This window comes from Stylophora pistillata, chromosome 14 (genome assembly GCF_964205215.1).
Source record: "Stylophora pistillata chromosome 14, jaStyPist1.2, whole genome shotgun sequence".
NCBI lineage: Eukaryota > Metazoa > Cnidaria > Anthozoa > Scleractinia > Pocilloporidae > Stylophora > Stylophora pistillata.
Window position 1 is genome coordinate 20,377,082 of NC_142532.1, and position 72,089 is coordinate 20,449,170.

General features: G+C 39.4%; 3 protein-coding genes across 5 annotated transcripts in view; all 3 read right to left on the minus strand.

Annotated features, from left to right (window-relative positions):
• Window positions 1-2,335: 2,335 nt before the first annotated feature.
• On the minus strand, window positions 2,336-27,515 carry LOC148717013 (uncharacterized). Its single transcript, XM_088744464.1, has 14 exons — window positions 27,173-27,515; window positions 26,345-26,494; window positions 24,630-24,752; window positions 23,018-23,143; window positions 21,074-21,322; window positions 19,921-20,232; window positions 19,111-19,362; window positions 14,261-14,572; window positions 11,565-11,816; window positions 7,971-8,291; window positions 7,206-7,457; window positions 6,377-6,697; window positions 5,353-5,601; window positions 2,336-4,500 (listed from the first exon to the last, which is right to left on the minus strand). The coding sequence occupies exons 1-14, from the start codon at window positions 27,492-27,494 to the stop codon at window positions 4,181-4,183; spliced, it is 3,561 nt and encodes a 1,186-aa protein (XP_088600590.1). The 5' UTR covers window positions 27,495-27,515; the 3' UTR covers window positions 2,336-4,180.
• A 15,313-nt stretch (window positions 27,516-42,828) lies between these two features.
• LOC148717014 (uncharacterized) lies at window positions 42,829-57,462 on the minus strand. Of its 3 annotated transcripts, XM_088744442.1 has the most exons (12): window positions 56,597-57,462; window positions 55,690-55,839; window positions 55,095-55,217; window positions 54,533-54,655; window positions 52,939-53,064; window positions 50,762-51,010; window positions 49,069-49,377; window positions 46,855-47,106; window positions 45,716-46,039; window positions 44,953-45,201; window positions 43,708-44,051; window positions 42,829-43,423 (listed from the first exon to the last, which is right to left on the minus strand). In XM_088744442.1, the coding sequence occupies exons 1-11, from the start codon at window positions 56,916-56,918 to the stop codon at window positions 43,732-43,734; spliced, it is 2,547 nt and encodes an 848-aa protein (XP_088600568.1). In that variant the 5' UTR covers window positions 56,919-57,462; the 3' UTR covers window positions 42,829-43,423; window positions 43,708-43,731. The 3 variants fall into 3 exon arrangements, with proteins under 3 accessions (XP_088600568.1, XP_088600567.1, XP_088600569.1); XM_088744441.1 differs by having other exon boundaries at window positions 42,829-44,051; XM_088744443.1 differs by lacking the exon at window positions 56,597-57,462 and adding an exon at window positions 56,138-56,450 and having other exon boundaries at window positions 42,829-44,051.
• A 7,784-nt stretch (window positions 57,463-65,246) lies between these two features.
• Window positions 65,247-72,089, minus strand: part of LOC148717015 (uncharacterized) — a 23,539-nt gene continuing 16,696 nt past the window's right edge. The window contains exons 15-18 of the mRNA XM_088744664.1: window positions 70,948-71,193; window positions 69,737-70,048; window positions 68,690-68,938; window positions 65,247-67,855 (exon numbers count right to left, since the gene is read on the minus strand). Of these exons, the coding sequence (XP_088600790.1) occupies window positions 67,536-67,855; window positions 68,690-68,938; window positions 69,737-70,048; window positions 70,948-71,193 (1,127 nt within the window). The 3' untranslated portion in view covers window positions 65,247-67,535. The remainder of the gene's footprint in view (window positions 67,856-68,689; window positions 68,939-69,736; window positions 70,049-70,947; window positions 71,194-72,089) is intronic.

The window sequence follows — 72,089 nt, forward strand, 5'->3', positions numbered from 1 at the left end:
ACATCTGTAGGAAGCCCACTGTTTCTATTGTGAGCCCAATCATGAAAGACTGTTAAGAGCCGAGACAAGTAAGATTTTCCCTTCATGAATCCAAATTGATTAGGGATAAAAATGCTCTTAGTTATCCAAAATTCCACTAGGTGTTGTCTTACAATTTTCTCACACACTTTGCAAAGAATTGAAGTCAATGAGACTGGGCGGTAATTTTTACGGTTATTTTTAGCGCCTTTTTTGTGTAGCGGGATAATGTCAGCTTGCTTCCAGCAATCGGGTACCTTGCCTAGCGAGAACGACAAATTGAAAATCTTACGAACTGAAATAGCTAACGTATCTGCACAATTTTTTAGTCTCAATGGGTGAATTTCATCCGGCCCAGGAGAATTGCGCGGTTTAGCTCTTTCAGTAACTTGGTGGCTTCAACAACGGAGCATTGAAGAAAACTAAGACTATCGTCTGTAATGATCTGCTCGAATGATAGAATATTCTCTAGGTCTTCTCGAGTGAAGACCGATACGAAGAATTCATTCATTCAGAAATATCACGTTCCTCAGTTAATGTGCTTCCATTATCCATCTTGATAACAGTCAGATCACTGGACCCTTTACGCTTTGAATTGACGGAGTTCCAAAAGACCTTACACTCTTTTTTGTCCTGTATATTGCTTGCTAAGTCCTTCAACTATTCCCACCGGATTGTCACTCGCTTTGGCCTTCTTGTAAAAACGTTTCTTTTTACGAGCAACTTTAATTATGTCATTTGAAATCCACGGGGCGCAGCAATTTTTCTTCTTGCCTTTCTTGGGAACACACTGGTCGACTGCAGCGTTAAAAAGATCAACTCATGCATTCCATACTTCATTTATGTCATTCGAAGCAAATACACATTCCCATGGCATATGTTTGAACAATTCATTCAAGCCTGACCAGTCGGCCCTCTCAAAATTATGAAACTCTTTTATAGAACATTTTCTTTGATAAGGATTAACGTTTGCTTTGAATGTAACGATGTTATGATCAGATATTGGTTCTCCAACCTCTCCATCTGAAACCATTTCGCTGTGATTAGTTAGGATAAGATTCAGTATATTGTCACCTTTTGTAGGCTGTCGGACCATTTGGTTTAAAAAATTATCAGATAATATATCAGAGAAAAGCTCATAACTAAATGAGTAGTTCAAGGATAAATTGTTCTTCCAATCGATATCTTTTAAATTGGAATCACCTGCCAGCATGATGTTTGATAGGTGCCACAAAGATTTTAGATTTCTCTGGAGTTTTTCTGGGCATTTCGAATCACTAGATGGTGGTCTATAAAACACTCCAAACACAAATGACTTGTCCCTTGAATAATGAATATCGATCATCAAAAGTTCAGCATTGTTACCTTCCAATATATCACGTACATTGCAAATGATGTTCTCATTGATAGCAACTAACACACCGTCTTCTTTGCGATTTCGATCTTGTCTGTAGACCCGATACTTCTGTGGAAATAATTCGGATGATCTGGTGGAATCGTCCAGGCGAGTCTCAGTGACCGCTATAATATTAAAGTTTCTTGAATAAACATCAGCTTCGAGGAATGCAGACTTGTTCACTAAATTTCTAGCTTTAAATAAAGCAACTTTAAGTTGTTGGTTTGGGCCTGGATTTGGTTCTATGTCTCCTCAAAGCATCAGTAAACTTAATAAAAAGCTTGATTAGATGCCGTAATCGAAGCGACGCCATCTTGTAAGTTTGGAGTAGAGTTGAATATCGAAGTCTAGAGCGCACCAAATACTAGTCGTGGTCGAATCTTGAATGACTGAGAGTGTAAAAACACTGTTGCCAGCATTTTTTGGAGGAAAATCAGTCGAAAGAGTCCACAGAATATAAATCAAAAGATACTTTGGGAAGATAGCTCTGAACCGTGCCATTGCGCAATCACCGTAAATAGGAGAAAATGAGCATACGTCAGAACGATACCTGCCTTCTATAAAAACTCAACCTTTTTCCTAAAGTTGTTTCTGTCTTGATTCAGGTAGCGAAGTTGCCGCTGAAATATTTAACAGTTTTGAGAGCAATGACTCTTTCCGAGTGAGAAGAAAATAGATATTTTTATCGGGAGACAAATTAAAGCAAAAGCAAAAATAGTTGAACGGTTATTTAAAGTGATTTGTATCTTAGTCTCGATTAACTTAAGCGAAACTTTGGCGCTTCAGATAACACAATTAACAAAATACATAGCAGTTACGACTCTTTGAGTTTCTTAGTAGGTTGGTTTCTTTGATCTTTGCAGAGAGAATTCATTCCTGGCGGGTGATTATCTCACAACGGTTAAACAATAAAAATCATAATTGTTGATGAACTGAGTTTTATTTACATTCAAAGGATTACAGTTGATTTCTGACATAAAAACCTTTAACCCTAAAGTCAGGCAAAGAAATGGTCATATATGAATTTGGAATGTTCCTGATGACTTCAAAACTTTATCAGGCCATATCTCTGTGTGACTAGAAACTTATCGACCGACCAAGGGTTCATATGTACTTTATGTATTGAGAACAAGTGGGGTGGAGTTTTTTTCAGAGGCCTTGTCAAATAGCTACAACCCTAGATGATACAACAACAATTTTGTCAAAAGAATCAACCATGCGACAAAGTTTTCTCTATACAATATGTTAAACAGTTCTTCAAGTTATGGTGTGTTAAATACATGGTAAAGATAGAGGAGATTTTAGCGACCACAGAACTTTCAATCCACGTTTACCGTCAACTACGAAATGTGGAGTTTATCGTGTACACTCTTATCAGTGTGTCACTGATGACATAAAATCCAGTTCAGATCTTTTTACTGAAGATAGAAAACTGCCATCTTCAGTTGTTATGGCTGCATAACCGTTCTGCAAAATAGAATATATAGTTGATCCTTCTCAGCCTAATATCAGTATGTGTATTCTCCATACTGTTCTATTTACATTTCCTATGACATTTCCATATGATCAGTTCCTTACTTCTCATGAGCTTAATGTTTGATTCAGCAGTAATACTTGCTGGAGAATTTAGATGGTAGTCACCCTGAGATGTTAAAGGGTGTGGCGCTCCGTTAGTTTTAAAGTCTGTCAGTCTTTCTTGGTTTTGAAGACTAAGAGGACAACTACTTTGATTACTTCCGCTCATTTAAAATCAGTTTCTTTGTTCATTTCAATCTCAATAATAGGTGTAACAGATTCGGTGAAATGTCGATCAAAACCGTTATTGATTTACTCGGGGATCAATCGTGTGACGTCAGAGTGCTCAGACTGCTGTACAGATTGTGAGTCTGCTGTCTGAATGAAAACAGAAGAGTGGCGAATGTTCCTTTCCGAAAGTACAAATCTTAAAGAACGCCGTCTCGCATGTAAAGCCAAACGTGGATATTAGAGCTTTTTATCTGTCTGTCTGTAGCAGGCTCTCGGTCATTCGTTTCTCAGATAACCGCAAACGGTCGTTTGTGGTTAACTCGCCTTTTCGCTCGTCTTTGCTGACTGGAGACTGGAGCCGACTTCTTAGGTCTGCATCCACCTCCAACCTCCCCTGAGACTTATTATTAATATATACTCTTTTAGTTTTCTTTGACAACAGGACTATGATCGCTTGAGATCTTAGCCGCACCTCTAACTGGCTAAAATCTATTAGTTTAGTCGAGCTTAAGGATTAAATGGTTAAATAAGACAAACAAGAAGTGGAACCTTACGTGAAATGTTCTTTATGCTTTCAGTTCGGTGATTATATTTTTGTTTCAAATTTCGATCTCCTTTGACGGGATGTCCATTGTTTCGTACTGATATCGATTCTTTTCTATAGGTTCCAGCTTTACTGATTTAATTTTTCAGCTTGAAAAATGGTGAAGTAAAAACGGTAGAGTGAAAGAAAAGCGATCCCGTGAAAAATCCACAGTGATTGGGCGAACAGCCACTTTAAAAAAAACAACAAAAACAAGAACAAAAATTGCCAAAACCGAAATCTTGGCATCTGAGCTAACTTACTTACCTATACTGATTAAAAAAATGCAAATTTGCGACAAAAAGAGGGGTGAGATGAGATCTCAGAAACAGAACTAGTTCTGTTGACCAGGCCTTGTGTGAGGAGGCAGTAACTCTATTAATTCCATTGTTACTACTCTTCCTCAATACTTACTTAGGCTGCGTAGTTTTCAGTGTTTAGTTTCTTATTTCGAAAAAAACCTCAACGTCGGATGGAGTAAAATAATATGCTCCTGTGAAAAATCCACAGTTTTCGCCCGAATAGCCCGAGGGGTTGGAGTAAGTCTGGCCACACTCAGTATATGAATGTTGATTGCTGTTAGCGTTATCGTATATCCGGATGTCATGTCCCACACCAAAAGTTGGTCCGTGGGAGGAACATCTGTACATGGCGTGCTGCTGGTTTTGGTATTGTGTCAGCTTCACAGGATTGTATCCGTTGGCGTTGTAAAGAGAGAAAACAAAAGCTTTGCTGGCTGAAGAATAAGCACAGGGACCTAAAATAAAGAGTTAAGGACTGATCATTATTTGTCACCTTGGGGAGGGGAAGGGAGGGGGGGCTAAGACTTGGGGAGGCGGATCACATAGTTTTCAAGACAAAAAAGGGGGATCAGTCATCACTGAGAGGCACTAAGGCGGGGGACCATGAAAAAAGGAGAAAATATCTGAAGCGATGGGATCAATTTATCACCTTTTTGATGATCTCGTATTTATTGGCTTTGTATAATTAATGGTGGCTTTTTTTTTGTTTTTCTTTGGATTAACTACGAGGACTATAAGACAAGGAGCAATTTTATGATTGAGAATTTCGCGCCGGTGTGTTCAGTAAAAACGTTTGAAACTATGCGAACGTAAAAAAGTTTTCATGATGAAGAATTCAACTAGAACCGAGCAACTTAATTTGTTTAAGTAAAAAAATTAAAAAACATAAGAGCATATTTTTACCTTTTAAAAGGAGCACTTCAAATATGGTCCAAAGTATTTTTGAAAGACATAATACATACCCCAAGGAGAGAATTAACTAAACATCCTTTGTCTCAGCTCTCCAATGCGAATAATGTACAAAACAAAACATGTAGAAATACCACGAAATAGGAATGCCAGAGTTGAATCAAATCAAAACGAATCATCAAAAATCAAATCAAATCCGGAACAAAACTTTTAGGTTAAAACGCGTCCCGAACGCGTTTCAAGCCATTTAAGAGTTTGTCTACTTCGAAAACACTTGTCACAGTCTACAGTGATATTTTTTTGTTCTAAGATGCACTCATTGGTACAAGAAAAGTCCATGACTAATCGATCTGTTATCTGTTTTACATGTGAGAGATGTTTGCTTGTCTGTTACTCACTGCTTGTCCAGGACACGTCAGTATATCCACCAAAGATATAGCTGTTCACTTTGATGATTGTCACGGTGGGTCCCTTCCCATCACAGTTACTGTGAAATGTCGAAGCTGCCCAACCGTCAGTCTTCGCGTGCCAACACCTCACAAACCTGCTCCGTTCTTTACTGATAAGGACTGGGTCCAAATACGAAAACAGCACCTTCAAGTACTTGTTGTAATCAAGGCTTCGAATTATGTCGGACAAACCGAGGCCTGAGGAGGGAGACACGAAAAGTAAAATTTACAGTTGGCTAAATAAATGGATCAGTTCTTATAGTTCTTGTTGGTGGAGTCGCATCAGAGCTCGGAATCCGAAGGTCTGAGGTTCGATTTAAAATGCCAAATTGGAATATTATCTTTGTCCCACGCTCGTGAGAAAACAAAAAGAAACTTTCTCATTTCTTTACCGAGCTCAGATTAAAACTTACCATCTTTCTTATTCTATTTACAAAGGAGGATGTTATTCCTTGTTTCACGACCATGAGAGTTTTCCACGAAGACTCGAGCCCAAGATCTTCTCATTCACTGCGCGAAGTGCTTACCACGCATGTGATCCCATTTAAACTCAAAATTTCCTGGTGAGTTTAATTTGTAAATACTACGACTAAATTCCACATAAGCACAGATTTTTAATTTTTTGTAATACTGAGAAACAAAAAGGGCAAAATACCGACTTAATCCGGGCTGAACTGTCTGATTCGGCCCAACTCGGTGATTCAAAATTGATTAATTTAATGGCAAGAAATGGATGTAGATCGATTTTTTCCCTAATTTAGGTTATATACCCTGATACTCCGAAACTTAGAATCAGATTGTTCTCTATTGCTGCCACAATAATCTGAATAGTATTTCGCTGCTGTATATAGTTCAGCGCATGCGCTTTTAAGCGGTATCGCTGAACGTTGCCACAGATTTATTTAAAGCTTATGTAATTTGTTTTTTCGTACATTAACGATAGGCTATTAAGTGTTTTAGTACATTAATTTACCTATTTCAAAGAAAACTTCAATGTCAGATGGAGTAAAATGACGACTTCCTGTGAAAAATCCACATTGTTCACTCGTCGAATAGCCCGGGGGGTTGGAGTACGTCATGCCGCATTCAGTATAAGAGTGTCCATAACGGTTTGCATTATCGTATATCACGATATCATATCCAGTACCAAAAATGGGTCCGTAAGAGGAACATCTGTACACGGCGCAGTGCTGGTTTTGGTATTGTGTCAGCTTCACAGGATTGTATCCTTTGACGTTATAGAGAGAGAAGATGAATGCTTTACTGTCGTAAGAACAACCTGCACAAGAACCAGCTGAAATAGAAGAACAATGTAGTCGTGCGTTTAGAAGTTCGAAGAAAACATGAACCCCATGAAAGGGGGAAGGGATCATTTTTATCCTGGCCAAGACGGGTAATTTTTTTTTCAAGCTAGAGGTTTATGAAAGGGAAGGAGAGATTGTACGAGTTTGGCCATAGAAACAAGCACGAATAAGAATTATGGAAGATTTGAAGGGTCACTCTGAAGAACAGCGAGTATGACCTTTTGAAACTTTTGAGTCTCAGTGTTGTTGCCGATTGCTATATGTTTTAAGATGTTATGTTGTTTTGCAGGTGTATCAAGTGGCAAACATTTCAGTTGATGATATATGTGTGAAAAAACAAAAACACGAAAATGAAATGGTAAAGGCTTGAAGCTCATAGCAGAGGAGCATTGTTCAAAAATTCATCGAGCACCCCCTCTACTCTCTCAAACTCCCAAAAGGACCAGGATTGATTTGATGGAATCATCTCATCCTTCTAAAATAGTTTGATATACCTACCTCCGCCCCAAGACACGTCAGTATATCCACCAAAGATGTAGTCGTTCACTTTGATGATTGTCACTGTGGGTCCCCTCCCATTGCAGTTGCTGTGGAATGTCGATGCGGCCCAGCCGTCTGTGTTAGCACGCCAACACCTCAAAAAGTCAGTACGGAATGCCCTGGGAAGAACTGGGTCTAAAAATGAAATCAGCTTTCCCAAGTATTTGTTGGGGTCCAGACTTCCAAGAATATTAGATGTACCAAGGCCACCTGTGTTCGTGAACAAAGCTCGAATGTGAACTATAATTACAGACGTCATAGAATAAAGAAAGATGTTATTCCTTCTTTAACCGCGGTGGGAGTTTTGCCAAGAATAATCGCGCCCCAGATCTTCTTACTCACAGTGTGAGGTGCTCACCATGTAATCCTATTGAAACTCAATATTTCCCCGTGAATCTGCAAATATAGCAACTAAATTCCATGAAAGCACCGATTCTCAATTGTATGTAAAACGGAGAAAGGAAAAGCGAAAATGTACCGAATTCAGCCGGATTTGATCAGACTCATTGATTCAAATTTAATGGCAAAACATACAATTTCTTCCCTGATTTAGTTGATATACAGCGAGAAATAATTCCATCGCCATTGTTGCAACAACAATCTGAATAGTATTTCAGGACATGCGCTTTTAGTATCGCTGAACACTGTCACGGATAAAAGCTTATGTATTCATTTTTCGCACATTAATGATAGGCTTTTCAATGTTTTCGTACATTAATTTACCTATTTCAAAGAAGACTTCAATGTCAGATGGAGTAAAAGGGCGACCTCCTGTGAAAAATCCACATTGTTCACTCGTCGAATAGCCCGGAGGGTTGGAGTACGTGTAGCCGCATTCGGTAAAAGAGTATCCATTGCGGTTAGCATTATCGTGTATCAGGATATCATGTCCTGTACCAAAAATGGGTCCGTAAGAGGAACATCTGTACACGGCGCAGTGCTGGCTTTGATATTGTGTCAGCTTCACAGGATTGTATCCTTTGACGTTATAGAGAGAGAAGATGAATGCTTTACTGTCGTAAGAACAACCTGCACAAGAACCAGCTGAAATAGAAGAACAATTAGTCGTGCGTTTAGAAATTTCACACAAACATACATACTTTGTTACAACTTCCCCAAAGAGGAAATACAATTAAGGTAAAAATTAATTATACAATTAAGCTAAAAATTATATATCAGACTTAAAATAGAGCAATGACTTAAATAGCGGAAGTGCTAAGGTTACTTAAGACGCGAGACCTAAGGCGGCGTTTAAACACATTAACCGATTCACAAAGTTTAAGATCGTTAGATAAGGAATTCCATAAAGTAACTGCTCTATAGAAAAAGGTCCTTTGGCCACTTGCATTTCTAAATCGAGGTATGTTAAGCATTTGAGAACTTCGCGTTCTACGATTTGTGACATCACATCGCCTAATGAATTGTGTAGATAAATATTCAGGAGCACAACCAGTTAGACACTTAAATGACATTACGGCATCACGGTAGTAAAGATGCTCCTTTACTGGCATCCAGCGTAGTTCCTTTAAAGTTGGAGACACATGATCGTATTTCTTCTTCCACTTACTATGCGGCAGGCAAAATTCTGGACTGTCTGTAACATTTTAAAATTTTTTTGAGAAGTATTACTCCAAACGCATGAGCAATAAAATAATTTACTGAAAACGAGTCATAATTAATAATAATTTAGGACTGTTTGTCAAAAGAGTGCTTAACTCTATTGATTTGAGCTAAACGTGACATGCACGAAGAAACTGTTTCTAGAATATGATTTCCGAAAGTTAAGTTTGGATCCATAATTACACCGAGGTCTTTAGCGGTTGTTGCAGGCACAAGATCTTTCCCGAAAAGGGACAGATTAAAATCATCATTCACTTTTGCAATGTTTTGTCTGCTTCCAAAGATCATTAGTTTCGTCTTGTCTGGGTTCAAAAGTAGTTGGTTATTAAAGCACCAGTTCCGTATTTTAAGCAGATCCTGATTTATTTTATCCCTGGCCCCTCTCTCCTCGTAGAGTGCAAAGGATAACAGAAGTTTGGTGTCATCAACATAGCATTGTGGGGAGCAGAACCGTGGGATTGACGGTAAGTCATTAAACACGAAGGCGCGCTATAAAATGAGCCTTAGGTCCCACTGGACCATTTGTCAATCAACCGTCGTGTGATGTAGAACTCTTAGAGTCAAGTCAGCTTGAGCTAAAGCTACTCCAAAGCAGTGAAAAGCGGGCGCAGTCCTCAAAATTGTTTTATGTCTTCATCACATTACAAGAATATTTGAGATTTGTATTTCCTTTCTCCAATGGAAACTGTCTTTATTTGTGGCGGTAAATTTGAGATCGAAGTAGGTGGTTCGCGCGTGACCTCATGCCACCATGCTGGTGGAAGTAAACAATAGATATCTCATTAGCTCCTTTTGTTCGGCTACCAGCATTTAAATTTGACCCGCACACGTCAACGGGGAGTGACAAATGAGCCTAGGTCTTCCCAGGGAAGACCTCCTTATATAGCGCGCCTTCGTGTTTAACGTAAATGCTGAACAAGAGCGGGCCGAGTATACTTCCTTGAGGTACGCCATTTCTTACTTGCATGCGATCTGACAGAGTAGAGTTGATGCGTACAACTTGGTGACGTGCTGACAAATAACTTCGGAACCATTGTAAAGCATTTGTAGATGCACCGACATCCTGCAGTTGAGCCAGAAGAGTGCCGTGGTGTAAGCTATCAAAGGCCTTGCTCATATCAAGGAGGACTGCTGCAGTTAATTGCTTGTCGTCAATAGCACACAGTATTTGATCGGTGGTGTGAATCAGTGTAGTCTCGGTTGAGTGGTGTTGTTTATTCCTACTTTGCTTTGATGTTAAACGCTCCTTTGAGACTAGATAGGTTGTGAATTGATTAAAGGCTGCTCTCTCACAAACCTTTGACAGCACTGGCAGAAGAGAAATGGGCCTATTGTTATTCGGCACCTCGTGATCTCCACTTTTCAGAACTGGTGTCACCTCGGCTAGCTTCCACGCATCTGGGAATGTATTGGTGGTAAACGAGGCGTTAATGATGGACGTGAGAGAAGGCAGAATTGCGGGAAGGCAATCTTTGATAACTCTTACCGGAATTTTATCGATACCAGGCGCCTTGTTTGTTGCCATCGAATTAACAATGGCTTGTGCTTGTTTGCACTCTATAGGATTAAAGGTAAATTGTTTAAAAATGCAAATGATCTCGGAATGAACGGATTGTTGTTGAGCTCAAAGTTAAATTTTAACGCTAAATCTCTGATTTTCTTGACTGTATTATCGCCAACGCCTGCGAAAAAGGAATTGAATTCGTTTGCCACAGTTTTTTCATCTTTACTGTAGGTTATTTGTGTTTTGACTTATTAGGTATGCATGAACGGATTGTTTTCCAGATAGAGTTCGTGTTGTTTTTATTGTTTTTAATCTGCTCCATCACAAATTCTCTTTCCGCAACTCTGATTTCTTTTTTAACCTCGCGTTTAAGATTTCTATATGCAGACTAGGCATAAGGATCGTTGGTCTTTCGTGCTATTTTTCTCCAGTCTTCTCTTGCTTTCATCAATTGCCTAATCTCATCTGTCACATAAGGGAGTGGTCTTCCACGTATTTTGATCTTTTTGATGGGTACATGTCTATCCACTATATCACAAAATAATTCGTTAAACGCAAACAGTTTATCGTTGACATCATCAAAAATATCAAAGACTGACCAAGGGGCTTGTTCGATATCCTTGTAAAATGCCTTAGGTTGATAATGTTGAAAGCACCTGGTAGTGATGTACACAGGCTTGGGTCGCTGTTTCTTTAGCCGGAGTATGGCATACACTAAATCGTGGTCGCTGACTGAGCTCTCAATAACTCAAAAAGCTAGAGTCGCTCTCGGCTATCGCCTCGAGCGACTCTTACGCTTCTTTCGTGCTTAGCAACCTCCCGCGTGCATCCATAACTCGATAGTGTACGCTGTGGTGTCTACCATTTGTTAATTATGGAAGATTTGAGGGGTTACTCTATAGAAAAGCGAGTAAAACATTTTGAAACTATTGAGTCTCAGTGTTGTTGCCGATTACTTTATGTTTTAAGATGTAATGTTGTTCTGCAGGTGTAACAAGTGGCAAACATTTCAATTGATGATGTGTGAAAAAACCAAAACACGAAAATAAAATGATAAAGGCTTGAAGCTCATAGCAGAGGAGCATCGTTCAAAAATTCATTGAACACCCCCTCCACTCTCTGAAACTCCTAAGGGAACCAGGATTGATCTGATGGGATGATCTCATCCTTCTTAAAAAGTTTGATAAACCTACCTCCGCCCCAGGACACTTCAGTATATCCACCAAAGATATAGTCGTTCACTTTGATGATTGTCACTGTGGGTCCCCTCCCATCGCAGTTGCTGTGGAATTTCGATGCCGCCCAGCCGTCTGTCTTAGCGTGCCAACACCTCGCAAAGTTGGTACGGGATATACTTGGAAGAACTGCGTCTAAAAACGAAATCAGCTTTCCCAAGTACATGTTGGGATCCAGGCTTCCAAGAATATTAGATGTACCAAGACCACCTGTGTTCGTGAACAAAACTCGAATGTGAACTATAATTACAGACGTCATAGAATAAAGAAAGATGTTATTCCTTTTTTCACTGCCGTGGGAATTTTACCACGAAGAATCGAACCCCAGATCTTCTTCCTCACAGCGTGAAGTGCTCACCATACGATCCCATTTAAACTCAAGATTTCCCCGTGAATATAACCTGCAATTATATCAACTAAATTCGACGAAAGCACAGATTCTTAATTGTATGTAAAACGGGGAAACGAAAAGCGAAAAAGTACCGAATTTATCCGGATTCGATCAAACTCACTGATTCAAATTTGATGGCAAAACATGCAATTTCTTCTCTGATTTAGTTGATATATGGTTGGGTTTCAGATGACGTCACAAGCTTTGCTGAAGTTAGTGTCCGCCATGTTGGTGTCCCTCGGGTGTCAAATTTATGAATAATTAGTCGATTTCTATAGTGAAGCCCTCTCTCTTATCGCCGTATTATTTCGCCAACTACATGAATATCCAGGAAGAAGAAAGCGATAAAAGTATCTGGCATTCATCTTAAGGTATCCCAGTGCTCTCTGAGTATGCCGAAAGCTTGGAGAGTTGGAAGGAAAGATGTTTGCAAAAGATCTCGGTCATTGGGGTTGACCCTGCAAGCATACCAGCCGAGAAGTTCAGTCCAAAATGCTTGCCTCCTGTGGAAGCGTCGGACTTGCTGAGTTACCTCGTTCTTGAGACCAGCTTCTACACCAAGAGGCAGTTCAAGGCGTTCAAGAGTCTAGAGGCGTTTAATCAAATGGTGTCGGGATTTGTAACCTCAGTTGTAGGCAAAGTAATCGCCGGCAAGTATACCGTGAGAGCACGAGTTTGGCATTCACAGCATATGAATGATCCTTTAGTGAACATTTGGGTCATTTCCGAAAACGATGGGACTATTTTGTCAGCCCATTGCTTGGGATGCAAAGCTGGACTGGCTGAGTCATGCTCACATATCGCGAGTGTTTTATTTGTGTTAGAGGCAACTACTAGAATTCATGGCAAGGTCGCTGGCTGTCACGAAAACTCAGACACCGAAAACTCAGGTCCCGCGAAGTGTTCTCCAAGCTTCCGAAGTGCTCCATAATTCGTTAGTGCATAGCATAAAGCATGAACCAATTTTTTTATAATATAACCGGTGGAATAATGCAACAAATCCGACGCGAAAGACGAACAACAATATCAAGAGTGATTCTTCAGTGAGGCGAATCGTGACGGCGCTGATGCCGAGTCTTCTTTCGCGTTGTTTTTCTCTTTCTGCCTCATTTAAGAACTCTTGCCCAAGGGTCGCAAAATTGTCTTCGTTTTGGGACTGATGGGCCGAGTCTCTGTTTGTATCCATTATTATCGCGAAATATTTAAGAATTTTAACAGAGCGACAACAAGGATCTGTGCGACGAAGTACAAAAAGGTAAACAAACGTCCCTTTCGGCTCGTCAAAATCACGCTACATTTTAATACTTTGGTGTTGGAGCGAGCGCATTTGATCCCGTTAACTGCGAATGAAAAGTTCAAAATTAACGGGAAAAATGGAGGAAATCTAAGCTAAATGAAGTCTTGTGTCACTCTAAAATGTTTTAATACTCAACCATCGGACGATTTTGCGAAACGTGCAACTTGCGGCCTTGCTTTTGCTGCTTCAGTTGGATGAAGACCCAAAAGGTCAAAATACACGAGGGATTACCAGGAGTGATCATGAGTCGAGTTTATCTCTTGAATTTTCGAGGAGTCTGAGTTTTCGGGGTGTGAGTTTTCGTGACACCCCAAGCTTACTTGCACTCAGGTAAAATGCTCATGGATTTTGCCGACATAGGTCAATGAAGTGCCGTATGCGAGTGCTAAAGACATCGATTTCTCATCGGCTAAGAAGCTCAAAGAAAAGCTCGACCAAAAAATCGAGGATCTACAACAGCCGCAAGCCTCGAACAATACAACAACTTCTAGTTCCTCCTGTTCTTCCCCTTGATTTTTTGTGATGATCTTAGGTATAGCGCATTAGATCATATATATAATGAATTTTGCGCTATAGAAATAAAAAAATTATTAAATTATCACACGAAAAAATCCTTAGTCTTTATGCCTTCCACTTTTGCTCGAACAGCCAACAATAATGCATAAAACCATCCCTTCTTTCTCACATGAACTCTTCGTTAGATACGGTTTGTTTACGCTCGAGGGACACCAAGATGGCGGATAGTAACTGTTGCTAGGGTATTGGTCACGTGGGTGAAACCCAAGGATACTGAGATATAATTCTATCTCCACTGTTGTCTCAATAACCTGAATAGTATTTCGCTGCTGTGTATGGTTAAGCGCTTGCGCTCTTAGAATCGCTGGGGCATGCCACGAATAAGAGTTTAGGTATTTAGTCATCGTATGCAAGCGACAAGTTTTAAAGTATTTTTTAACAATAATGTACCTGTTTCAAAGAAAACTTCAATGTCAGATGGAGTAAAAGAATGTGCTCCTGTGAAAAATCCACAGTTCCAGCCCGAATAGCCCGAGGGGTTGGAGTAGGTGTAACCACATCTAGAATAAGAGCGTTGATTGTTCCCTGAGTCATTTGATATGTAGATATCATGTCCCGAACCAAAAGTGGGCCCATAGGAGGAACATCTGTACATGGCGTGTTGCTGGTTTTGGTATTGTGTAAGCTTCACCGGATTGTATCCTTTGACATTGTAAAGAGAGAAAACAAAAGCCTTGCTGGCTGAAGAATAACCACAGGGACCTACAATGAAAAGGGTTAAGGACTGGTCACTATTTGTCACCTGGGGAAGGGGAAGGGGGGGGGGGGGAGCGAAGAATTTTTATAACATAACCAAAGTAAAGCGCTCGCTCTGATTGGTCAATTTAGCGTTCCCCATTTTCCCATGGGTGTACGCTGCTGACGTGAGCAAATGCAAAGACTATTTTTTCGCGCGCGCTTGTTTTTTTCTAGTCACGTAAGATTTGTTAAATAAAACGGAAATCTTTAGCTACAATGTATCAATGTTATGTTATAAAACAAATGGTAAACACCACAGCGTACACTATTGAGTTATGGATGCGCTTGGGAGGTTTGCTAAGCACTCAAGAAGCTAGAGTCGCTCTCGGCTATCGCTTCGCGCGACTCTTACGCTTCTTTCGTGCCTAGCAACCTCCCGCGTGCATCCATAACTCAATAGTGTACGCCGTGGTGTTTACCATTTGTTAATTGGGGGAAGGATTACATGGATTTTAAGAAACCAGAGGGGGGGGATTAAAGAAAACTCCAATGTCAGATGGAGCAAAATTATATGCTCTTGTGAAAAATCTGCAGTTTCCAGTCGAATAGCCCGAGGGGTTGGAGTAGGTGTAGCCGCAATCGGTATAAGATTGTTGATTGCTGTTAGTGTCATTTGAAATACAGTCTGCCAGAGTAACATCTGTACATTGCGTGTTGCTGGTATCGGTATTGTGTAAGCTTTACAGGATTGTATCCTTTAGCGTTGTTAAATGAGAATAAAAAGGCTTTGGTGGCGTACCACCAAACACAGGAACCTAAAACTCACATTCACAACGCTGCATTATGACTGGCCGAGAAAACTCACGGTATCATTTTTTATCAATGAGCGATAAATCTTAAAACAATCTTGATTTAACCGTTCTTAAATCCAAGTGGATTCTAAAGTCTTGGTATATCGTGTTTTTCCAGCGACTTGGGTAGCTGTTTTTCTTAGCCTTTATTTTGATTGGCTCGTTCTAATTAACCTGGGTTTGGTTTTGCGACCCATAGTAAATGCTGTATTGATAGTATACATATCTGGATCATTAACCAAATGCTACAGTAGTAATATAGCATTGCTATAAATTTTATTGTTTCAAAACTTACTTGGCGACCTCCAGGACACGTCAGTATATCCACCAAAGATGTAGTCGTTCACTTTGATGATTGTCACTGTGGGTCCCCTCCCATCGCAGTTGCTATGGAATGTCGATGCGGCCCAGCCGTCAGTCTTAGCGTGCCAACACCTCAAAAAGTCAGTACGGGATGCACTGAGAAGAACTGGGTCTAAATATGAAATCAGCTTTCCCAAGTATTTGTTGGGGTCCTGACTTCCAAGAATATTAGATGTACCAAGGCCACCTGTGTTCGTGAACAAAGCTCGAATGTAAACGATAATTACAGACGTCATAGAATAAAGAAAGATGTTATTCTTTCTTTCACCGCCGTGGGAGTTTACCGAGAAAAATCGAGCCCCAGATCTTCTTACTCACAGCGTGAGGTGCTCACCATGTGACTATTCGATATTGTATTTAAAACGGAGAAAGGAAATTAAGCGAAAATGTAATTTAATGGCAAAACATGCAACTTCTTCCCTTATTTAGTTGATATACGGTGAGAAATAATTCTATCGCCACTGTTGCCACAATAATCTGAATAGTATTTCAGCGCATGCACTGTTAGTATCGCTGAATATTGTCGTGGATTTAAGCTTATGTATTCATTTTTCGTACATTAACGATAGGCTGTTAAGTGTTTTCGTGCATTAATTTACCTATTTCAAAGAAGACCTCAATGTCAGATGGAGTAAAACGGCGACCTCCTGTGAAAAATCCACATTGTTCACTCGTCGAATAGCCCGGAGGGTTGGAGTACGTCATGCCGCATTCGGTATAAGAGTATTGATTACGGTTAGCATTATTGTATATCAAAATATCACATCCAGCACCAAAAATGGGTCCGTAAGAGGAACATCTGTACACGGCGCAGTGCTGGTTTTGGTATTGTGTCAGCTTCACGGGATTGTATCCTTTGACGTTATATAGAGAGAAGATGAATGCTTTACTGTCGTAAGAACAACCTGCACAAGAACCAGCTGAAATAGAAGAACAATGTAGTCGTGCGTTCAGAAGTTCGAAGAAAACATGAACCCCATAAAAGGGGGGAGGAATCACTTTTTATCGTGGCCAAGACGAGTAGTTTTTTCTCAAGCTAGAGGTTTACGAAAGGGAAGAAGAGATTCTACGAGTTTGGGTGTAGAAACGGGCACGTGTAAGAATTATAGAAGATTTGAGGGGTTACTCTAAAGAAAAGTGGGTATAACTTTTTGAAACTTTTGAGTCTCAGTATTGTTGCCGATTGCTTTATGTTTTAAGATGTTATGTTGTTTTGCAGGTGTATCAAGTGGCAAACATTTCAGTTGATGATATATGTGTGAAAAAACCAAAACTCGAGAATAAAATGATAAAGGCTTGAAGCTCATAGCAGAGGAGCATCGTTCAAAAATTCATCGAGCACCGCCTCCACTCTCTCAAACTCCCAAGGGAACCAGGATTGATCTGATGGGATGATCTCATCCTTCTTAAAAAGTTTGCTATACCTACCTCCGCCCCAAGACACGTCAGAATATCCACCAAAGATGTAGTCGTTCACTTTGATGATTGTCACTGTTGGTCTCCTCCCATCGCAGTTGCTGTGGAATGTCGATGCAGCCCAGCCGTCAGTCTTAGCGTGCCAACACCTTGCAAAGTCAGTACGGGATATACTGGGAAGAACTGGGTCTAAAAACGAAATCAGCTTTCCCAAGTACATGTTTGGATCCAGGCTTCCAAGAATATAAGATGTACCAAGGCCACCTATGTTCGTGATCAAAACTCGAATGTGAACTACAATTATTGATATCATTGACCACTTTCATAAATGGCTGCCGGATTAATATTCTTTTGTTTAAATTTAAATTAGCCTTTCTGGCCTCGTTCTCCAGTTCAAAATTCAAAAGAATACATTATCTCAAGCGAGGCTAGTGAGGCTAATTTGAATTTAAACAAAAGGATATCCATCCGGCAGCCATTTATGAAAGTGGTGTATAGAATCAAGAAAGATGTTATTCCTTTTTTCACGACCGTCGGAGTTTTCTACGATTAATTGCGTCCCAGATCTTCTTATTCACAATATGAGGTTCTCACCATGTAATCAGATTTAAACTCAATATTTCCCCGTGAGTTTATTCTGTAAATACAACAAGATAACTCCACGAAAGCACAGATTACTAATTTTATGCAAGACAGAGAGACGAAAAGAGAAAAAGTACCGAATTTAGCCGGATTCGACCCGATTCATTTGCTCAAATTTAATGGCAAAACATGCGTGTAGATCAATTTCTTCTCAGATTTGGTTGATACGTTTTGATACCCGGAACTGCGATACAATTTGTTTGCTGCTGTTGCCACAATGACCTGAGTAGTATTTTGCTGCTGTATTTGGCTCAGCGCATGCGCTCTTAGAATCGCTGAACTTTGCCATGGATTAGAATGTATGTCTTTAGTCATCGTATATTTACGACAGGGGTTTAAGTGTCTCTGTACAATAATTCACCTATTTCGAAGAAAACCTCTATGTCAGATGGAGTAAATTGATTTGCTCCTGTAAAAAATGCGCAGTTTCCAGTCGAGTAGCCAGAGGGGTTGGAGTACGTCCCGCCACATTTGGTATAAGATTGTTGATTGTTCCCTGCATCATTTGATACGTAGATGTCATTTCCCCAACCAAAACTGGGTCCGTAGGAGGAACATCTGTATATAGCGTGTTGCTGGTATCTGTATTGTGTAAGCTTCACAGGATTGTATCCTTTGGCGTTGTAAAATGAGAATAAAAAGGCCTTGGTGGCGTATGACCAACCACAGGAACCTAAAATGATTAATGGCCTCCTGGTGAAATTTGTTTTAAAATTTATATTTTCGTACCCAGGCCCAAACTTTTAAATCAAAATCATTTTCAAAGTGGTGAAGTGTAGAATTACCCAAAGTTATCTGTTACTTTCTTCAGATGCACGCACAGATTTAAGTCATTGAGCTATTTCTCGATATAGAATTGTAGAAATGTATCCGAGAACTGACAGAAAACTCAGTCATGTAAATCAGGCTTAGAAAATATTATATCGGATAAAAAACATGAATTCCAAGACCGCGCGGTTGAGTGGTTACTCTGAAGAAAAGCGAGTTAAAATTTGAGACTTTAAGCAAAAGAACCCTTTGATCCTACTGTTGTCATTACCACACGTTTTTAGATGCACGTGTATCGACTAGCAATCATATCCATGGACGATATCTGTGTGAAGACATCCTGATGGCAAAAACACGATAAGGAAATGGTAAAGGCTTGGAGCCCATAATAAAGGAGAATCGTTCAAAATTCCATCGAGCACCCTCCCCTTTCCCTGCTTCCCTCCCCTCAAATCCGGAGGGTAAGAATGATTAATCCGATAAAATCGTTTTGTCTCTTCTTAACAAATTTACTATACCTACCTCCGCCCCAGGACACGTCAGTATATCCACCAAAGATATAATTGTTCACTTTGATGATTGTCACTGTGGGTCCCCTCCCATCGCAGTTGCTGTGGAATGTCGATGCCGCCCAGCCGTCTGTCTTAGCGTGCCAACACCTCGCAAAGTCGGTACGGGATATACTTGGAAGAACTGGGTCTAAAAACGAAATCAGCTTTCCCAAGTACATGTTGGGATCCAGGCTTCCAAGAATATTAGATGTACCAAGACCACCTGTGTTCGTGAACAAAACTCGAATGTGAACTACAATTACAAACATCATAGAATCAAGAAAGATGCCATTCCTTTTTTCACGACCGTCGGAGTTTTCTAAGATTAATCGAGCCCCAGATCTTCTTATTCACAGTGTAAGGTGCTCACGATTTGATCACATTTAAACTCAATATTTCTCCGTGAGTTTATTCTGTAAATATAGCAAGAAAACTCCACGAAAACACAGATTCCTACATTTATGTAAAATGGAGAAACGAAAAGAGAAAAAGTACCGAATTTAGCCGGATTCGACCCGATTCATTTGCTCAAATTTAATGGCAAAACATGCGTGTAGATCAATTTCTTCCCAGATTTGGTTGATACGTTTTGATACCCCGGAACTGCGATACAATTTGTTTGCTGCTGTTGCCACAATGACCTGAGTAGTATTTTGCTGCTGTATTTGGCTCAGCCCATGCGCTCTTAGAATCGCTGAACTTTGCCATGGATTAGAATGTATGTATTTAGTCATCGTATATTTACAACAGGGGTTTAAAGTGTCTCTGTACAATAATTCACCTATTTCGAAGAAAACCTCTATGTCAGATGGAGTAAAATGATATGCTCCTGTAAAAAATGCGCAGTTTCCAGTCGAGTAGCCAGAGGGGTTGGAGTACGTCCCGCCACATTTGGTATAAGATTGTTGGTTTTTCCCTGCATCATTTGATACGTAAATGTCATGTCCCCAACCAAAACGGGGTCCGTGGGAGGAACATCTGTATATAGCGTGTTGCTGGTATCGGTATTGTGTCAGTTTTACAGGATTGTATTCTTTGGCGTTGTTAAATGAGAATAAAAAGGCTTTGGTGGCGTAAGACCAACCACAGGTACCTAAAATGATGATTAAAATGAAATAAAGTGAAAGGAAATAACAAACTAAACGAGTTGCTTGCAAGCGCGGTGTTTTTTGTGCAGTGCATGAGTGCGGTTGTCAATATTTTTCTAATATTAATGAAGTTCAGTCGGAGCCTTCGCGGTGTTTAGTAATAACCCTCATTGTATATTTTAAGCTGCATAACCACATTGCACCTGTTTCATCCATTTGGTCCTTGAAGGAATAAAACTCAATCTAAGGGCCTAGAAATTACTGTAGACAAGTTAAAACACATGCTATGTGCCTTTAGAGCTGACTGGAAAACTTTAAAAGCATTTCGACTACAAATACCATAGCCTTACAAACAAAACAAATTAGGGACTCCTGTTGCACAACGCTGCTCAATGATTGGTCGAGAAAGCTCTTGGTATCGCTTTTAACCAGTGAGAGAAAAATCTTAAACCAATCGTGACTTGGTATATCGCGTTTTTCTCGCGCCTTGGGCATCTTTTTTTCTTGTCCTTTGTTTTGACGGTCCCACCAATTAACTTGGTTTTGGTTCTGCGACATTCAAGATGCAGTTAAGATAAAGAACATATTTAGATCCTAAATTTAACAAATGCTACAGTCAACAAAAAAAAGATATATATCTGTTCATTATGAAACTTGCACACTCAGTGCCTGGTTACCAAGACACCTCACTGTCCTGGTGGAAGAATTTCAAGGAACGTGCTTCAGAGACATTTTTTTCTGTTATAGAAACCAAGCTTGATCCATTTACTACAACGTTATTTCCTTACCTTTCTAAATCTTTAAAACGCTGCACCGAAAAAAACGTAATGGCTAAGATGTACTTACTGCTCCATGATACGTCACTGTAGCCACCAAAGATGGAGTTATTAGCTTTGATGATTGTCACTGTGGGTCCCCTCCCATCGCAGTTGGTGTGGAATGTTGATGCCGCCCAGCCATCTGTCTTAGCGTGCCAACACCTCACAAACCTGCTCCGCTTTGAGCTAAGGAGGACTGGCTCTAGATAAGAAAGCAGCTTTTCTGTGTAGTTTTTGTAGTCGAGGCTGGTAAGAATAACGGAACTATTCAGGCCACCTATACAAATGAACAAAAAAGAGAGAAAAGGTCAGCTTTTCCCTCCCTGAAATTTTTTGCGTCATGTTGCATCCGCCATCTTGGCGCTCGAAAAGCCTGGTTTCACTAGCGACGCAAACACAAACGCAAGTATAACACCTCTTATCACACAAGTATAACACCTCTTATCACACCGTGAAAACGGCCTCGAAGCAAGCATAAATACAAGCGAGAGCGCAAGCTCAACCGGGATAAAAAAAATTTTCATTTTCTTGTGCTTATGTTGTGCTTACGAACGCTTATCCTAAGGGAAAAGGAAATGCCGCAGAAGCACAAGGAAATGTACTACAATTTGCTATGTCTGGATAATTATAGCACTCGCGCAACTTTTGCCCACGTCTGAGCCTTTGAACAAAATGGCGGATGTCGTCGCTGTAGTCTTTGATAAAAATGTCTGAGCCTTTGAACAAGTTGGCGGAGGTCGTCGCTGTAGTCTATGATAAAAAGTGTTTCATGGTTGATCGCAACTATCGAGTCTTATATGACAAGGAGTGTAAAGACTTCAAAGATAAAAACAAATAAGCACAAGCTTGGACTCAAGTTGGCAAGGAAAAATCACCCTGGCTTCCCTTTTCTTTAAAAAGATCCCTAAACCTAAAGCGTTTCATTCTCCTCTTCTTCTGTAACCGATTTCGCTTTCTTCGCCACCATATTGGCCGAGTCGAGATCAACGGAGCCTTGCAACTAGTGAACTAATTGTCAAGTGTGATGTGAGTCTTGCTTGGCCACTTTAATTGACACCTTGAAATTCATAGCAGATTTGTTATTTTGATCGACTACGAGCAACACCTCCTCTAAAGAGAAGACCATATTCCAAAACCCTTTGCTGAGTGACGAGCTGAAATATTTTCACGAAGTTCAAGAACGAGTAAAGGCACTGCAAGCAGAATTTCAGGAAGTCTCAAATAAGCTGACAACAACCCAGAGGGCATACCTACCTCTCCAAAAACTCACCTCAAGAGTTAGAGCTAGCTGCAGAGATGTTTGACATAATCAAAAATGAAAATAGTTTTACAAGCATCGCAACCATCAATGCGGAAAATTGTTTAAGGGTCTTCATCTCTGCCCTCTCCTTTGGTTGCGAGGAAAAAGCCTTTTTAATACAAGCATTGCTCGGAACATTCATGCAATGGTAATCATTTTAAACGAAAAAAACCTAAATAGCCAAGCTCGGACGAGTACATTGCCGATGAATTGGACGAGGAGACTATCCGAGAGTTAGCAGAGGGGAAAATCCGAGAGTCAGAGGAAGATGATGTTCAAAAGTCTGTAGATGGAGGCGTCCAAAAGGCTGCCAAAAAAGAAACATTAGGGGAAGAGGCAGTCCCATTAAACTGAACACTTGTTCTTGTGAACACATAAGAAAATTTGATTATTTTATCATGTTATATCGTGTCTGAACAAGAAACAAAGCTAAAAAAATCGATCCTTCTGCTTTGCTAATTTTTTTTCTCTATTTTTTCATGGTCCTCACCTCTCCTCTTAGTGCCTGTCCATTAGGGCTGATTCCTCCTTTTAATCTGTGGAAAATCATGCGATTCCACCAAAATCCTCCGCCCCTCCTCCCCACTCCCCCCAGGTGAGAAATAATGACCGAAGTAGAGTTAAGGAGACTGCTTGGTTCGCTCGTGTCTAAATGTTAGTTTTAAAACTCACGAAAATAGCAGCTTGTTCCGTTTCCTTGGTACCAGGGATTGCACGTGCATCTATAAGAACCAATGGTATTGTTGCAGTAGGCGTTGGCGTCACAGTCATGTGATTCCTTGGTACATTCGTCGACATCTGAAAGAACGGATAAGAATGTTATGGCCAGAATTCACAGTCGATCGAAAATGACTGTTGTTGGCGAGAGCGTCTCGCTGTACACTTAATTGAAGATGAAATGGTGTGGGGGACTATTCTAATTTCATTTAATAATTTAATAAGAAGTTCTTATATAGCGCATTAAAATTGAACTCTATGCGCTTTACAATTGCAATTAACAAAATTTCAATAAAAATCCTATACATGCAATTATCGCTACTCTATCTAAACTAACGAAGTATTACGTGTTATACATATATTTGACAACGTGCGATATTAAAAAATCTGGTGGCTTAATTTTTGAAAAGATAGGTTTTCAATAAGCGTTTAAAGGAGTCAACAGATTCAGCGTACTTTATGCATTCAGGTAGTTTATTCCACAAATACGGTGCAGCTTAGGAGAATGCTCTTTGCCCATACGTTTTAGTTCGAATTGTTGGGACCTCAAGTAGATTGATATTTGATGAACGGAGTCTTCGTGCTGGAGTACATCGACTAAGAAGTTCAACAAGATAGGTTGGAGCCATGTCATTTAGTGCTTTGTATGTTATCAACAGTATCTTGAATTGAATTCGTTTTGTGACCGGGAGCCAATGAAGTTTCATAAGTATAGGTGCTATACTGTCTCTTGATTTAGCACCGACTAACAAGCGGGCAGCTGTGTTTTGGATCCGTTGGAGTTTTTCGATGTCACAAATCGGTAGACCGTACAATATAATTTGGATATATCAACAAAGTTGAAATGGTAAATTAGACACCGTAACGATTACAAAAGCTGACGTTTCGAGCGTTAGCCCTTCGTCGGAGCGAATGTACAATAGACCGTACAATAGGCTATTACAGTAATCAAGTCTCGATGAGATGAAGGCGTGTATCAATCTTTCATTTTGCTGCGTCGAGAGGTATTTACGAACGCGACCAATATTTCTGATTGCTAAAGACGACGATTTACAGATGGAATTTATCTGCGAGCGTAAGTTCATCACAGAGTCAAGCATGACGCCCAGGTCTCGGACAGTATTAGATAATTTAATGATGTCATCTCCAATATTGATATTACAGAAAGGAGGATTTTTTGAGAAGCGTGAAGGGAAATGAATGATTTCTGTTTTTGAAAGGTTGCACTGCAATCTGTTTTTCTTGGCCCACTCCATGATTGCATTAACACATGAGTTCAATCTTTCCATGCCCATTATTCTGTCAGAGGAGTTTATCTTTACGTAAAGTTGGGAATCATCAGTATATATCATACAGTTTAGGCCATGTTCAGTAACAATGTCTTCTGTAGGCGACGTATACATCAGAAAGATGGTGGACCAAGTACTGATCCCTGGGGTACGTCGTAGGAGATATGTCGAGGCCATTCAAGCAATTTTAGATCGAGTCTCCAGGATGAGCCGGGATTGATGCTTTGTTTTGAAATGAATTTCTTCAGGCAATGGTGAGAGTCATTGTTTAAACTTACCGATACATTTTTTTCCGTTTCCAGTAAAACCCGCTTTGCACGAACAACTGTGAGAACCGATGGTGTTCACGCACTCGGCGTTGACGTCACACAAGGGAATTGTTGAATTACATTCATCCACGTCTGAAAAACGAGAAAGATTGTGGTAAGTTTAAAAGAAAAAGAGGGTATCCACCAAATCATGAGTCTTTCATGGATTTGTCACAGCAATTGTTTGCTTCATGACTTCCAGCGGAAGCGAAAAGCTTAATATTCAGTGTACCATCTCTTCAGGGAGACAGATTTCCCCTTCCCCTTCCCCATTCCCCTTCATGCACTTGGCGTTGACGTCACAGACGGGAATTGTTGAATTACATTCGTCCACGTCTGAAAAACGAGATAGTTTAAAAGAAAAAGAGTATATCCGCTAAATTAGGAGTTTTTCATGGATTTGCCACAGCAATTGATCGAAAATGACTGTGATTGGCTCAAGCGTCTCGCTGTAAACTAAATTGAAGATAACATGGTGTGGGGAGTAAATCTAGTAAATCTAACTTTGTTATTTTCCATCCTTACCAACGCAAATTGGACTATATAGTTCACTTGAAAATTTATAATAACGATCTTAAAAAAAGTGTATCTCTAGAACAAAAAACTTTTGTGAAATATCTAGGAATTCTGATAGATAATAACCTCTCTTGGAAGTATCATATTGATTATATCTCATCTAAAGTTAGTAAAGGAATTGGTATAATTGCCAGGTTAAGACATCTTGTCCCATTTGCCACACTTCTTAACATCTACCGCTCCTTAATTGAACCCTATATCTCTTATGGTCTTATTGCCTGGGGACAAGCTGCTAACACTCATTTAAATAAGGTTCTCATTTTACAAAAACGTGCTCTACGACTAATGTATTTTGCGGATAGCAAAACTCATAGTGCCCCGCTATTTGTTAACTCCAGAATCTTACCAATAACTATGCTCTATTCTCATTTGGTTTCCTCTTTGATGCATGACATTGATAATCACCGTGCCCCGTCTAATATTTCTATGCTCTTTCTCCACTCCGAGCAGGTTCATCACCATTTCACAAGATTCTCAGCAACGGCTAATCTATACGTTAAAGCGTCTAGAACCAACCAACTTTTATTTTCTTTTGCTAGAATAGGTGTAAGATTGTGGAATAGCATCCCAAAAGAACTTCGTATTAAAAACAGAACCCCGTTTAAGCGTGAACTTAAAAATCGCCTGTTAAAACTTTTGGAAAATGAGGAGATGAATGTTGATATACGCTGCTCAGAAATTTGTAAATATCTCTTGATAAAGTAACTCTTCGTTTAAGTCTTGTTTCAATTGTATTATATATCTTGATAACTTTGCAATTGATTATTTAATTATTCAACGGACTTAATTTTATTTTATTTTATTTAACAATTGTATTTTTATTTAATGATTATCTTTGTTTAATTGTATCGGTATGTGATCATTAGCAGAGACAGCACTTGTTTTAGAAGGGTGGCCCGCCTAGAATAGCTTGCTAATTGCGGGTCACCTAGGACTGTGATAATATTGTATTGCTAACAAATAAATAAATTGAATTGAATTGAATTGAATTGGGGTCTATTCTAATCGGCCATTAAGGCAATTTTAGATCGAATCTTGAGAGTAAGCCGGGATTACTATATGGTTTTGCTTTGTACCGATTATACGAAACTATTCATAATTTCAGTCACCTTCGGTTTTCATGTCACAAGGAGCCAGAACAGTCTTCGCGGGTACAATCGAAGAAAACCAATATTTGCCGCTGACCGCTTGTCCTCCTTCGCTCAATTTGATTTCTTGGCAAGTCTCCGCAGGCAGCTCAGGAATAGAAGCGAGAGGGACTAAACAAGAAAATAGATGTGTACTGTAAAAATATGTCATGTGGCTATTGTATTATTGTGCCATTCGTAGAACCGAGAGAGACTAAACAAGAAAATACTCATGTATTGTAAAAATACCTCATGTGGCTATTGTATCATTAGGTGTTGATTTTCATGTTATTTTGGCTCGTAAAGGCTGTGATTATTCATACTGGTAAAAAGCGATAAGATTTCTACTTTTTTGGCTTTTTCTCTCGATCTGTTCTCCACCAATATGGGTGGCGACCGTCAGACTCCATTCTGCTTGTCTTCCTCAGGTCATGTGGTCGCCCGGGTTACCCTTCTCCTCATGACGCAAATACTCCACTGTGATTGCTTAGTTCAATTCACAGCGGCACACCGATACAAGTTGATGAATTTAACTTCAGTAAATAGACAGATTTTAAAAAGGAAGGAACGCTCTGTAAGATTCTAATGCCCCTCTCCCCGTAATTGGCAGTTAATTGAAAGTCAGTCTCCTATTGTCCTCCTACCCTTACACTCTGTTGGCCACCACCCTTCCCACCCCCACATATGATGACTTGTCCCTTAGAAATGAATGAGGTTTCAACTGTTTAAAAATGAAAAATTCCACGAGCTAAAATTGTCAAAAACTTACGGCAGACAAAGGGGAGAATTTATATTTGGATCTTGACTTACCTCTGTTCAATTCTCGTTTGAAGTAATACCGCTCCGCGTTTGGAACGTAATCGTCGGGTCTGGCCTCCTTGGTGCGGTTATTTAATTCACAAGTGTTTTGAGTGAAAACGTAATTGAAACTTTGACATCTGACGTCAGCGGTACACTCATGGTAACACACATCCCCCAGAGAAGCTCCCGTGATCCTCTTGAAGATGTGACGTTGCAGCATCATTCCAAGTTTCGAGACTTCGCCCACGCTGCATTGTTGTGCGTAAGCATTGGAAATCACACTACACACAAAGACTACCACTGCTATGTAGGAGAGTTTTGGAAGGACCATTCTCTTCAGAACTGCAGCAAAGATGGCCTGAATTGACAAAAATATGTTAATATCAGTAAGGCTGGCAACCCTGCCCGTAGTAACGGTATTGATTATTGTCTATCGTATAACTTATCTTGTTTTCGTGCCAAGGGTTCAGAACCGTTGCGATCTTAGATACATCGTTAATATTTCAAACACACAATATTAGTTTTTCAAGATTTAGACAACCAGTAAAATATCCCCAAAAATCTGATTGCATAACCATCCTCTAAATTCGTTTCCATCTCAAATAACTTGCTTTGATAAAACATATGTGTGAACTGCGGTTATGAGACGTATATGAGCACGATCCTTCACAGTAAAGCACTATTTCAGCAATAGTGAAAATCAGACCTGAAAAAAATTTCAGGCCTGTACGGGATTCGAACCACTGACCTCTGCGATACTAGTGCAGCGCTCTACCAATTGAGCTAACCAGCCAACTGGGAGCAGGCCATCAAATTAATTCGACATAAACCCGTAGATGATAAATCAAACAACAACAAACATATGAAACATATGAGACGTATATGAGCACGATCCTTCACAGTAAAGCACTATTTGAGCAATAGTGATTTACTGTTGTTTGATTTATCATCTACGGGTTTATGTCGAATTAATTTGATGGCCTGCTCCCAGTTGGCTTGTTAGCTCAATTGGTAGAGCGCTGCACTAGTATCGCAGAGGTCAGTGGTTCGAATCCCGTACAGGCCTGAAATTTTTTTCAGGTCTGATTTTCACTATTGCTCAAATAGTGCTTTACTGTGAAGGATCGTGCTCATATACGTTGCTTTGATAAAATTCATCAGAAACGCTCTGTAAGGCGAGAGAAGAAAGCGGAAAACACGCGAGAAAGCGCTATCACGTTAAAGATGCGCGCGAAATTAAAGGGAAAGGTCTTTTGCAGCAAATAAAGAGATTCTCGCCTCACCTTTCTGACGCGCCTTTCGCTTTCTTGAATAGACTCTCGAATTTCGATAATTTAATCGACTTTTTTTAATCTGAATCAGTTTCCTATCGATTAATAGTTTATTCCGCATTTCAGACCTGTGGATCTGCCGTAGGATAAAAAAGGAGAGAAGTAAAGAAACTGTCTTTTAGGTATTTCCTAACCGTTGCTTTGCAATTGAGTTTTTGGCCAAAACAATCATGGTTACTTTCTGCTATCCTTAAAGTGCTACTGAAACGAAATTTTCGTATCTGAAATATTTGCTCTAACCTGTAGTTTTGAATATGCTGATCATCATGAGATAATTTGCTTTGGCCAAAAAGAAGCGAAAGATATCTTTTTTAACCGTTCAAATCAAAAATTTTACACAAAACCATGTCCGGGCCCTGGTACCGAGCGAAATGGATTGATGACGTCACTGGTTGTGTTCACTCCGATAGCGTGGTTTATTTCACTCACTGTTTGTTTGTATTCGGGGGCGAAGGAGATGGCAGACATTGAAGTTTTGTCAAGTGAATCTTCTTCTGAACGAAGCGAAGTTGTCTCCAGTAGCGAAGAGGAAGATGGTGGCGTAAAATGGGGTTGACAGGCCTACACGACTCCCAAGCGTGTGTTTAGAGTAGCCTATTCAAAGTTTAGCCCTCACGAGTATGTCTTTGAGCGACCGCCCTCTTTTGTAAGATACGAGCGGCGGATTTTTGTATAGTTCGCTCAGTAGTGGTTGTGTTTCTATTAAATGCCAGTTTTTCATGAGAATTTGCTTTATGTGTGGCACTGAGTACGCACATCAGGGATTGCGTCTTTTTCGAATCGTTCGCCTTTGTAGATGTACAGTAATTTTTTTTACTGTCTCGATCGTTAAGTTGTCTGGATTGCTTTCAGCTGGCGCCACGCGCGCTGATTCGATCGTACTACAGTTCTTAGTGTTCAGTGTTCCAGCCGTTTTGGCTCGTTTTCTTTTCTTTATTTCGGTGTTAAAACGAACGATTTCACGTTCATAGAAGCACATGATCGCCTTTACTGTTTCTTGCTCCGCGTTGTTAACGATTTGCTTTATCTCATTTTTTAAATCCTCGTCTGCTCTTATTTTGGCCCTCGCCCTATATTGTAGGGATTCTGGGCATGTTCTGCCAGGCATTTGGTACAGAGGGATTTGTTCGTTATCCTCAGACTTGCCGATTAGATCATCTTCAGTGGCGGCGTTGTATGAGGCTTCCATGTTTTCTTCATTCTCTGAATGGCATTGCTTTGGCCCGGCGCGTTTAGTAGCCCATCTGCCGTTATAATGTCTTTCGAAATTTTCTGTAGATGGTCAGGCAAGACCGCGGTTTCGATCCTAAGCTTGTGGATCTCGTCAGTTGCCGATTAACTAGATAGACTGGTAGAGATTCGTTCTCGGTATCAGTTGGGAATTTTGCTCCCTATCCAGGCGAGCCTCTCGCAAATAGCCAAGATGCCGATGTGGCCGCCGATGAATAAGACGAAGATGGCATTTTGCCCGAAATCCTCTTTTTCGGCCTCCCAACATGCAAGCCACGCTCCATGCTTTTACCCTTCTTTCACAGAAGTACACAACCAGTGACGTCACAGGGCTGTTTTGGCCGCGCCAAGATGGCCGCCAATTTTGATCTCAGCCGGTCAACTTCGAATGCTTAAAAATGTACTTTCCGGTATGCGTTGGCCCAAAAAAAAGTACACAGCGTTTGCAAATAACGTTCAAGCTCTATTATATTGCAAAAATCTCGGATACGAAAATTACGTTTCAGTAGCACTTTAAACCATGGATTTTGTCAGCTTTTTTGTCTTACACATAAAACTAAATTGGAAATATCTTTGAATTTTTTATGGCAAGATTTTCATGCTGTTCGGAGTCAAACAGTTGGGCCAAAAGATGGTAGCCGTTTGAATTCCCATTTTACTCCAGAATGTGTAGAATTAGATAAAACGATTCGCACGTTCAAGATGGAAATTACGTGACTTGTGAATATGTTCCGTATATTTTGCTCTCTCCTCATCTCTGAGTCTAACACGAAGCTGACTTCCTATAATTTTTTTGCGAGTCTTGCAATTTGAGTTGTACGGCAAATAAGCTAAAAAGAATTAATCTGAGAGTCTTTTAAGTTTCACGCAACTTGTTACGTTGGCTCTCATGTCAGAGTATGTTTAAAGTTGGCAAACTAACTTTTCGGATTCATAAATCAACATTAGATTCGAATCATTACATTGTTGCTTAAGAATTTGATGACGAGTCATTTTCCATCTTATTTCTCAAAAAAAAAAAACCATCAAATTGTTTCTATAAATAGCGTACAAATCCTTACCGGAAAATTCTGAATCAATATCGTATTTTTTTGCATGTTGTTTTAGTTAGATGACCCACATCATAAGAAACCTAAATCGCAAATTCCTTTATCGTGTCGAAGAAAAATTGCTCTAGAACCGAAAAGTTGTACACGAGAAAAAAATTACATCTTTTCTCGGTGAATAATCAAAAATTTGTTATGTTGGAATATATGTTGCTGTGCATCATCATTTTCATCCAGTTCCGAAATTTTGTCCGAAACCGAATTCATCTTGTGGTTCCTTATGCTGGGAAACTGACAACAAATGATGAAAATTAATTAAATCGCATCCTTTGAATAACTATTTATTTTGAAAATAATAAAGAAAGATTTACTTACCTTTAATTTTCCCAATTTGCCAGCTTTGTGTTTCTCGAACCTCATGTTTAGATGATTCAAATATATATATATATATGTATCTATAAGGGAATAACTTTTGGAGCTCGCTGCACCAAGACTCGGCAGGTGAGATGACCATCAAGGCGATGAATATAATGCCAGTATTCCTTGGGTTTATTTTCCCTTAGAAAATGATAGCAGACAAAACAACTGATAATCATGACCGCCAAGCCTTAATTAAAAGTAACTAGTCTTCATGCAATGGAAAAGTTTTTAGCCAGTGGGTGTCTGGCTGCATTGTAAAGACAATGTACAGAAACATTGACAACACGTTTGTTAGGTAAACAAACGATAACACTTACAATTTATATACTCTTCACTATGATATCACATCTGCCCTTTTCGTTTGCCTACTTGTTTTCCCTAAACTCCTACTTAAAATGTCAGAAAAGGTCGCAAGACCATGAATTATAATCAAAGGCTTCATACTGTATCATTTCTAGACCTTTTAGCGTGGTTTGTACTCTTATCGACAAAGATATTCGTCATCAAAATGGTCAAAATGTTGTGAACTCACAAGGCGAATGATTTTCACCGCAATATCGACGCCATTCCGTGCGTGATACGTTGCGTTTCAGGTTGGGGGTTGGTTAAACAAAGCTCGAGGCTTTATTCATGAAAGAAACGTTGCATGTTTACTAGCAGGTGCTGAAAATTCATTGCTAATTACCCCTCTCTTTTACTCCCCTAGAAAGAGGAAACACCAAGATGAAAAGTCAGAGAAAAAATGATGATACTTTGCTTACGCCTAGATCTCAGTATTATGAAACGTTTAGGTTTCAAGTCAACCCCTCTAGAGTTTCCATTTTTTGAGGCGAGGTTTTTAAAGTTCTATAAGAGAAAAAAATTCCGCATTTCAGACCTGTGCAATTGAGTTTTTGGCCAAAACAATCATGGTTACTTTCTGCTATCCTTAATCTTTTTACCATGGATTTTGTCAGCTTTTTTGTCTTACATTTAAAATTAAATTGGAAATATCTTTGAATATTTTATGGCAAGGTTTTCATGCTGTTCAGAATCAGACAGTTGGGCCAAATGATGGGAGCCGTTTGAATTCCCATTTTACTCCAAAAGGTATAGAATTCGATAAAACGAGTCACACGTTCAAGATGGAAATTATGTGACTTGTGAATATGTTCCGTATATTTTGCTCTCTCCTCATCTCTAAGTCTAACACGAAGCTGCTTTCCTATAATTCTAATGTCTAAATGATTCAAATATATTTATAACATAGCGCGCGCGCTAGTCCTATCTAATTCCTATTGCGTCAACATGAACAAAATCTTTATGTACGCACGGCCGTGCTCAATAAAATGACGTGTGTAGTTTCAAAATAGGTGCAAAATTTCCGTCGTGTGAGTTCCTTAAGTTAAAGTTTTGGAAAGCAATAATAGTAAATCGAAGACCAACTAAACTTCTCTTTGGCTTTCGACCTTTACGCAAGTAATCAAGCCGACAAGCACTACGAAAACGAAACACAACAGACCCGTTTCCCGAATTTATCGGAACAGGAGCTTGAGAAAATCTTGGCTGAAAGACATTCAGCAAGAACTAAGAAGACTACAAATTGGTCTGTGGCGGCGTTTAAAGGTAAAAGTCTCTGTTGATGACTTTTATTTTGGTTACATTTGTTAATTCTACCCAAAACCATTTAATTATAAAATCAACAAAACAATCGGAGACGTCAACATTTTCGGGCAACTTTCATTTCAAAAAACATTACAAAAACGTCATTCAGCGCCCAAATTGTTTTCGTATGTTATAAAAGAATTGTTTCATGCTTTTAGCTGTGCGTCTATCGAGTTATGGATGCACGCGGGGAGTTTGGAGAGCATGAGAGAAGCGTAAGAGTTACTCGAGGCGCAGCCGAGAGCAACTCTAGCTTCTTGAGTCCTCGTTAGTCCTTAAATCCTCGTCTGCTCTTATTTTGGCCCTCGCCCTATATTGTAGGGATTCTGGGCATGTTCTGCCAGGCATTTGGTACAGAGGGATTTGTTCGTTATCCTCAGACTTGCCGATTAGATCATCTTCAGTGGCGGCGTTGTATGAGGCTTCCATGTTTTCTTCATTCTCTGAATGGCATTGCTTTGGCCCGGCGCGTTTAGTAGCCCATCTGCCGTTATAATGTCTTTCGAAATTTTCTGTAGATGGTCAGGCAAGACCGCGGTTTCGATCCTAAGCTTGTGGATCTCGTCAGTTGCCGATTAACTAGATAGACTGGTAGAGATTCGTTCTCGGTATCAGTTGGGAATTTTGCTCCCTATCCAGGCGAGCCTCTCGCAAATAGCCAAGATGCCGATGTGGCCGCCGATGAATAAGACGAAGATGGCATTTTGCCCGAAATCCTCTTTTTCGGCCTCCCAACATGCAAGCCACGCTCCATGCTTTTACCCTTCTTTCACAGAAGTACACAACCAGTGACGTCACAGGGCTGTTTTGGCCGCGCCAAGATGGCCGCCAATTTTGATCTCAGCCGGTCAACTTCGAATGCTTAAAAATGTACTTTCCGGTATGCGTTGGCCCAAAAAAAAGTACACAGCGTTTGCAAATAACGTTCAAGCTCTATTATATTGCAAAAATCTCGGATACGAAAATTACGTTTCAGTAGCACTTTAAACCATGGATTTTGTCAGCTTTTTTGTCTTACACATAAAACTAAATTGGAAATATCTTTGAATTTTTTATGGCAAGATTTTCATGCTGTTCGGAGTCAAACAGTTGGGCCAAAAGATGGTAGCCGTTTGAATTCCCATTTTACTCCAGAATGTGTAGAATTAGATAAAACGATTCGCACGTTCAAGATGGAAATTACGTGACTTGTGAATATGTTCCGTATATTTTGCTCTCTCCTCATCTCTGAGTCTAACACGAAGCTGACTTCCTATAATTTTTTTGCGAGTCTTGCAATTTGAGTTGTACGGCAAATAAGCTAAAAAGAATTAATCTGAGAGTCTTTTAAGTTTCACGCAACTTGTTACGTTGGCTCTCATGTCAGAGTATGTTTAAAGTTGGCAAACTAACTTTTCGGATTCATAAATCAACATTAGATTCGAATCATTACATTGTTGCTTAAGAATTTGATGACGAGTCATTTTCCATCTTATTTCTCAAAAAAAAAAAACCATCAAATTGTTTCTATAAATAGCGTACAAATCCTTACCGGAAAATTCTGAATCAATATCGTATTTTTTTGCATGTTGTTTTAGTTAGATGACCCACATCATAAGAAACCTAAATCGCAAATTCCTTTATCGTGTCGAAGAAAAATTGCTCTAGAACCGAAAAGTTGTACACGAGAAAAAAATTACATCTTTTCTCGGTGAATAATCAAAAATTTGTTATGTTGGAATATATGTTGCTGTGCATCATCATTTTCATCCAGTTCCGAAATTTTGTCCGAAACCGAATTCATCTTGTGGTTCCTTATGCTGGGAAACTGACAACAAATGATGAAAATTAATTAAATCGCATCCTTTGAATAACTATTTATTTTGAAAATAATAAAGAAAGATTTACTTACCTTTAATTTTCCCAATTTGCCAGCTTTGTGTTTCTCGAACCTCATGTTTAGATGATTCAAATATATATATATATATGTATCTATAAGGGAATAACTTTTGGAGCTCGCTGCACCAAGACTCGGCAGGTGAGATGACCATCAAGGCGATGAATATAATGCCAGTATTCCTTGGGTTTATTTTCCCTTAGAAAATGATAGCAGACAAAACAACTGATAATCATGACCGCCAAGCCTTAATTAAAAGTAACTAGTCTTCATGCAATGGAAAAGTTTTTAGCCAGTGGGTGTCTGGCTGCATTGTAAAGACAATGTACAGAAACATTGACAACACGTTTGTTAGGTAAACAAACGATAACACTTACAATTTATATACTCTTCACTATGATATCACATCTGCCCTTTTCGTTTGCCTACTTGTTTTCCCTAAACTCCTACTTAAAATGTCAGAAAAGGTCGCAAGACCATGAATTATAATCAAAGGCTTCATACTGTATCATTTCTAGACCTTTTAGCGTGGTTTGTACTCTTATCGACAAAGATATTCGTCATCAAAATGGTCAAAATGTTGTGAACTCACAAGGCGAATGATTTTCACCGCAATATCGACGCCATTCCGTGCGTGATACGTTGCGTTTCAGGTTGGGGGTTGGTTAAACAAAGCTCGAGGCTTTATTCATGAAAGAAACGTTGCATGTTTACTAGCAGGTGCTGAAAATTCATTGCTAATTACCCCTCTCTTTTACTCCCCTAGAAAGAGGAAACACCAAGATGAAAAGTCAGAGAAAAAATGATGATACTTTGCTTACGCCTAGATCTCAGTATTATGAAACGTTTAGGTTTCAAGTCAACCCCTCTAGAGTTTCCATTTTTTGAGGCGAGGTTTTTAAAGTTCTATAAGAGAAAAAAATTCCGCATTTCAGACCTGTGCAATTGAGTTTTTGGCCAAAACAATCATGGTTACTTTCTGCTATCCTTAATCTTTTTACCATGGATTTTGTCAGCTTTTTTGTCTTACATTTAAAATTAAATTGGAAATATCTTTGAATATTTTATGGCAAGGTTTTCATGCTGTTCAGAATCAGACAGTTGGGCCAAATGATGGGAGCCGTTTGAATTCCCATTTTACTCCAAAAGGTATAGAATTCGATAAAACGAGTCACACGTTCAAGATGGAAATTATGTGACTTGTGAATATGTTCCGTATATTTTGCTCTCTCCTCATCTCTAAGTCTAACACGAAGCTGCTTTCCTATAATTCTAATGTCTAAATGATTCAAATATATTTATAACATAGCGCGCGCGCTAGTCCTATCTAATTCCTATTGCGTCAACATGAACAAAATCTTTATGTACGCACGGCCGTGCTCAATAAAATGACGTGTGTAGTTTCAAAATAGGTGCAAAATTTCCGTCGTGTGAGTTCCTTAAGTTAAAGTTTTGGAAAGCAATAATAGTAAATCGAAGACCAACTAAACTTCTCTTTGGCTTTCGACCTTTACGCAAGTAATCAAGCCGACAAGCACTACGAAAACGAAACACAACAGACCCGTTTCCCGAATTTATCGGAACAGGAGCTTGAGAAAATCTTGGCTGAAAGACATTCAGCAAGAACTAAGAAGACTACAAATTGGTCTGTGGCGGCGTTTAAAGGTAAAAGTCTCTGTTGATGACTTTTATTTTGGTTACATTTGTTAATTCTACCCAAAACCATTTAATTATAAAATCAACAAAACAATCGGAGACGTCAACATTTTCGGGCAACTTTCATTTCAAAAAACATTACAAAAACGTCATTCAGCGCCCAAATTGTTTTCGTATGTTATAAAAGAATTGTTTCATGCTTTTAGCTGTGCGTCTATCGAGTTATGGATGCACGCGGGGAGTTTGGAGAGCATGAGAGAAGCGTAAGAGTTACTCGAGGCGCAGCCGAGAGCAACTCTAGCTTCTTGAGTGCTCTCCAAACTTCCCAAGTGCATCCATAACTCGATAGACGCACAGCTAAAAGCATGAAACAATTCTTTTATAACATACGAAAACAATTTGGGAGCTGAATGACGTTTTTGTAATGTTTTTTGAAATGAAAGTTGCCCGAAAATGTTGGCGTCTCCGATTGTTTTGTTGATTTTATAATTAAATGGGTTTGGGTAGAATTAACAAATGTAACCAAAAAAAACCTCATCAACAGAGACGTTTACATTTAAAAGTCGCCACAGACCAATTTTTAGTCTTCTTAGTTCTTGCTGAATGTCTTTCAGCTAAAATATTCTCCAGCTCCTGTTCCGATAAATTCGGGAAACGGGCCTGTTGTGTTTCGCTTTCGTACAGTGCTTGTTGGCTTGATTACTTGCGGGAAGGTCGAAAGCCAAAGAAAAGTTTGGTCGGTCTTCGATTTACTTTTATTGCTTTCCGAAACTTTAACTTAAGGAACTCACACGACAGAAATTTTGCAGCTAATTTGAAACTGCACACGTCATTTTATTGAGCACGGCCGTGCGTACATAAAGATTTTGTATATGTTGACGCAATAGGAATTAGATAGTACTAGCGCGCACGCTATGTTACAATTAAGAATTGTTTCATGCTTAGCGTGCGTGTATCGAGCTGCGCCTGGAGCAACTCTTACGCTTCTCTCGTGCTCTCCAAACTCCCCGCGTGCATCCATTACTCGATAGACGTACGCTAAGCATGAAACAATTCTTAAATGTATATATATATATATATTTGTTATGGCAGGGTTTTCACGCTGTTCAGAATCAGACGTATATCTATAAGGGAATAGCTTTTGGACCTCGCTGCACCAAGACTCGGCAGGTGAGATGACCATCAAGGCGATGAATATAATGCCAGTATTCCTTGGCTTTATTATCCCTTAGAAAATGATAGCAGACAAAACAAATGATCATGAACGCCAAGCCTTAATTAAAAGAAGTTAGTCTTCCTGCAATGGAAAAGTTTTTTTGCCAATGGGTGTCTGGCTGCATTACGAAGACCGATGTACAGAAACCTTGACAACACGTCTGTTAGGTGAACAAACGATAACACTTACAATTTAGACTTCACTATGATTTCACATCTGCCCTTTTCCTTTGCTTACTTGTTTGCCCTAAACTCCTACTGAGAATTTCAGAAAAGGTCGCAAGACCATGGATTATAATCAAAGGTTCCATATATCATTTCCTGATCTTTTCAGTGAGAGCGGCTATAAACAATGAGATTCACAAATCGACAGTGCTTTAGCGTGGTTTGTACTCCTAGTGACAAAGATATACGTCATCATGATGGTCAAAATGTTGCAATTGTGGACTCACAAGGCGAATGATTTTCACCGCAATATCGACGCCATTCCGTGCGTGATACGTTTCCAGTCAGGTTGGGGGTTGGTTAAACAAAGCTCGAGGCTTTATTTATAAAAGAAACGTTGCATGTTTACTAGCAGGTGTGGAAAATTCATTGCTAATTACCCCTTTCTTTTACTCCCCTAGAAAAAGAAAACACCAAGATGAAAAGTCAGAGAAAAATGATAATGCTTTGCTTACGCCTAGATTAGTAATATGAAACGTTTAGGTTTCAAGTCAACCCCTCTAGAGTTTCCATTTATTTAGGCTAGGTTTTTAAAATTGTATGAGGAAATCATTCCAGAGTTTCTTAAAAAGTTAGATTGATTGGCAAGGAGTGAAGAACCAGTAAACGTTTCCCACAAACTTGACATGATACTATGCAAATACATTCCTTTTGATCATATTGACACCAACTTGGAGATGTACACCCATGGCCAGTGATTCTGAAATTTCCGTCCGTTACAATTAAATAACACACTCTATTTACCATGGCAACATTTAATACAGAAAGAACTTTTCTGTGTTTACGTAACTTCATCTAGACGCGAGGGGGGTAGCCAGTTCGTATGATACTTATGCAATCACTAGTTACAGCCGAGGGTAGGCATAATTTTGGAGAATTCATCGCTATCAATCTATGAATTGTTTCTTATATTGTGGCTGTATATATATATACTCTCTCTTCAGGCACACTCAACGACCTATAAGCGCGCTCCAAACATCCCAGTTATTTTATACTAAATTTAAGCACGTTACTTAGTTGGAGATGAATTTTTCATTCTTAAACTTTCAAAACAGAAAAATACTGCAGGAGTTTTACGTTTCAAATTGAAAGATAGAAGACCGCTTTAAATTCATTTAAAACTAACGGCAGGCGTATAGAAGTTAAATAAATATATTTTATTAGACGTTTTTTGGGTAGTATCGCTGAGTATTTTTCAACAAGTTGTGCCGTATTTTGTTATTTTCGGGCGAATTTCGCGGAGATTTCTGGAGTACAGATATCGCGTGATGTTTGTACTTGTCTTGCGCGTTACTTGTACTTTACGAAGCACAGTTGGATAATAAATATATCTTAATAGACGTTTTTCTTGTGTAGTATCGTTGATTAATATATGGCTATGTCTCACAAGGACTGGGAACTACCGAATTCACGAACTTGATTGGCTGAAATCAATATTGAAAGCGGTCTAGATTTTCCCATCTAGACCGGTCTAGAAAAAAAAGGTACAAATAATATAAAAAATTGGCATATAAGACACAGCTATATAATAAACATCTTATTAACCGAGCCAGGTGGGTCTGTATGGGAGAATCTTGACCTCGGTCGCTGGTACAGACCTCACTGCGTTCGGTCTGTACTGGCGACCTCGGTCAAGATTCTCCCATACAGACCTCCTGCTCGGTTAAGAACTAAACATTAGCTATAGTAATCAGTTAAAGCGGGCCTAAGTTCTGCCAATGCTCGAAAACTAGTTAAAAACACTTTCGTGTTCTCTCTTAAAGTCATTCTTAATCTGTAGTAATCTTCTCAATCCTTTACCATCCCCGATTTTTTCTCGTTTACCCTTTCTCTTTTCTTATTTTGCCATCTTGCCTAGCTAATATATTTTAGCTTCCATTACGTTTAAGATAACTTTTCCCGTCTAGAAAACGAAACCGAATATTGTTATGTAGTTTAATTCCGCTAAGCTGTTTCCTATTTTCTCTTTATCTTTGTCAACAGCGGCAACCAGCCCTACCAGCTACTTCCCACCCCCCACCGGTCGGGAGTACCTTTTGTTAGCATCAATTCCCCGTCCCCGCCCCTTGTCACGTCCTTGTCCTCAAAGAATGTACTGTGTGCTGACCAATGACGATTTCAGACTTGTGGGTGCATTTAGTGATGACCTCATTTTTCAATGACGAAGAATGATCTTAATTCGAAATGTATGGGAAATTTTTGCTTCCCTATGATAATATTTTGCAAGAATAGCAGCAGATTTTTGTAAACCTCAAACGGCAAACTATCAGTGCTTGAGTCAACTGGCAATTTGTGTCTAATGATGACACCTAGCAAGTAGTAACCTTACGTGGTTCTTAGTTACAACGTGGTTCAAATTCGTAATTTTCTGGATGAAATCTCAGTGTAACCATCCATTTGATAGCTTCTAAGCAGTATCTTATTTAATAACTTAAAAGTTTTTCCCAGCGAATTATTCACAATGGCTCGAATATTTCTGGGTTGATTCAGTTAGCGAACTTGGCCCCGAAATATTTGACAGTTTTACAGCAATGACTCTTTGCGAGTGAGAAGAAAATATATGTATATATATTTTTTGGAAGACAAATTAAAAGCAAAAGTAAAAATAGTTCAACGGTTATTAAGAGTGTTTTGTGTCTCGGTCTCTATTTCTAACTCTGCTGCTACAGATAACACATCAACAAAATATAAAGCGTTACGACTCTGAGTTCCCCAGTACGTTGGTTTCTTTGATCCTTGCGAAGACAATTTATTCCTGACGGGTGATTTCCTGTTACGGTAGTCAATTCAAATGAGCACGCGTATTAAAGTAAGAAGGTTGTTAGTGAGTTGAATGATTGGTGAAGCAAAACGGCGGGAAATCGTGCGCGTGTTACTACGGCACAAGCGGGGGAATGATAGGATTACTGTGAACTAATACAGCTATTGATTTGTCTAGTGCCAGGAAACTTTGAAATGGTGGTGAGCGCGGGAAAAATTAAACTGTGTACATGCGCAGGGATGAACAAAACAGTAAGCGCGGAAAACATGAAACTGTACTCAGGATAGGGAAACTTTGCCCACTCGTTTGATTCGGAGAGCGATATGCCCGTGCAAACATTTTACTTTGGGTTTCTCGAACCAGATTTGTTCTGCTTCAATCGTTGACAACTGAGGACGAAGGTTATATCCCAACGGTTAAACAATGGTGGTTAACTGAGTTTTATTTACATTCCAAGGATTACATTTGATTTGTGACATAAAAACTTTTAACCCTGAGGTCAGGCACAGATATGGTCAGATATTAATTGAAAAAAAACTTTATCAGACTATATCTTTATATGACTAAAACCTTATCGACCGACCAAGGGTTCATATGTACTCTAAGTATTAAGAACAAATGGGGTCGGGTTTTTTTCAGAGGCCTTGTCAAATGGCTACCTCCCTGGATGATACAACCAAACCTCTGTCAAAAGAATCAACCGTCCGACAAAGTCTTTTCTATACAATTTGTGAAGCAGTTTTTAAGTTATAGTGTGTTAAAATACATGGTACATATAAAAGAGATTTTAGCGACCACAGAACTTTCAATCCACGTTTGCCGTCAACTGCGAGATGTGGCGTTTATCGTGTACACTCTTATCAGTGTGTATATGACATGAAATCTTGTTCAGATCTTTTTACTGAAGATAGAAAACCGACATCTTCAGTGGTTATGGCGGTGTGACTGTTTTGAAAAATAGAATAGTTGATCCTTCACACCAAAACATCAGTATGTGTACTCTCTATACTGTTCTCTTTCCATTTCCTATGACATTTCCATATGATCAGTTCCTTAATTCTCATGAGCTTAAGGTGGCTCGTACCAGTTTCCTCGCGCGGGGAACAGATCACTCTAGCGTCACGCGCGAGAGAAACGTGCGAAAGAAGCGCGAGATTAAAAGACGAAAATTTAAAACAAAGATGGGGGCGCGAGTATTTTTTTCTACTTATGTGAGAAGTTTACCTAAGAGCTTGTATTTAATGTGTTGAGCGGCCATTGTGAATGCAGGAGATAGAAACTAAGATAACGAAGACGATTTTCGGAGAAATAAAGGTTGCTTCACTTCACATTTAAAAGAAATATTCAACCGATATGAAATCTTGCGACGGCGAAAAAAGAAGAACTCAAGTTAAGGATAATATACCTGAAGTGGAAGAAGACTTTGAAACTTCAAGGAAAATAATATGATATGGCCAGAGGTCATGTGTAGGATTTTTAAGATGAGTTCGGGAGGCTGTCTTTGACGGCTGTTTAATGATTTTCTTAGCAGTAAACGTCTGTAAACCAAAGCTATTGCATGAAAACAAGTCCGGTGACCCCTTTTTTTTTATTGTTCCAATATGATAATAACGTAGAAAGGAATAGTCAGAAAAAAAATTAAAAATTCTACGGAAGGAAATTTGCGATGTGTGAAAACTGCCCTTTTCCTAGATTTTCTGAAATTCCGCTCCGTAGAATTTTTTAAAAATCTTTGTGCCTTTTCCTTTTCAAGTGCCAAAAGCAATCACTGAAAAAAATCAGGGAGTCACCGGGTTAGTTTTCGAATTATTTAAGCCACAAGCTAAAAAATGCGTCTGAGTAAGCCTATGAAAGCGTTGCCAATGGAAACTGCTAGTGACGAAATGACACTTATTTTTGGATAACCAATGATTATGTAATTCAACCCCGTAAAAGTGTCCAACTGGCCTTGGTCAGTCTTTCTGTTGTATTCTTTCAAAGTTACAACCATAAAAAAGATGAAAACCGGTACGAGCCACCTTAATATTTGATTCAGCAGTGATACTTACGGGAGAATTTAGATATTAGTCACCCTCAGAGGTTACAGGGTATTAAGCCTGTTCTATTTCTCGAAATGGTGATGGCGCTACGTTAGTTTTCAACCATGTCACCCTTTCCTGGTTTTGAAGAGTAAGAGGACAACCATTTTGATTGCTCCCACTCATTTTACATCAGTTTCTTTCTTCATTTCAATCCCATCAACACGTTTAACAGACTCGGTGTAATGTCAATCAAAACCATTATTTCATTTATTTAATTTTGAGTCTACTGTCTGAAGGAAACAGAAGAGTTGCGAATGTTCCTTTCCAAAAATACAATTCTCAAAGGTGACACCGTCTCACATGTGAAGCTAAACGTGGATATTAAAGCTTTTTATCTGTCTTTCTGTAGCAGGCTCTCGGTCATTTGTTTCTCAGATAACCGCAAATGGCCGTTTGTGGTTTACCCACCCTATCGCTCGTCTTTACTGACTGGAGACTGGATCCGACTTCTTATGTCTCCATGCATCCACCTCCAACATCCCCTAAGACTTATTATTAATATATATTTTTAATATTTTTTGACAACAGGATTATGATCTTTTGAGATCTTAGCCGCTCCTCTAACTGGCTAAAATATATTAGTCTAGTCGAGCTAAAGGGTTAAGTGATTAAATAAGATAAACAAGAAGTTCAACCTTTGGTGAAATGTTCTTGATATTTGAGTTCGATGATTATATTTTTGTTTCAAATTTCAATCTCCTTTGACGTAGGTTATTTCAAAACAAATATCGATTCTTTTCTGTAGGTTCCAACTTAACTGATATAATTTTTCAGCCTGAAAAATAGTAAAGTAAAAATGGTAGAGTGAAGAGAGCTATCCTGTGAAAAATCCACACTGATTAGCCGAGTAGCCGTTTAAAAAAACAATGAGTAACAACAGCAACAAAAATTGTCAAAACCGAAATCTTGGTAAATCTTGTAACTCATTTACAAGTTTGCGACAAAAAGAGGGGAGAGATGAGATCACAGAAACAGAGCTACTTCTGTTGACCAGGCCTTGTGCGAAGAGGCAGTAACTCTATTAACTCAAAAATGTTAATATACATACTTCATACTTACTTAGACTGCGTAGTTTTGCATTGTTCAGTTTGTTATTTCGTAAAAAACTTCAGTGTCCGATGGAGTAAAATGATATGCTCCTGTGAAAAATTGGCAGTTTCCAGTCGAATAGCCCGAGGGGTTGGAGTACGTGTAGCCACAGTAAGTATAGGAATGTTGATTACTGTTAGCGTTATCGTATATCTTGATGTCATGTGCAGAACCAAAAGTGGGTCCGTAGGAGGAACATCTGTACATGGCACTTTGCTGGTTTTGGTTTTGTGTCAGCTTCACAGGATTGTATCCTTTGACGTTGTAAAGAGAGAAAACAAAAGCTTTGCTGGCTGAAGAATAACCACAGGGACCTAAAATGAAAACAGTTAAGGACTGGTCAGTATTTGTCACCTAAGGGAGGGAAGGGGAGGGGACGGTGGGGGGCGAAGGATTTTTTGGAATGAGGATCACATCGTTTTCAAGATAAAAAAGGGGGATCAGTCCTCATTAACAGGCAGTAAGGAGGGGACCGGACCATGCATGAAATAAAAGGAGAAAATATCTGAAGCGGTGATATCATTTTATCACCTTTTTGACATTTCGTATTTTTGGCTTTGTATTGTTAATGGTAGCGTTTTTCCGTTTTTCTCTGGATTATCTATGAGGACTATAAAATAAGGACCAACTTTATGATTGGGTATTTTGCACCGGTGGCTTTGTTCAGTAAAAACGTTTGAAACTATGCGAATATGAAAAAAGAAAAATTCATGGTGATGAATTCAAAATGAATTTAACTTGCCGAACTAGAACCGAGCACCTTAATTTGTTATAAAAAAACAAATTATATAAAACACAAGAGCATATTTTTACTTTTCAAACAGAGAACTTGAAATATGGTCCAGTGTTTTTCAAAGACAACACATAATCCAGTAGAGCATTGATTAAACATTCTTTGTTTCAGCTGTGCAATAAGAATAGTGTACAAAACGAAACATGTAGAAATACCTCGAAATGGGAATGTCACAATAAAATAAAATCAAAATCAATAATCAAAAATTAAATCAAATCCGAAAAAAAACTTTTAGGTTAAAATGCGTTCCAAACGTGTTTCAAGCCATTTAAAAGTTTGTCTACTTCGAGATCTCAAGTTTTACTGTCTACAATGATATTTTTTTGTCCCTAAGATGTACTGATTGCTACAAGAAAAGTCCTTGACTAATCGATTTGTTATCTTTTCTACATGTGAGGGATGTTTGCTTGTTTGTTACTCACTGCTTGACCAGGACACGTCAGTATATCCACCAAAAATATAGCTGTTCACTTTGATGATTGTCACTGTGGGTCCCCTCCCATCACAGTTACTGTGGAATGTCGATGCTGCCCAGCCGTCAGTCTTTGCGTGCCAACACCTTACAAACCTGCTACGCTCTTTACTGATAAGGACTGGGTCCAAATACGAAAACAGCATCTTCAAGTACTTGTTGTAATCAAGGCTTCGAAGGATGTCAGACAAACCGAGACCTGAGGAGGGAGACGGAAAGTTAAACTTACAGTTAGCAAAAGGAATGGAACAACCCTTCTAGCTTTGATTCGTGGAGTCACTAAAGTGGATAATTTTATCACCCTCGTTTGGCCCGTGAAATAATCTCTCACTACTGATCCAGCAAGTTAAAAAATTTCTAGCTTATCTACCAGGTGATATTATAGGCGATGGAGAGAGAGAATCTTTTTTTGTCAGCTCAACCGCTCTTTCAAGTGGCTCCACCGACTTTGTTTTCATCTAATACCCACAGCCCCCCGCGGCAGCTCAGACTAGTCTTCTCAGACTCGTCACGCAACGTGTTGTGTGACGAACTTAAAGAATTGCTGCGAAATAGACCGTAAAGCGTAGAAATTTCTTTGAAATTGGAGAAAGGTAAGCTATTCGTACTCCAGCAACACATCTCTTTGAGAATAATTCTACATTCCACGAACTGATATTGCCACACGTCTTATTAATTATTTATCCTTGAAAAGGTGTCTTTTTCTTAATTACCTGTTTCATAGAATACTTCTATGTCCGTTGGAGAAAAATTATACCCCCCTGTAAAAAAACCACAGTCTCCAGTTGAGTACCCTGTGGGCGTCGAGTACGTTTTACCGCATGTGGTGTGAGAGTTTTGGTTGTTTCCAGCGTCGTTGGATATGTAGATATCATGATGCCTCCCAGCGCCAAAGGTGGGTCCATGCGTATTACATCTGTACATCGCATATTGCTGGTTTTGATATTGTGTCAGCTTCGCAGCATTGTATCCTCTGACGTTATAGAGAGAGAAGGTGAACGCCTTACTGGAGGAAGAATAACCTGTGCAAGAACCAGCTGAAATAGAAGAACAATGTAGTCGTGGGTTGGAAGTTTGAAGAAAACATAAACCCCCCAGAGGAGAGGGGGTTCATTTTCTATCATAGACAAGACGGGGAGTTTTTCCAGGCTAGATGTTTGTGAGTGGGAGGGAGAGATGTTACGAGTTTGGGCATAAAAACTGTTACAAAATACTTCAATGGACATGGAAAAATATTGGGTGACATCAAAAGCCAATTAATGGGCTCCTGGTAACATTTTTTTTTTAATTTTTATTTTCGTACCCAGGCCCAAAATTTTATCCAAAATCTTTTTTAAAATAGCAAAATGTTAAGTTACCCAAAGTTATCTGTTACTTTCTTCAGATGTAGGCACATATTTAAAAAATTAAAAATGGTTTCGAGAACTGAAAAAAAATCCAACCATGTGAATAAGGCTTCGAAAATATTATATCCGATAAAAAATTCATTCCAAGCCCGCTAGGTTGAGTGATTACTCTAAGAAAAGGGAGTAAAACTTAATGAGACTTAAAGCAAAAGAACCATTTGATCTTAGTCTTGTCATTACTAGATGTTTGTGGATGTAATCTTGTGCTGCATGTGTATCGACTAGCAATCATATCCATGGACGATCTATGTGTGAAGACATCCTGATGGCCAAAATACGAAAAGAAATGGAAAAGCCCTGGAGTTCATAGTAAAGGAGAATCGCTGAAAATTTCATCGAGCATCCTCCTCCCCTCGCCTCCCCCCAAACGCGAAGAGGAAGAATAATTAATAAAATAAATAAAATAAAATCGTTTTGTCTCTTCTTAACAAACTGAATATACCTACCTCCTCCCCAGGACACGTCAGTATAACCACCAAAGATATAATTGTTTACTTTGATGACTGTCACTGTGGGTCCCCTCCCATCGCAGTTGCTGTGGAATGTAGATGCCGCCCAGCCGTCAGTCTTAGCGTGCCAACACCTCACAAAGTCAGTACGGGATGCACTGGGAAGAACTGGGTCTAAATATGAAATCAGCTTTCCCAAATATTTGTTGGGGTCCATGCTTCCAAGAATATCAGATGTGCCAAGGCCACCTGTGTTCGTGAACAAAACTCGAATGTGAACTATAATTACAGACGTCATAGAGTAAAGAAAGATGTTATTCCTTCTTCACCATGGAAGTTTACCACGAAGAATCGAGCTCCAGATCTTCTTACTCACAGCGTGAAGTGCTCACCATGTGATCCCATTTAAACTCATTATTTTCTCGTGAATATAATCTGCAAATATAGCAACTAAATTCCCTGAAAGCACAAAATCCTAATTGTGTGTATAACGGAGAAACAAAAGGCGAAAAGTACAGAACTCAGCCGGACTTGACCTAGTCTCCCTCGCAGCCGTTTTTTTGGATGTCACGCAACGCTCCCCCAAAAGAACGGCTGCTGACAACCGAAATACATTCCTTTCTCATTGTCCTTGCGGTTTGTTCGCGGTCTATTGAACAGACCAATCACACACCAGAAAATCTGAATGACGTAAGGTTTCACGCGAAAATGTGGATGTGGCAGATGATCTAGCTACCATGTCGGGAGAAACACTGAGGAAATTTGTCAATGAGAGCTCAAAATGGGTTCTGTCGTCGTGTACCGGTTCACAAGAGCCAATACAAAAGACCAAACAATTCACAATAGCTAACCGATGACTCCTAAACAAAGAAAGAACAATGGTAATTCCCTTGTGAACCGGTACACCAGGACAGAACCTAAAAATGTTTCACATGTTCATCGTTGTGCCCTGGTAGAGATAGAGTATATATTTTTGGGAAAACTTCTCACAATTTCGTTGAAATTATAGAATCTACGCTTAACATAGACGTCAACTGCTACACCAACGACACGAACGCTAGATTGTTTGAGCGCTTGTTAAAGTTTCAGCGAGCAACTGAGAGTAGAAGAAGCTAAAAACTGAACTGAAACTCTTTATTCGCACTACTTCAAGAGGTTACTACAGATTATAAAAGTCAGAATATATAAGAAACAGTAAATTACATAAATAATCAAAACGAAATACAAGACGCCTTTCAATCGAGGCCAAAGGCTAAACGCTTGCTTCGACCTACAGATGGAGATCAGGAGGAAAAAAGCGCGTGCTTGCCGTCAACAAACCGGGCGAAGGCTTCGAGAACACTGCAATTTAGGTCGGCCAACGTCCCCTACACTACTTGTACTTCTTCATTTGCCAGTCTGCTGCTAGCTGGAGTGAACCCGATTAGTTATGTTCGTGGCTTCTTATCACCGGTACAGGAAATCGGCCCGAATTATCGAGTGTTTCCGCACGTTGGTACGACGCAACAACAATAACAATAATATGACCACTTTCATCGGTAACATGGTCAAACACGAGCGGGAGTGCTTGATATATCAACGATTTCCCGGATCCTGTAGGCAGCTTAACAAAAACATCTTCTTTCTCGACTAAAACTTTTCTAATTGCAAGCTTCTGGTGAGCATTAAGCTCGAAAGTTTTGAACTTTGACGACGCTTTGCGAAAAGCTCCTTCAAGCACCGCCATTTGTTTTGTGTTTTCCACATAAGGATCGCGATAGAAAACGATATATGATTGGACGAGTCTCAAAAGGTGAGTCTGGCGCGAACAGGTTCCTGAAAATGGAACCCGAGCTGTGATTGGCCAAATCGGAGAAAGGAATGTAGTTCGGTTGTCAGCAGCCGTTCTTTTGGAGTAGCATTGCGTGACATCCAAAAAAACGGCTGCGAGGGAGACTAGACTTGACCCGACTCATTGATTCAATTCAATGGCAACTGCAAAAAATATGCATTTTTTCCCCTGATTTAGTTGATATGCACTGATAGTCGGGAATTGAGATATAATTCGTTTGTCACAGTTGCCATAATAACCTGAATAGTATTTCGCTGCTGTATATGGTTCAGCGCATGCGCTCTTAGAATCGCTGAACCATGCTTCGGATTAGAGTTTAGGTATGTTTATCGTATATTAGCGACAGGTTTTAATAGTGTTTTTTTTTAACAATAATTTACCTATTTCGAACAAAACTTCAATGTCAGATGGAGTAAAATAACGTGCTCCTGTAAAAAATCCACAGTATCCATTCGAATAGCCCGGGGGTTTGGAGTACGTGGAGCCGCAAGAAGTAGAAGAGTTTTGATTGTTCCCTGCGTCATTTGATACGTAGATGTCATGCCCACCAAAAGTGGGTCCATAGGAGGAACATCTGTACATGGCGTTTTGCTGGTACCTGTATTGTGTCAGCTTCACAGGATTGTATCCTTTGGCGTTGTAAAGAGAGAAAACAAAAGCCTTGCTGGCTGAAGAATAACCACAGGGACCTAAGAATGAAAAGAGTTAGGGACTGGTCACTATTTGTCACCTCAGGGAGGGTTAGGGTTCACGTTATTGAGTGAGACGATCAATGCTTTACTGGAGGAAGAATAACCTGTGCAAGAACCAGCTGGAATAGAAGAATAATGTAGTCGGGCGTTGGAAGAAAACATAAACCCCTTGAGGGGAGGGGGGTTCATTTCCCATCATAGACTAGACGGGGAGTTTTTCCAGGCTAGATGTTTGCTAGCGAGGGGAGAGATTTTACAAAGTTGGGCATAGAATTGGTACAAAATGCTTTTATGGACATGGAAAATTATTGGGAGACATCTAAAGCCCATTAATTGGCTCCTGGTGATATTTGTTTTAAAATTTTTATAATCATTCCCAGGCCCGAAATTTAACTCAGTCTTTTTCAAAATGGCCAAATGTAACATAACCCAAAGTTATCTGTTACTTTCTTCAGATGTAGGCACATATTTAAAAAATTAAAAATGGTTTCGAGAGCTGAAAAAAAAATCCAGCCACGTGAATAAGGCTTCGAAAATATTATATCCGATAAAAAATTCATTCCAAGCCCGCGAGGTTGAGTGATTACTCTAAGAAAAGGGAGTAAAAGTGTCAGCTTCACAGGATTGTATCCTTTGGCGTTGTTAGACGTTGGAACCTCCTGCGGTAACCGTGGAGCTCAATAAAATCACTCATTGTGTTCTCAAACGAATCAAGCCAACCTAAAGGCCAAGAAACTATTGCCGACAAGTTAAAACACATGCTATGTGCCTGCAGAACTGACTGAAAAACTTTTAACACATTTCCACTACAAATGCCATTAGCTTTGCAAACAATACAAATTAAGTACTTGATATTCACAACGCCGTTCAATGATTGGCGGAGAAAGCTCACAGCGTCGTTTTTGTCTAATGAGAGAAAAATCTTAAACCAATCGTGACTTGGTATATCGCGTTTTTCTCGCGCCTCGGGCAGATTTCTTTTTATCCTTTGTTTTGATTGGCCCGTTTTTTAAACGGGCAGTTGAATAAAAATGAACTTGGTTTGGTTTTGCGACACTCAATAAATGCAGTAAAGAAAGAGAATATTTGATTTGGAGAGAATATATTTCGATCCTAAATTTAACAAATGCTACAGTACAATGAAGCAAGGATATATATATATATATATATATATATATATATTTATTATAAAACTTGCTTTCTGCTTGGTCACCATGACACGTCAATCTCCAGGTGGAAGAATCTCAAGAAATGGGCTTCGGGAGAAATTTTGTCTGCTATAGGCACCAAGCTTGATCCATTCTTACTACGTTATTTCCTTGCCTTTCTAAATCCTTAAAACGCTACACCGAAAAAAGCTACACGGGCAAGATGTACTTACTGCTCCATGATACATCAGTGTAGCCACCAAAAATGGAGTTAACAGCTTTGATGATTGTTAACGTGGGTCCCCTCCCATCGCAGTTGCTGTGGAATGTCGATGCCGCCCAGCCATCTGTCTTAGCGTGCCAACACCTCACAAACCTGCTTCGCTTTAAACTAAGGAGGACTGGCTCTAGGTAAGAAAGCAGCTTTTCTGTGTAGTTTTTGTAGTCGAGGCTGGTAAGAATAACAGAACTATTCAGGCCACCTATACAAATAAACAAAAAAGAGAGAAAAGGTCAGCTTTGCCTTACCTTAATTTTTTAGCGTCATGTTGCATTCGCCGTCTTGGTGCTCGAAAAGCCTGGTTTCACTAGCGACGCAAGCACAAACGCAACTACAACACCTCTTATCACACCGTGAAAACGGCCTCGACGTAAGCATAAATACAAGCGAAAGCGCAAGCACAACGGGATAAAAACATTTTTCATTTTCTTTTGCTTTTGTTGTGCTTACGAACGCTTGTCCCGAGTGAAAAGAAAATGCCGCAGAAGCACAAGGAAGTCTACTACAGTTTGCTATGTCTGGATAATTATAGCACTCGCTCAACTTTTGCCCACGTCTGAGCCTTTGAAAAAAATGGCGGAGGTCGTCGCTGTAGTCTTTGTAAAAAGTGTTTCATAGTTGTTCGCAACTATCGAGTCTTATATGACCAGGAGTGTAAAGATTTCAAAGATAAAAACAAATAAGCAGAAGCTTGGACTCAAGTTGGCAAGGAAAAATCATCCTGGCTTCTCTTTTTTTTAAAAAGATCCCTAAACCTAAAGCGTTTCATTCTCCTCTTCTTCTGCAACCGATTTCGCTTTCTTCGCCGCCATATTGGCCGAGTCGAGATCAACGGAGCCTTGCAACTAGTGAACTAATTGTCAGGTGTAATGTGAGTCTTGCTTGGCCATTTGAATTGACACCTTGAAATTCACAGCAGATTTGTTATTTTCATCGACTGCGAGAAACACCTCGTCTAAAGAGAAGACCGTATTTCAAAACCCTTTGCTGAGTGACGAGCTGAAATATTTTTACGAAGTTCAAGAATGAGTAAAGGTACTGCAAGCAGAATTTCAGGACGTCTCAAATGAGCTGACAACAACCCAGAGGGCATACCTACCTCTCCAAAAATTCATCTCAAGAGTTAGAGCTAGCTGCAGAGATGTTTGACATAATCAAAGATGAAAGTAGTTTTACAAGCATCGCAACCATCAATGCGGAAAATTGTTTAAGCGTCTTCATCTCTGCCCTCTCCTTTGGTTTCGAGGAAAAAGCCTTTTTAATACAAGCATCGCTCGTAACATGCAGGCAATGGTGATCAGTTTGAACGAAAAAAATAAATGCTGATAGTTTCAAAAGAAACTGTTTGGGGCTGCGTCGGTGGGGGTAACGAAATAATTCGGATATATCAACAAAGTTGAAAGGGTAAATTGGCCACGTTTCGAGCGTTAGCCCTTCATCGCTAGCCCTTCGTCGTTAGCCCTTCGTCGTTAGCCCTTCGTCGATAGCCCTTCGTCGTTAGCCCTTCGTCGTTAGCCCTTCGTCGCTCCGACGAAGTGCTAACGCTCGAAACGTCAGCTTCTGTAATCGTTACGGTGGCCAATTTACCATTTCAACTTTGTTGATATATCCAAATTAAACGAAAAAAAACCTTAATAGCCAAGCTCGGACGAGTACTCTGCCGATGAATTGGACGAGGAGACTATCCGAGAGTTAGCAGAGGGGAAAATCCGAGAGTCAGTGGAAGACGATGTTCAAAAGTCTGTAGATGGAGGCGTCCAAGAGAACTGCCAAGGAAGAAGCATTGGGTAAGAGGCAGTTACACTAAACTAAACACTTGTTCTTGTTAACACATAAGAAAATTTGATTATTTTATCATGTTATATCGTGTCTGAACAAGAACCAAAGCTAAAAAAAAATCGATCCTTCTGCTTTGCTAATTTTTTCTCTATTTTTTTCATGGTCCTCACCCCCCTCTTAGTGCCTGTCCATTAGGGCTGATTCCTCCTTTTAATCTGTTGAAAATCATGTGATTCCACCAAAATCCTCCGCCGCTCCTTCCCACTCCCCCCAGGTCAAAAATAATGATCGAAGTAGAGTTAAGGAGACTGCTTGGTTCGCTCGTGTCTAAATGTTAGTTTTAAAACTCACGAAAATAGCAGCTTGTTCCGTTTCCTTGGTACCAGGGATTGCACGTGCATCGATAAGAACCAATGGTATTGATGCAGTAGGCGTTGGCGTCACAGTCATGTGATTCCTTGGTACATTCGTCGACATCTGAAAGAACGGATAAGAATGTTATGGCCAGAATTCACAGTCGATCGAAAATGACTGTTATTGGCGAGAGCGTCTCGCTGTACACTTAATTGAAGATGAAATGGTGTGGGGGACTATTCTAATTTCATTTAATAATTTAATAAGAAGTTCTTATATAGCGCATTAGAATTGAACTCTATGCGCTTTACAATTGCAATGAACAAAATTTCAATAAAAATCCTATACATGCAATTATCGCTACTCTATATAAACTAACGAAGTATTACGTGTTATACATATATTTGACAACGTACGATATCAAAAATCTGGTGGCTTAATTTTTGAAAAGATAAGTTTTCAATAAGGGTTTAAAGGAGTCAACAGATTCAGCGTACTTTATGCAGTCAGGAAGTTGATTCCACAAATACGGTGCAGCGTAGGGGAATGCTCTTTGTCCATAGGTTTTAGTTCGAATTGGTGGGACCTCAAGTAGATTGATATTTGATGAACGGAGTCTTCGTGCTGGAGTATATCGACTAAGAAGTTCAACAAGATAGGTTGGAGCCATGTCATTTAGTGCTTTGTATGTTATCAACAGTATCTTGAATTGAATTCGTTTTGTGACCGGGAGCCAATGAAGTTTCATAAGTATAGGTGCTATACTGTCTCTTGATTTAGCACCGACTAACAAGCGGGCAGCTGTGTTTTGGATCCGTTGGAGTTTTTCGATGTCACAAATTGGTAGACCGTACAATATAATTTGGATATATCAATAAAGTTGAAATGGTAAATTAGACACCGTAACGATTACAAAAGCTGACGTTTCGAGCGTTAGCCCTTCGTCGGAGCGAATGTACAATAGACCGTACAATAGGCTATTACAGTAATCAAGTCTCGATGAGATGAAGGCGTGTATCAATCTTTCATTTTGCTGCGTCGAGAGGTATTTACGAACGCGACCAATATTTCTGATTGCTAGAGACGACGATTTACAGATGGAATTTATCTGCGAGCGTAAGTTCATCACAGAGTCAAGCATGACGCCCAGGTCTCGGACAGTATTAGATAATTTAATGATGTCATCTCTAATATTGATATTACAGAAAGGAGGATTTTTTGAGAAGCGTGAAGGGAAATGAATGATGTCTGTTTTTGAAAGGTTGCATTGCAATCTGTTTTTCTTTTTAACACATGATTTCAATCTTTCTATGCCCATTATTCTGTCAGAGGAGTTTATCTTTGCGTAAAGTTGGGAATCATCGGTATATATCATACAGTTTAGGCCATGTTCAGTAACAATGTCTTCTGTAGGCGACGTATACATCAGAAAGAGTAGTGGACCAAGTACTGATCCCTGTGGTACGCCATAGGAGATATGTCGAGGCCATTCAAGCAATTTTAGATCGAATCTCCAGAATAAGCCGGGATTGATGCTTTGTTTTGAAATGAATTTCTTTAGGCAATGGCGAGAGTCATTGTTTAAACTTACCGATACATTTTTTTCCGTTTCCAGTAAAACCCGCTTTGCACGAACAACTGTGAGAACTGATGGTGTTCACGCACTTGGCGTTGACGTCACACAGGGGAATTGTTGAATTACATTCATCCACGTCTGAGAAACGAGAAAGATTGTGGTCAGTTTAAAAGAAAAAGAGGGTATCCGCCAAATCATGAGTCTTTTATGGATCTTTCACAGCAATTGTTTTTCACTGCAATCTGTTTTTCTTGGCCCACTCCATGATTGCATTAACACATGATTTCAATCTTTCCATGCCCATTATTCTGTCAGAGGAGTTTATCTTTACGTAAAGTTGGGAATCATCGGTATATATCATACAGTTTAGGCCATGTTCAGTAACAATGTCTTCTGTAGGCGACGTATACATCAGAAAGAGTAGTGGACCAAGTACTGATCCCTGGGGTACGCCGTAGGAGATATGTCGAGGCCATTCAAGCAATTTTAGATCGAATCTCCAGAATAAGCCGGGATTGATGCTTTGTTTTGAAATGAATTTCTTTAGGCAATGGCGAGAGTCATTGTTTAAACTTACCGATACATTTTTTTCCGTTTCCAGTAAAACCCGCTTTGCACGAACAACTGTGAGAACTGATGGTGTTCACGCACTTGGCGTTGACGTCACACAGGGGAATTGTTGAATTACATTCATCCACGTCTGAGAAACGAGAAAGATTGTGGTAAGTTTAAAAGAAAAAGAGGGTATCCGCCAAATCAATTGTTTGCTTCATGACTTCCAGCGGAAGCCAAAAGCTTAATTTTTTCAGTGTACGATCCCTTCAGGGAGACAGATTTCCCCTTCCCCATTCCCCTTCACGCACTTGGCGTTGACGTCACAGACGGGAATTGTTGAATTACAATCGTCCACGTCTGATAAACGAGATAGTTTAAAAGAAAAAGAGCATATCCGCTTAATTATGAGTCTCATGGATTTGCCACAGGAATTGATCGAAAATGACTGTGATTGGCGCAAGCGTCTCGCTGTAAACTAAATCAATGATAACATGGTGTGGGGGTCTATTCTAATCGGCCATTAAGGCAATTTTAGATCGAATCTTGAGAGTAAGCCGGGATTGCTATATGGTTTTGCTTTGTACCGATTATACGAAACTATTCATAATTTCAGTCACCTTCGGTTTTCATGTCACAAGGAGCCAGAACAATCTTCGCGGGTACAATCGAAGAAAACCAATATTTGCCGCTGACCGCTTGTCCTCCTTCGCTCAATTTGATTTCTTGGCAAGTCTCCGCAGGCAGGTCAGGAATAGAACCGAGAGGGACTAAACAAGAAAATAGATGTGTACTGTAAAAATATGTCATGTGGCTATTGTATTATTGTACCATTCGTAGAACCGAGAGAGACTGAACAAGAAAATACTCATGTATTGTAAAAATATGTCATGTGGCTATTGTATTATTGTACCATTCGTAGAACCGAGAAAGACTAAACAAGAAAATACTCATGTATTGTAAAAATATCTCATGTGGCTATTGTATCATTAGGTGTTGATTTTAATGTTATTTTGGCTTGTAAAGGCTGTGGTTATTCATACTGGTAAGAAGCGATAAGAGCTTTACTTTTTTGGCGTTTTCTGTCGATCTGTTCTCCACCAATATGGGTGGCGACCATCAGACTCCATTCTGCTTGTCTTCCTCAGGTCATGTGGTCGCCCGGGTTACCCTTCTCTTCATGACGCAAATACTCCACTGTGATTGGTTAGTTTAATTCAAAGCGGCACACCGATACAAGTTGATGAATTTAACTTCAGTAAATAGACTGATTTTAAAAAGGAAGGAAGGCTCTGTAAGATTCTAATGCAACTCTCCCCGTAATTGGCAGTCAATTGGAAGTCAGTCTCCTATTGTCCCCCCCGTTATACTCCGTTGGCCACCACCCCTCCCACCCCACATATGATGACTTGTCCCTTAGAAATGAATGAGGTTTCAATTGTTTAAAAATGAAAAATTCCACGAGCTAAAATTGTCCGAAACTTACGGCAGACAAAGGGGAGAATTTATATTTGGATCTTGACTTACCTCTGTTCAAATGTCGTTTGAAATAATACCGCTCCGCGTTTGGAACGTAATCGTCGGGTCTGGCCTCCTTGGTGCGGTTATTTAATTCACAATTTTTTTGAGTGAAAACGTAATTAAAACTTTGACATCTGACGTCAGCGGTACACTCATTGTAACAGACGACCCCCCGGGAAGCTCCCGTGATCCTCTTGAAGATGTGACGCTGCAGCATCATTCCAAGTTTTGAGACTTCGCCCACGCTGCATTGTTGTGCGTTAGCATTGGAAAACACCCTACATACAAAGACTACCACTGCCATATAGTAGAGTTTTGGAAGGACCATTCTCTTCAGAGCTGCAGCAAAGATGGCCTAAATTGTCAAAAATATGTTGAAATATCAGTAAGACTGGCAACCCTGCCCTTACTAACGGTATTGATTACTGTCTATCGTATAACTGATCTTGTTTTCGTACCAAGGGTTCCGACCCGTTACGATCTTAGATACATCGTTAATATTTCAAACACACAATATTAGTTTTTCAAGATAAGGAGAACCAGTAGAATATCCCTAAAAATCTGAATGCATAACCATCTCCTTCAGCTTCGTTTTCATCTCAAATAACTTGCTTTTAATCAAATTCATCAGAAACGCCCTGTATGGCGAGAGAAGAAAGCGAAAAACACGCGAGAATTCGGAAGAACGCGCGAGAATGCACGATTACGTTAAAGATGCGCGTGAAATTAAAAGGAAAGGTCATTCTCGCCCCACCTTTCTGACGCGCCTTACGCTTTCTTGGATAGACTCTCGAATTTCGACCATTTAGTCGACTTTTTTAATCTGAATCAGTTTCCTATCGATTAATAGTTTATTCCACATTTCAGACCTCTGGATCTACCGTAGGATAAGAAAAGGAGGGAAGTAAAGAAACTGTGTCTTTTAGCCATGCTCAAACAGTTGCTTTACAATTGAGTCTTTGGCCAAAACAATCATGGTTACTTTCTGCTATTCTTAATCTTTTTACCATGGATTTTGTCAGCTTTTTTGTGTTACATTTAAAACTAAATTGGAAATATCTTTAAACTTTTTGTGGCAAGGTTTTTATGCTGTTCGGAATCAGATAGTTAAGCCAAAAGATGGGAGCCGTTTGAATTCTCATTTTACTCCAGAATGTGTAGAATTAGATAAAACGAGTCACACATTCAAGATGGAAATTACGTGACTTGTGAATATGTTCCGTATATTTTTCTCTCTCCTCACCTGTGAGTCTAACACGAAGCTGACTTCCTATAATTTTTTTGCGAGTCTTGCATTTTGAGTTTAAAGTTGGCAAACTAACTTTTCGGATTCATAAATCAACATTAGATTCGAATCATTACATTGTTGCTTAAGAATTAGCGTACAAATCCTTTCCGGAAAGTTCTGAATAAATATCGTATTTTTTTGCATGTTGTTTTAGTTAGATGACCCTCATATTTAAGAAACCTAAATCGCAAATTCCTTTATCGTGTCGACCTCGCTGCACCAAGACTCGGCAAGTCATCAAGGTGATGAATATTGGAATATATGTAGCTGTGCATCATTATCACATTTTCATCCAGTTCCTAAATGTTTTCCAAAACCGAATTCATCTTGTGATTCCTTATGCTGGGCAACTGACAACTGATGGTGATAGTTTATTAAATCGCATTCTAAGTATTTCTTTTGAACATAATAAAGAAAGATTTACTTGCCTTTAATATTCTCAATTTTCCCGCTTTGTGTTTCTTGAACCTCATGTCTAGATGATTCAAATATATATATATATATATATGTATGTATCTATAAGGGAATAACTTTTGGACCTCACTGCATCAAGACTTGGCAGGTGAGATGACCATCAAGGTGATGAATATAATGCCAGCGTTCCTCGGGTTTATTATCCCTTAGAAAATGATAGCAGACAAAACAACTGATAATAACCGCCAAGCCTTAATTAAAAGTAATTAGTCTTCATGCATTGGAAAAGCTTTTTGCCGGTGGGTGTCTGGTTGCATTGTAAAGACAATGTACAGAAACTTTGACAACACGTCTGTTAGGTTAAAAAAACGATAACACTTTACAATTTCACTTTACAACTTCCCTTACAATTTACATTTAACAATGATTTCACATTTGTGCTTTTCGTTTGCCTACTTGTTTTCGCTAAACTCTTTCTTAGAATGTCAGAAATGGCCGTATGATCATCGATTATAATTAAATGTTCCATACTGTATCAATTCTAGATCTTAAATTTTCTGTGAGAGCGGCTACAAACAATGAAATCAACAAATCGACAGTGGTTTAGCGTGGTTTGTACTCCTATCGACGAAGATATTCGTCATCTCAGTTTCAAAATGTTGTGGAATCACGAGGCGGATGATTTTCACCGCAATATCGACGCCATTCTGTTTCGTGTCAGGTTGGGGGTTGGTAAAACAAAGTGCGAGGTTTTATTCCTGAAAGAAACGTTGGAGATTTACAAGCAGGTGTGGAAAATTCATTGCTAATTACCCCTCTCTTTCACTTCCCCCAAAAAACAGAAAACACTAAGACGAAAAGTCAGAGAAAAATGATAATAATTTGCTTACTCCTAAATCTCAGTATTGTTAAACGTTTAAGTTTAAGTCAATCCTTGTAGAGTTTCCACTTTTTGAGGCTAGGTTTTTTAAAATTCTATAAGGATATAATTTCAGAGATTCTTAAGAAATTAGATTGATTTAACCAGTAAACGTTTCCCACCATTTCACAAAGTTGACATGATAATAAGTAAATACATTCCGTTTGATCATATCGATACCAATTTGGGGATGAACACCCAGTGATTCTAAAATTTCTGTCCGTTGCGTGGCAATTAAATAATCCACGCTATTTAACATGGCAATATTTAATCCAGAAAGAACTTTTTCTGTGTTTACACAGCTTCATCTAGACGCGAGGAGGGTAGTCAGTTCGTATGACAGTTATGCAATCACTAGCCACAGTCGAGGGTATGCATCATTTTGGAGAATTCATTGCTTCTATGAATTATTTCCTATATTGTGGCTATATCCTCTTCAGCGACACTAAACGACCAATAAGCGCGCTCCAAATACACCAGTCATTTTATACTAAATTTAAGCAGGTTTATTAGTTGGGGATGAATTTTTCATTCTTAAACTTTCAAAACAGAAAGATACTAAGGGAGTTTTAATTTTCAAAAAAGCGTAATTACGTTTACTCAAATTGATAGATAGAAGACCGTTTTAACTTCATTTAAAAGTAACGGTAGGCGGCTTATAGAAGTAAAATAATCAGTGATATTTAAGAGAGAACACGAAACGTTTTTAATTAGTTTTCGAGCATTGGGAGAACTTAGACATGCTTTAACTGATTACTATAACTAATGTTGGAAAATACAAAATGGTTGCGAAAAAAGACACGAAAATGACGGTGGCAATCGTGAGAGTACATAGAAGTCAAACATGTTTCAGCTACAAAATGTCAGTTCCAAAGCGCAGGAAAACATGTTTGTGATGACTGGTTCACTGTGACTTAGACATATCTCTGTGCTGAAATTTCTTTTTGTTTGTTTGTTTTTGTACTTAATCTTTTATTTTCCAGAGGTGATTAACACATAACTTCTTCTTACGATATCAATTCGCTATCGAAAATCCAGCTTAAAAGTGATATATATGATAAAAAATAATCAACTAGAGGTCATCTTTATGATAAAACTCCAAACTCTCCAAAATCAGTCTAAAAGGAAATATATGGCATCTGGAGGGGAGAATTGCTAATGAGGCACTTAAATGAATTTCAGGTATTTGTGAAACAGCTGCAGTTGTCAGAGCTCGCTATCACTCGTGTCCACTCCCTGCGATTTAAATTTCGTGACCCGCTGTCGGAACAAGGTAGGGAGCATGGGGACGAGGACGTGGAACAGTTCCTTTCGGCTTTGACAGAAAAACGTGAAGTAGCGGTAATTGGCCCAGGAAGAGGCCCCGCTGGGAAGAGTTATTCACAGATTGTTCGCCAAACAAGAGGTTTGTGTCACGGCAGATTAGCTAGACTAAAGCAACATGTCTATAATTTAAACTTGAAGGTTTAATCTGACTATTGATATTGGTTGCAGATGAAAGTAACTGCTTTTTTGTCTCTCAAAGAGCACGGGAATACACTTTGCTGTGAACGAATAGATCTCTTCAAATTTTTCGGTAAGCTCATGCAATAAAGCCAAAATAGTACTTCTGCTCGACGTAATCACGTTTTAGGGAACCAACATGAACCACGAGAATTAATTTTTTCAACCACAACCTAATCAGAATGATTTCACACTTAAAACGCGGGTCGCAAACTTTTAGTTAGCGCAGCTTAACATCTTCTAGCCCGCGTGAAGCCCTATTTTGCAACAATACCTTCTAGCGTCAAAATACAACCTCCTAACTTCTTTTCGATGCTATAAAAATTGTGCTATATCAGTAGCCACACGCAGTCTTAGACAGCCTATCTTTCTATCTTAATAAAGTAATATATTATAGTCGTTCTTAATCTGTAGTAATCTTCTCAATCCCTTACCATTCCCGCTTCTTTCTCGTTTATCCTTTCTCTTTCCTTATGTTACCATCTTGCCTAGCTAATATATTATAGCTTCCATCACGTTTAAGATAACTTTTCCCGTTTAGAAAACTACATCGGATATTGTTATGTAATTTAATTACGCTACGCTATTTCCTCATTTTTACTTTATCTTTGTCAACGGGGGCAACCAGCCCTACCAGCTCAAGACTTCCCACCCCCCACCGGTCGGGAGCGCATTATGTTAGCATAAATTCCCCGTCCCCGCCCCTTGTCGCGTACTTGTTTTCAAAGAATGTACTGTGTCGTATATGAGCACGATCCTTCGCAGTTAAGCACTATTTGAGCAATAGTGAAGATCAGACCTGAAAAAAATTTCAGGCCTGTACGGGATTCGAACCACTGACCTCTGCGATACTAGTGCAGCGCTCTACCAATTGAGCTAACAAGCCAACTGGGAGCAGGCCATCAAATTAATTCGACATAAACCCGTAGATGATAAATCAAACAACAACAAACATATGAAACATATGTGTGAACTGCGGTTATGAGACGTATATGAGCACGATCCTTCGCAGTAAAGCACTATTTGAGCAATAGTGAAAAAAATCATCTACGGGTTTATGTCGAATTAATTTGATGGCCTGCTCCCAGTTGGCTTGTTAGCTCAATTGGTAGAGCGCTGCACTAGTATCGCAGAGGTCAGTGGTTCGAATCCCGTACAGGCCTGAAATTTTTTTCAGGTCTGATTTTCACTATTGCTCAAACAGTGCTTTACTGCGAAGGATCGTGCTCATATACGTCTCATAACCGCAGTTCATACATATGTTTCATATGTTTGTTGTTGTTTAATGTACTGTGTACTGACCAATGACGATTTCAGACTTGTGGGTGCATTTACTGATGACGTCATTTTTCAATGAAGAAGAGTGATCTTAATCGAAATCAGGAAGAAATTGTACTTCCTTATGATAAACTTTTGCAAGAATAACAGCAGATTTTTGTAAACCTCAAACGGCAAACTCTCAATGCTTGAAGGCTGATAGTTTCGAAAGAAACTGTTTGGGGCTGCGTCGGTGGGAGTAACGAAATAATTTGGATATATCAACAGAGTTGAAATGGTAAATTGGCCACCGTAATGATTACAAAAGCTGACGTTTCGAGCGTTAGCCCTTCGCTCCGACGAAGGGCTAACGCTCGAAACGTCAGCTTTTGTAATCATTACGGTGGCCAATTTACCATTTCAACTTTGTTGATATATCCAAATTATCTCAATGCTTGAGTCAACTGATCAAGGTATGAATTCCTTCACGGATCTGTCATACGTTCTTTGAATGTTAAATAGGAGAAAGTGAGCATACGTCAGGACGATACCTACCTTCAATGAGAACTCAACCTTTTTACTGAATTTGTTTGTCCAACATTTTCTCCCGGTGGTGGCGGCAAATCATGTCTAATGATCACACCTACCAAGTAGTAATCTTATGTGGTTCTTGGTTACAAGGTGGTTCAAATTCGTAATTTTCTGGATGAAATCCCAGTGTGACCATCTATCTGAAAATTCTAAGCAGTACTTTATTTAGTAACTTAAAAGTTTTTGCCCAGCGAATTCTCGACAACGGCTCGAATATTTCTGTCTTGATTCAGTTAGCGAACTTGCCCTCGAAATATTTAATAGTTTTTACAGCAATGACTCTTTGCGAGTGAGAATAAAATAGATATTTTTTGTGGGAGACAAATTAAAAGCAAAAGCAAAAATAGTTGAACGGTTATTGAGAGCGTTTTGTGTCTCGGTCTCTATTTCTAACTCTGTTGGTCCAAACGACACATCGAAAAAAAAAATATATAAAGCGATTACGGCTCTTTGAGTTTCCCGGCAAGTTGGTTTCTTTGATCTTTGCAAAGAGAATTTATTCCTGACGGGTGATTTTCTGCTACGGTGGTCAATTCAAATGTGCACGCGTATCAAAGTAACAAGGTTATTGGTGAGCTGAATGATTGGTCAAACAAAACGGCGGGAAATCGTGCGCGTGTTACTACGGCACCAGCGGGGGAATGATGAGATTGCTGTGAACTGATACAACTGTTGATTTATTTAGTGCCAGGAAACTTTGAAATGGTGGTGAGCGCGGGAAAAATTGAACTGTGAACAGGCACATGGAAGAAGAAAACAGTAAGCGCGGAAAACGTGAAACTGGACCGATGATCGGGAAACTTTGCCCACTCGTTTGATTCGGAGAGCGATATGCCCGTGCAAACATTTGACTTTGGGATTCTCGAACTAAATTTGTTCTGCTTCACTCGTTCACAACTAAGGATGAAGGTTATATCACATTGGTTAAACAATGGTGATTACTTGAGTTTTATTTACATTCAAAGGATTACGATTGATTTCTGATATAAAAACCTTTAGCCCTAAAGTCAGGCACAGATATGGTCAGCGGATATGAATTGCATGGTCCTGATAACTTCAAAAATTTTATCAGACCATATCTTTGTATGACTAAAAACTTATCGACCGACCAAGGGTTCATATGGACTTTATGTATTGAGAAAAAATGGGGTCAAAAGAATCAACCGTCCGACAAAGTTTTTTTCATACAATTTGTTAAGCAGTTTTTCAAGTTATAGTGTGTTAAATACATGTTGAATATAAAGGGGATTTCAGCAACCAAAGATTTTTCAATCTACGTTTACCATCAACTGCGAGGTGTGGCGTTTATCGTGTACACTATAATCAGTGTAGATGACATGAAATCTAGTTCAGCCCTTTTTCAGAAATGTTTATGGCGCTCTGTTAGTTTTCAACCGGCTGTCTCCCTTTCTTGGTTTTGAAGACTAAGAAGACAACTATTTTGATTACTCCCGCTCATATTTAATCAGTTTCTTTCTTCATTGCAATCCCATCTAGACGTGCAATAGATTCGGTGTAATGTCGATCGAAACTGTTATTAATTTACTCTGGGATTAATCGTGTGACGGCGAAGTGCTCAGACTGCTGTACAGATTGTGAGTCTGCTGTCTGAAGGGAACAGAAGAGTTCCTTTCCGAAAATACACATCTCAAATAACGCTCTTTCGCAGGTAAAGCTAAACGTGGATATTAAAACTCCCTATCTCTCAGTCCATAACACGGTTATCAGTCAGTCTAAAAACGAGCTTAAAATCGGGCCCGCCAAAAACTGCGGTCAGCTGTTTCCCTGAGAACTACAACCGCTGCTTGTGGTTTACTCGCTCTTTAGCTAGTCTTTATTAACTGGAGCATGGAACCGACTTGTTATGTCTTCTATCCACCTCCAACCTCCCCTAGAGCTATTAATTAATACTGTTGTAGAATGTTTCCTTAAAACAGGATTATGATCTTTCAAGATCTTAACCGCTCCGCTAAAAGACTAAAATCTAACAGTCTAGTCAAGCTTAATGATTAAATAAGATAAACAAGAAGTTGAAACTTAGGTGACATGTTTTTTTATAGTAAGGTTCGATGGTTATATTCTTGTTTGAAATTATAATTTCTTTTGCTTTTGGTTACGATAATGTATAATAAAGATGTTAGAAAAGACTGGAAAATGAAATCGTTGTCTATGTGATTGTCTAAAATGGAGAAAAGCAATTTTTCTTTCGGAAAGTTCTTACGGAAACATATCGCAAGCAGCGAGTGTTTAACTTCTGTGAAAAAAAACTTTCGCCCTCTCGCGGTCGAACATCCAAGCTACAACAATATATCTCAACGATAAAAAATTATTGATTAACCTTTTAAAATGACGCATACGTATTTATATAGATATATATATATATATATAAAAAGTGTATGATTTTGACTTTCGTAAAACAGTGCTCAATACATAGAAGTAGAGCGATATATATATCGGGGGAGGAAAAAGACAAATTAACTACAAGTTCATTCCTACAAACCTGTTTCGTGGTTTCCCACTCATCGGGGTTTATATATATTTAGTACAATTTCAGTGCTGAGCAAAGAGTTTCCAGTAATCTGATTGGTCGAGCGGTTCCTTCTATGACGCTATGGAACCGCTCCACACGGTTTATATAAAATGTTAAAATAAAATGTTAATAAATGTTACTAAAATGTTACTAAAATGTTATGATTTTAGAAATTTTTCTGTTGTTCAGCTCTGAAATTATACTAAAACAATTATTTGCCTCAGGTTCGGTGAATATCGTCGAATAATTGTTAAATATATATATATATATATATATATATATATATATATATGTGTATAAGTAAGTGTAAATTGATGAAACATGAAGCAAACTTCTAACTGTTCCAGCTTTAATGTGGCGACGTTTCGGCCTTCGACCCTCTTCAAGCGGAACGCCGATTTACATAAAAATCAAAAACTAAAAATCCTAGTAGGTTTACAGAATGACCTGAATTTAAACTAAACGTAAGAAATATAAGTAATATTACGTAATGCACTAAATACCTTATTATTTAACGTGCGGTACAAATGGAAATGCTCGTGCGAGGCAAATGAAGGTGCACGTCGACGGCGGTGCGAGCTACGAATTCCTCATTTACAACAGGGTAAGAGCATAGACTCAAGGTGTTTCCCAATTCTAAAAACCGTTACTTCGAATGCTCTACAGCCTAAAAGTTTCTCACCTACAGCATGATGTTCAAATTGGAGAGTTTTCTTAATGGAGGCGCCCTAAGTTTAGCCCACGGCCTGACTCGGGAAAAGTGCGCTGTTCTTTGTACATTAGACTGCTCGTTCTATCGGTTCGTTGCCCTAACAACCAACGCAGGATTCTGGAAGAAGAAGAGAAATATTGTAAATCACTCTTTAACTGCTCGTGATCTACAAACGTTTCGAGCGTTCTACCAACATATATTCTGTGGAGATTATTACGCCAGTAAACTGACAGAATATGCAGTCTGTTGGTTTTGTAACCAAAACCACGGACGTTTATACTGTAGACGAGAAATTTTCCACCAATCAAAGGACTTCTATTATCTTCGCTATTTTTTAAGTACGAAATAATCAACTAAATACACAAAAAAATGTCTTAGCAAGTTTTTAAAAGCGGTGAGAGTAAACTGACACCCACTGAACAGTCCAGCTTTTACCTCTAAGTCCTAAATATCAATTTTTTTTTCTGTAGGTTCCATGCCTCACTGATATATTTTCAGAATAAAGTTTCTAAGCCATTGAAAACAGCTAAAACCTAAATAGTGCTTAGAGTACTTTTTTAAAAATTCATCAAGATTTCTTTCGAAATTAAGTGATTTGCTATATTTTCGTAAAACATCGATTAAAAAAACCCTATGAAACCTAAAACATCGTTACAACATAGCGCGCGTACTTGCCCTATCAAAGTCCTATTGAGCCGCTAGGAAGAAAATCTTTATTTGCGTAAATAAGATGACGTGAGCTTTTATTTTTTACTCGGTTGCGGAGTTGCCGTCCTATTAAGCTGCGGTGCAGTTTTCCTTCTCTTTAATATGGAAGAAACCAGAGAAGAACTGCCCAATTTTTTTTATCAGCATTGACCTTTCAGGTCCTAATCCTACTAGCCGCAAAAACAAAACCGAAAAAAACTCGCAAGTTGCACGTTTCGCAAATTTGTCGGAAGACCAGCTACGGAAAATTTTGGCCGAAAGACATACAAACATTTTATAGTAGCACGAGTTTATTTAGCTTTGATTTTCTCAATTTTCCCCGTTTATTTTAAGCTTTTCATTCAATTATTGGTTAACTAGAGCAAATGTTGTCGCCTCAAAAAGCTAGATTACGCATTTTTCGTGCTCTAAAAACTTCCCGCGTGCACCCATAACTCGATATACGCACGTTAAGCATGAATAGATTCTTAAATTTAACCTGGGATTGCTTTTAAAACTGAACTAAGATTCCTAAAATGGCTATGAATTGATTTGACTACCAGCTTGGCGACCAGCTTCGTTCGGTTCGGAGACTATTTTTGTTCGTAAAAGACTTTAAGGTCAGATCGGGTAAAATAAAGTGTTCTTATGAAAAATGCACAGTGATCCGCTAAATAGCCATCAGCATCTTAAAAAAAAAAAATTCTAAAAACCTTCATCTCGGTAACTGAGCTGTCTCTAGTGGCCGATCTAGGGGAGGGGCCCAGGGGGGTCCGGCCCCTCCCCTTATTTTGGGTAAAAAAAATCGCAGAAGGAAGAAAAGCCAGCAGGTGCACACACATAAAAAAATTGGGCCCTCTGTTAGCTCAAGGTATGAATCATCTACTGAACTCAGCTACTCACATAAAGACATCGCAAGTTTGCGATGAGATCTTAGAAACAGGGCTGGTTCTGTTGCCCAGGCCCGTGTGCGAAGAGGCACTAACTCTTAAATTCATTGTTACTATGTACACTTCATACTTAGACTGCATAACTTTGCAGTGTTTAGTTTGTTATTTCGAAGAAAACTTCAGTGTCGGATGGAGTAAAAGAATGTGCTCCTGCGAAAAATCCACAGCTTCCAGTCGAATAGCCCGGTGGGTTGGAGTATGTGTGACCGCAATTCGTATAGGAATTTTGATTGCTGTTAGCGTTATCGTATATCCGGATTTCATGTCCCCCACCAAATGTGGGTCCATAGGTGGAACATCTGTACATGGCGTGTTGCTGGTTTTGGTGTTGTGTCAGCTTTACAGGATTGTATCCGTTGGCGTTGTAAAGAGAGAAAACAAAAGCTTTGCTGGCTGAAGAATAACCACAGGGACCTAAAATGAGAAGAGTTAGGGACTGGTCACTATTTGTCAGCTAGCGAGGGGATGGGGTAGAGAAGGATTTTTTTGGGGGGGAGCATTGCAGGGTTTTCAGGAGAAATGGGGGGATAGTAACCTTCATTGACAGGCACTAACGGGGGGGACCTTCAAAAAAAAGGAGAAATTATTTGAAGCGGCTGGGTCAATTTATACCTATTTGATGATTTCGTATTTTTGGCTCTGTATAGCTAATGTTGGGTTTTTTCTTTTTTCTTTGGATTATCTTTGAGGACTGTAAGATAGGGAGCAGTTTTATGATTGGGAATTTTCGCGCCGGTACCTGTGTTTAGTAAGAAACGTTTGAAACTGGGCGAATGTGAAAAAAAATTCATGATGATAATTATTAAAGATGAATTTAACTTGCCGAACTAGAACCGAGCACCCTAGTTTGTTAAAAAAAAAAAAACAGCAATTGAAATATGGTCCAAAGTATTATTTAAAGGCAACGCGTAATCATGGACTAAACATCCGTTGTTTCAGCTCCTCAATACGAATAATAGATAAAGCGAAACATGTAGGAATGACACGAAATGGGAATGTCAGAAATAAATCAAATCAAAATGAAACATCAAAAATCAAATGAAATCCCAAACAAGACCTTTGGTTAAAACGCGTTCCAAACGCGTTTCAAGCTATTTGATAGTTTGTCTACTTTGACATCTCACTTGTTACTGTCTACAGTGATATGTTTTGTTTCTAAGATGTACTCATTGCTACAAGAAAAGTCCACGATTAATCGATTTGTTATCTGTTCTACGTCTGAGAGATGTTTGCTTGTTTGTTACTCACTGCTTGTCCAGGACACGTCAGTATATCCACCAAAGATATAGCTGTTCACTTTGATGATTGTCACTGTGGGTCCCCTCCCATCACAGTTGCTGTGGAATGTCGATGCTGCCCAGCCGTCAGTCTTTGCGTGCCAACACCTCACAAACCTGCTGCGCTCTTTGCTGATAAGGACTGGGTCCAAATACGAAAACAGCACCTTCAAGTACTTGTTGTAATCAAGGCTTCGAAGTATGTCAGACAAACCGAGGCCTGAGGAGGGAGACGAAAAGTAAAACTTACAGTTGGCAAAATGAATAGAACAATCCTTGTGGCTTTGATTGGTGGAGTCGCCTAAAGTTGATAATTTTATCACCCTCGTTTGGCCCGCGAGATAATCTCACATTACTGATCCAGCAAGTTAAAAAATTCCCAGTCCGTCTACCAGGCAGTATTGTAGACAACGGAGAGAGTAAAACTTGTCTGTTAGCTCAATCGTTCTTTCAAGTGTCCCCACCGACTTCGTTTTCATCTAATATCCACAAACCATATGCATCGCGGCAGCTCAGACTAGTCTTCTCAGACTCGTCACGCAACGTGTTGTGTGACGAACTTAAAGGATTGCTGCGAAAGAGACCGTAAAAGCTTAGAAATTTCTTTGAAATTGAAAAAAAGTAAGCTATCCGTACTCCAGCAACACATCTTTTTGAAAATAATTCTACATTCCACGAATTGACTTTGCCACACGTCTTACTAATTTTTTATCCTTGAAAAGGTGTCTTTTACTTGATTACCTGTTTCACCGAATACTTCGATGTCCTTTGGGGAAAAATAAAACCCCCCTGTAAAAAACCACATTTCCCAGTTGAGTACCCTGAGGGCGTCGAGTACGTGTAACCGCATGTGGTGTAAGAGTTTTGGTTGTTTCCAGCGTCGTTGGATATGTAGATATCATGATACCCCCCAGCACCAAAGGTAGGTCCATACGTATGATTTACCACGAATGAGTTTAGGTATTTAGTCATCGTATGTAATCGACAAGGTTCAAAGGGTTTTTTAACAATAATGTACCTGTTTCAAAGAAAACTTCAATGTCAGATGGGGTAAAATGAAGTGCTCCTGTGAAAAACCCACAGTTCGAGCCCGAATAGCCCGGGGGATTGGAGTAAGTGGAGCCACACTTAGTATAGGAATGTTGATTGCTGTTAGCGTTATCGTATATCCGGATGTCATGTCCCCCACCAAAAGTGGGCCCATAGGAGGAACATCTATACATAGCGAGGTGCTGGTTTTGGTGTTGTGTCAGCTTCACAGGATTGTATCCTTTGACGTTGTTGAGAGAGAAAACAAAAGCTTTGCTGGCTGAAGAATAACCACAGGAACCTAAAATGAAATGAGATAAGGACCGGCCATTATTTGTCACCTGCGGGGGAGGGAAGAAGGGGGGTTCCAAGGAATTTCATGGTCTTTAAGAGAAGGGATCAAAGAAAACTATAATGTCAGATTTAATGCATAGTCGGAAAAAAATCCAAGTCCCAGATGGGATTTGAACCCACGACCCTCCATTTGTTTCATCTCATGTACATGCTCAAGGATTGTATCCTTTGACGTTATAGAGAGAGAAGGTGAAAGCTTTACTGGCGGAAGAATAACCTGCGCAAGAACCAGATGAAATAGAAGAAAAATGTAGTCGTGCGTTGGAAGTTGGAAGAAAACATAAACCCCCTTGACGGGAGGGGGGTTCATTTCCTATCACAGACTAGACGGGGAGTTTTTCCAGGCTAGATGTTTACGAACGGGAAGGAGAGATTCTACGAATTTGGGCACAGAAATGGTACAAAATGCTTTTATGGACATGGCAAATTATTGGGTAACATCTAAAGCCCATTAATTGGCTCCTGGCAATATTTGTATAAAAAAAAATTTTTTATTCGTACCCAGGCCCGAAATTTTAACTCAGTCTTTTTCAAAATGGCGAAATGTAACATTACCCAAAGTTATCTGTCACTTTCTTCAGATGTAGGCACATATTTAAAAAATTAAAAATGGTTTCGAGAACTGAAAAAAAAGATCCAACCATGTGAATAAGGCTTCGAAAATATTATATCCGATAATAGAAATGGTAAAGGCTTGGAGTTCATAGTAAAGGAGAATCGTTCAAAATCTCATGGAGCTCAACCCTCCCCTTTCTCTTCCTTCAAACCTGTAGGAGAAGAATGATTAATCTGAAAGAATCGTTTGGTCTCTTTCTTCAGTAACAAATTTCATATACCTACCTCCACCCCAGGACACGTCAGTATATCCACCAAAGATATAATTGTTCACTTTGATGATTGTCACTGTGGGTCCCCTCCCATCGCATTTGCTGTGGAATGTCGATGCCGCCCAGCCGTCAGTCTGAGCGTGCCAACACCTCGCAAAGTCAGTACGGGATGCTCTGGGAAGAACTGGGTCTAAAAACGAAATCAGCTTTCCCAAGTATTTGTTAGGTTCCAGGCTTCTAAGAATATGAGATGCACCAAGGCCACCTGTGTTAATAATAATTTTGTAATAACTTTTATTGCTATAGGGCTCTTATCCTGTGTTCAAGGCGCTTTACAACACTGTGCGGGGAACTTTACCAGACTGCCAGTGGCAGTTTACAAACAATAAAGGCGAATTTTAACAGATGCCCCCTCCCCCCAATTCCTAGTAAACAGGCCAGATCACATCACAGTAATCTCGTAATGTGGGTTCTTTAACATCCCCCGCCTAATCAAATTATCCAATTAATAGATGCAGGAGACGGGACCTACGGTTTATTCGTCCTTATCCGAGAAGACTAGAAAGGCCGCACACTAAAAGTGGGTCCGTAAGAGGAACATCTGTTTTTTATTGTTTTTTATTGCCCCTCAATAAAAAACGTACCTTCCCTAAATTTCAGGAAAGCACAGATTACTAATTGTATGTGAATCGGAGAAACGAAAAGCGAAAGAGTAACGAATTCAGCCGGATTTGACTCGACTCACTGCTTTAAATTTGATCGCAAAACATGCAATTTCCTCCCTGATTTAGTTGATAAACACTGAGATAATTCCATCGCCACTGTTGTCACAATAACCTGAAAAGTATTTCGCGCTATGGTTCAGCGTATGCACTTTTAGTGTCGCTGAACGTTGTCACGGATTAAAGGTTATGTATTCATCTTGCGTTTATCAACGACAGGTTGCTAAGTGTTTTTGTACATTAATTTGCCTATTTCAAAGAAAACTTCAATCTCAGATGGAGTGAAATGACGACTTCCTGTGAAAAACCCACATTGTTGGCCCGAAAAGCCTGGGGGGTTGGAGTAGGTCTGGCCGCATTCAATATAAGATTGTTGATTGCTGTTAGCATTATCGTAGATCAGGATATCATGCCCCACACCAAAAGTGGGTCCGTAAGA

What these genes read in the sequence shown, in the direction of transcription:
- LOC148717013 (XM_088744464.1), bottom strand. Translation starts at nt 27,494, where the DNA reads ATGGTCCTTCCAAAACTCTCCTACATAGCAGTGGTAGTCTTTGTGTGT. An exon ending in CAGTGACGTATCATGGAGCA is followed by an intron (nt 20,233 to 21,073) that starts GTAAGTACATCT and finishes TCATCATTTTAG; the next exon opens with GTACCTGTGGTTGGTCTTAC. An exon ending in AGAGGTTTTCTTCGAAATAG is followed by an intron (nt 19,363 to 19,920) that starts GTGAATTATTGT and finishes TCACGAACACAG; the next exon opens with GTGGTCTTGGTACATCTAAT.
- LOC148717014 (XM_088744442.1), bottom strand. Translation starts at nt 56,918, where the DNA reads ATGGTCCTTCCAAAACTCTACTATATGGCAGTGGTAGTCTTTGTATGT. An exon ending in TGACGTGTCCTGGGGAGGAG is followed by an intron (nt 46,040 to 46,854) that starts GTAGGTATATTC and finishes CTTCTATTTCAG; the next exon opens with CTGGTTCTTGCACAGGTTAT. An exon ending in AGAAGTATTCTATGAAACAG is followed by an intron (nt 45,202 to 45,715) that starts GTAATTAAGAAA and finishes CTCCCTCCTCAG; the next exon opens with GTCTCGGTTTGTCTGACATC.